Source organism: Lycium ferocissimum, chromosome 10, assembly GCF_029784015.1.
Source record: "Lycium ferocissimum isolate CSIRO_LF1 chromosome 10, AGI_CSIRO_Lferr_CH_V1, whole genome shotgun sequence".
In the NCBI taxonomy this organism is placed as follows: Eukaryota; Viridiplantae; Streptophyta; class Magnoliopsida; order Solanales; family Solanaceae; genus Lycium; species Lycium ferocissimum.
Window position 1 is genome coordinate 22,196,127 of NC_081351.1, and position 70,617 is coordinate 22,266,743.

General features: G+C 34.6%; 5 protein-coding genes, 10 non-coding genes and 2 pseudogenes across 20 annotated transcripts in view; 16 read left to right on the forward strand and 1 right to left on the reverse strand.

The window, feature by feature from the left end:
* Positions 1–14,034: 14,034 nt before the first annotated feature.
* On the forward strand, positions 14,035–20,764 carry LOC132032828 (pentatricopeptide repeat-containing protein At3g49730-like). 4 transcript variants are annotated; one of them, XM_059422583.1, is made up of 8 exons: positions 14,035–14,200; positions 14,321–16,444; positions 16,605–16,682; positions 16,783–17,049; positions 17,163–17,224; positions 19,555–19,673; positions 20,217–20,463; positions 20,547–20,764. In XM_059422583.1, exons 1-2 carry the CDS (start codon positions 14,041–14,043, stop codon positions 16,384–16,386), a joined length of 2,226 nt encoding a protein of 741 aa, XP_059278566.1. In that variant the 5' UTR covers positions 14,035–14,040; the 3' UTR covers positions 16,387–16,444; positions 16,605–16,682; positions 16,783–17,049; positions 17,163–17,224; positions 19,555–19,673; positions 20,217–20,463; positions 20,547–20,764. The 4 variants fall into 4 exon arrangements, with proteins under 4 accessions (XP_059278566.1, XP_059278564.1, XP_059278567.1 ...); XM_059422581.1 differs by lacking the exon at positions 16,605–16,682 and having other exon boundaries at positions 20,240–20,463; XM_059422584.1 differs by lacking the exons at positions 16,605–16,682; positions 19,555–19,673 and having other exon boundaries at positions 17,163–17,216; positions 20,240–20,463.
* Positions 16,909–21,345, forward strand: LOC132032829 (large ribosomal subunit protein eL8y-like; annotated as a pseudogene).
* Positions 21,346–22,204: 859 nt separating this feature from the next.
* On the forward strand, positions 22,205–22,365 carry LOC132035594 (U1 spliceosomal RNA). The gene has a single exon (XR_009409330.1). It is a non-coding gene; the product is annotated as a U1 spliceosomal RNA (small nuclear RNA).
* A 2,831-nt stretch (positions 22,366–25,196) lies between these two features.
* On the forward strand, positions 25,197–25,315 carry LOC132035618 (U5 spliceosomal RNA). Its single transcript, XR_009409348.1, has one exon. It is a non-coding gene; the product is annotated as a U5 spliceosomal RNA (small nuclear RNA).
* A 2,572-nt stretch (positions 25,316–27,887) lies between these two features.
* On the forward strand, positions 27,888–28,048 carry LOC132035592 (U1 spliceosomal RNA). The gene has a single exon (XR_009409328.1). It is a non-coding gene; the product is annotated as a U1 spliceosomal RNA (small nuclear RNA).
* Positions 28,049–28,383: 335 nt separating this feature from the next.
* LOC132034715 (large ribosomal subunit protein eL8z-like) lies at positions 28,384–28,776 on the forward strand. Its single transcript, XM_059425083.1, has one exon. The coding sequence runs from the start codon at positions 28,384–28,386 to the stop codon at positions 28,774–28,776; it is 393 nt and encodes a 130-aa protein (XP_059281066.1).
* A 1,412-nt stretch (positions 28,777–30,188) lies between these two features.
* On the forward strand, positions 30,189–30,349 carry LOC132035597 (U1 spliceosomal RNA). Its single transcript, XR_009409332.1, has one exon. It is a non-coding gene; the product is annotated as a U1 spliceosomal RNA (small nuclear RNA).
* Positions 30,350–31,333: 984 nt separating this feature from the next.
* Positions 31,334–31,450, forward strand: LOC132035614 (U5 spliceosomal RNA). The gene has a single exon (XR_009409344.1). It is a non-coding gene; the product is annotated as a U5 spliceosomal RNA (small nuclear RNA).
* Positions 31,451–32,348: 898 nt separating this feature from the next.
* LOC132035599 (U1 spliceosomal RNA) lies at positions 32,349–32,509 on the forward strand. Its single transcript, XR_009409334.1, has one exon. It is a non-coding gene; the product is annotated as a U1 spliceosomal RNA (small nuclear RNA).
* Positions 32,510–33,555: 1,046 nt separating this feature from the next.
* LOC132035601 (U1 spliceosomal RNA) lies at positions 33,556–33,696 on the forward strand (annotated as a pseudogene).
* An 875-nt stretch (positions 33,697–34,571) lies between these two features.
* Positions 34,572–34,688, forward strand: LOC132035616 (U5 spliceosomal RNA). Its single transcript, XR_009409346.1, has one exon. It is a non-coding gene; the product is annotated as a U5 spliceosomal RNA (small nuclear RNA).
* An 869-nt stretch (positions 34,689–35,557) lies between these two features.
* On the forward strand, positions 35,558–35,717 carry LOC132035591 (U1 spliceosomal RNA). The gene has a single exon (XR_009409327.1). It is a non-coding gene; the product is annotated as a U1 spliceosomal RNA (small nuclear RNA).
* Positions 35,718–38,263: 2,546 nt separating this feature from the next.
* On the forward strand, positions 38,264–38,375 carry LOC132035619 (U5 spliceosomal RNA). Its single transcript, XR_009409349.1, has one exon. It is a non-coding gene; the product is annotated as a U5 spliceosomal RNA (small nuclear RNA).
* A 269-nt stretch (positions 38,376–38,644) lies between these two features.
* LOC132035613 (U5 spliceosomal RNA) lies at positions 38,645–38,761 on the forward strand. Its single transcript, XR_009409343.1, has one exon. It is a non-coding gene; the product is annotated as a U5 spliceosomal RNA (small nuclear RNA).
* Positions 38,762–39,627: 866 nt separating this feature from the next.
* Positions 39,628–46,709, reverse strand: LOC132032830 (2-Cys peroxiredoxin BAS1, chloroplastic). The gene is made up of 7 exons (XM_059422585.1): positions 46,391–46,709; positions 43,047–43,121; positions 42,440–42,521; positions 42,248–42,327; positions 41,138–41,263; positions 40,021–40,134; positions 39,628–39,900 (listed from the first exon to the last, which is right to left on the reverse strand). The coding sequence occupies exons 1-7, from the start codon at positions 46,598–46,600 to the stop codon at positions 39,784–39,786; spliced, it is 804 nt and encodes a 267-aa protein (XP_059278568.1). The 5' UTR covers positions 46,601–46,709; the 3' UTR covers positions 39,628–39,783.
* Positions 46,710–48,540: 1,831 nt separating this feature from the next.
* LOC132032831 (transcription termination factor MTEF1, chloroplastic) lies at positions 48,541–52,561 on the forward strand. 3 transcript variants are annotated; one of them, XM_059422586.1, is made up of 2 exons: positions 48,541–49,672; positions 52,274–52,561. In XM_059422586.1, the coding sequence occupies exons 1-2, from the start codon at positions 48,764–48,766 to the stop codon at positions 52,544–52,546; spliced, it is 1,182 nt and encodes a 393-aa protein (XP_059278569.1). In that variant the 5' UTR covers positions 48,541–48,763; the 3' UTR covers positions 52,547–52,561. The 3 variants fall into 3 exon arrangements, with proteins under 3 accessions (XP_059278569.1, XP_059278570.1, XP_059278571.1); XM_059422587.1 differs by lacking the exon at positions 52,274–52,561 and adding an exon at positions 49,894–50,280 and having other exon boundaries at positions 48,545–49,672; XM_059422588.1 differs by lacking the exon at positions 52,274–52,561 and adding an exon at positions 49,960–50,278 and having other exon boundaries at positions 48,546–49,672.
* Positions 52,562–65,446: 12,885 nt separating this feature from the next.
* Positions 65,447–70,617, forward strand: part of LOC132032832 (transcription factor E2FA) — a 7,181-nt gene continuing 2,010 nt past the window's right edge. Inside the window, exons 1-10 of the mRNA XM_059422589.1 lie at positions 65,447–65,774; positions 68,663–68,852; positions 69,400–69,447; positions 69,530–69,615; positions 69,688–69,776; positions 69,889–69,943; positions 70,134–70,186; positions 70,268–70,318; positions 70,417–70,465; positions 70,567–70,617. The exon at positions 70,567–70,617 is cut by the window's right edge and continues 15 nt beyond it. Coding sequence (XP_059278572.1) covers positions 65,559–65,774; positions 68,663–68,852; positions 69,400–69,447; positions 69,530–69,615; positions 69,688–69,776; positions 69,889–69,943; positions 70,134–70,186; positions 70,268–70,318; positions 70,417–70,465; positions 70,567–70,617 — 888 coding nt within the window. The 5' untranslated portion in view covers positions 65,447–65,558. The remainder of the gene's footprint in view (positions 65,775–68,662; positions 68,853–69,399; positions 69,448–69,529; positions 69,616–69,687; positions 69,777–69,888; positions 69,944–70,133; positions 70,187–70,267; positions 70,319–70,416; positions 70,466–70,566) is intronic.

Sequence of the window (70,617 nt, forward strand, 5' to 3'; positions counted from 1 at the left end):
ATCAACTCATAAACATATAACAAATTAACAATTCATAAACATTTAATAAATTAACAATTCATAAACATTTAACAAATATTGAATTAAACCAAAAAAAAAAAAAAATCGGAACAGTGGCAAAAGCCACTGCCCAGTCCGAAAAAGAACAAAAAAATTTTTTTTTTTTTTTTTTTTTTGAAAACATAGCAAGGATTAAATGTTAAGCATGCTTAGAATATAATGTATATAACAAAATAATAACAAAAGTTCATAGTAAAAAACCTTAATCGAAGATTTTTTGTAGAGTTATTTAATCGAGTTCTACGCCGCTTTTCCCCAAAAATTTGAACTTAATCTTCTTCCTCGACTTGAATATACCGAGAATCTAAACTTTCCGGACGAAATTTAATAGAAAGTGACGTTTTTGGAAGTGGGACCACCTCTTTTTTCTCGTCAATGGCCGTTTCCTCTTTTTTTTTCAACCGACTGGAGGGGACCAGTGGTGGAACCCGATCGGTTTATGTTGAGGACTATAACGCAGTATTTTACTGCGTTATTATATAACGCAGTAAAATACTGCGCTATAGGAAAACAAGGAAAATTCCTTTAGCGCATATTTTTCGCGCTAAATTACTTAACGGTCCAGATTAAGATTAAGTGATTTAGCTTGATAAAATACAATTAAAGGTATATTGGTAACATTTTTTTTTGTTGGGGTATTTTGGTTAAAAAAAAAAAATTTTGCATCATTTTTGTTCCGGACCCCTGTTTATCTTCCCCTATTTTTTTCCGCTTCCGCTCTAAAACTATATTTGCACAAATCACTTTCATAAGCAAAACCTTCACTTTCAACTTTTGGAAAACCTAATTCATCCGAACGAAGACAAACTTTGGACGGTGAGTTGCTTTCTTTAATATTACAATATTACTCCACATAAGTGACTTAAGGCTCTGTATTGTTTATCAACTTTCATTTTTTAAAGGACCAAGTTAAAATATTAAATTAAAATATTGATACTTATAATTATTTAATGAATCGTAGTTTTGGAACAATTGAATTTACACTTTCATTGAGTTTGCATGTGTGTTGAAAATTTGTGTATTCCTATGCTGCTAGATACTGAGAAGCTCAACCCGTTATATGTCCTGCTTCAGAGTACAAATAGAGGTGAATAGAAATGTAGTAATGGATGCTCATATGAGTCGAAGTCGAACATTTCAATTCTTTCAATAATTATTTTTCTTAAAGGGCCACGCTGGTCATAGCCGATTTTATTATAATCTGGTGTGTTTTGGAGTGAATTGTTAAGTGAAATTATCAATGGAATAGGTGAATGAGACAATAATAAGAGTTATATATTTTTGTGTTTGTGTTTAATTCTAAAAAGAAAAAGAAAAAAAAGATTTTTATTTAAAAATAAAAGATTCTCACCGGAAAATATTGGACAGGGGGTTATTGTTCTCATTCAATATATGAGGGGGTACCCTTTCCTAACCCTCTAATATTAGGAGGGTAAAGTGGGATTCACTTTATAAATTATTAGTGCAATCCTATAAATAGAAGAAAATCAAAGGAGAAACAAAGAGAATAAGTGTAAATCTAAAATGCTAAGTGCAAAATAATTTCGGTTTAGTTTAAACATCATGTCTTAGAATGGAAGATATATGTGTATTGGTGCTAAACGTAAAACTTAAAATCTAATTAAACTATTACAAAGATCAAATCAGTTAGTGCACATATTGGGCGAATTTGAAGGAGTTACCATGAATATTATCAAACTAAACAACACTTCTTTCTATATATTAATCTCTTCATCTCACATTTAGAAGCCGTCAGAAAAGTAAGAATTGTTGATGATTTTTCCTTGGGGACTTTAGATTTCTTATTATCAGATTTTATTGCTCTGAATTTCATTTTTGCAAGTCCCCAAAAAATATTAATAGGAATCATTACCACAACTACGACTTATTTTTTTCCAATCTCTTCTTGATTACGTAGTTCCCTTTAGTGACATGAAAGCGACCTTCATTTTTCCGTTCATCATTGTTGTCGCCTTCTTAGAAGTGAAAATGAGAGAAACACTGATGTTAATAGAAATTTAAGACATTGGTACAAATATTTGACTTTAAATCATTGTAATAGTTAGGGACGAGATCAGAGAAAGAAGATCAAGAATAGAAAGGGAAAAAAAAAAACATATTTTCTAGTCATAGAGAGTGCCACGACTTAAAGTGTCAAAAGATATGAAAAGAAGATTAACAATTGTTCAACTCATATGATTGAGAAAAAGGAATTCAAATGAAGCATGCACATATACAACTAAAAAACCAGAAAGAAATGGTTATATGAATTGTATACCTTACGAATGAGAAAAAAGTGGAGGAAAAAATCGTTCAACCAAGGCACAACTGCAAGCAAATAAAATCCTGTACATAAGGCCTGAAACATGAAAAAAAAAAAAAAAAAAAAAAAAAAAAAAAAGGATTATTAAACAAAGAGAACATGAAAAAGAGGCACAAAATGTAAAGCTGCAATTATGAAAAAAAGTGGGAGCAACCTATATTTATATATCATATAGTATTTATGGTGATATGCATTAATTCTCACGTTTAAGTAGTAAGCCAAAACAACTCTTTAGTCCATTCAAACAAAAAATTGTAAAATTAAAAGACTTTCAGGCACAAAATCAAAATTACAGAATTGAGGCATGGCAATAAAAACGACACAAGTATGGACATTAGTATGTATTAATTATTCAATTAAATTGGAGATTAAAGTGGCTGGTGACCCATGAACGGCAAATGAGCAAAAATCAATAAGAAGATGAAAAAGCATAGGTATTAATATGTATTAATTGCTTAGTTTAATTAGAGAATAAAAATGATTATGGTTTTGGAAAGACTTAATTAAGAATTGAAATTAATGAGACTAATTATTCAGGAAAATGTACATTTCCTTTCTTCCGCATTGTTGTCGTAGCCTTACTTCTTTTTTCTAATCTCTATAAGGAAGTCAATTTTCGGCATCCAATAATTAAGAAATATTTTTCAATTAAATTGAGGAAAATAATTTCTCCAATTTATGAACATTTTTTCTTTTTTTGGTAATTAAAATATAGAATTTCATAAATAGTTATAGTTTAGAGCGTAATTATGAAACGTAGCTACAATTTATGTATCTACGGAATGTAACTACAATTGTGCAAACAATAACTGTAGTTTAGAGTTATATCATCACACATACAGTTGTACTGAATTAGCTGAAATCGCAGGTATCAGTGCATACTGTATTAGTGCATATAGTTGCGTTGGATTGGTCAAAATCGCGGTATCGGTACAGTTAATGTCATACATCAGTATCAAATTTAAAATTGCACGAAGGAACTGTATCAGTGTATCCAATTATGCATGTGGATTTTGTATTTGCTACAAAACCTAAAATGTAGCTACTTTTTGTAATTTCTTGGAACTATAGTTACGTTTCTGTAATGCAGTCTAAATCTTTTATATCACTTGATTCAACAATCAGAGAGATGTTAATTTAGGAAATAAAGCATTATCAACCGCTAGATCTGATGATTGGGCCAACTACCGGTTGTTGGGCCAAGTGGGATCCAACGGACAAAAGGTGGGCCAGATCCAGACAAACCACCTTGTGCTAAATGATTAATATTTGGTTTGTGATATGCTTTGTTTGTCTTGTCATTAAAAAAATTAATTAACACGTTACTTTTTGCATTGTATTAATTCTAAAATTATATCTATTGAAAAATCCTTCGGCCTTAACCAGAGGTCTCGGGTTCGAGCCCTGGATATGAAAAAATTCTTGCTAGGGAGCGCTTCCCCCGAGTGGGAGCCTATGCAAAAGGCGAATCAGGATATAGTCGGGCTCTAATGCGAATACACCGGGTGGGAAACCAAAAAAAAAAAAAAAATCCTTCAGCCTATTTTTTGTGTGTGTGTATATTTTTGAAAAAACGATAAATTGGTTTGTTTTGTGTTACGTGATAAAATAAATGTTCTCTTTTGAGAGTCTAAATATATAAACATTCTTCGAAATTTGACTCTATTTTCATTTAAATTAATACTTTATCATAGATTCTGGTCTATTGAACACTTAAAAGTTTTCAAAAGTATTTATTAAAACCTTAGTTATGACATGACAAATAACATGATTTTTCATCCGAAATTAAGCGCTTGTAGGCTATTCTACAACAAATATTTTGAAAGCAAAATTTCCATATTCAAACATCACACAAGATGCACTTGTTGGAAATGATGGTGTGATTCCTCTTCTCCTCTTCTGCAAATTTTGAACCCCTTTATGTGTTTTTTTCTTGCTAACATGTATCCTTTTTATTGGTTTAGTTTGCCTATCAAAAGTGAGTAAAAGGGTGTTTGGATTCACTTATTTTAAGTGCTTATTTGATTTTAAGTTCTTTTCTATTTTTTATGGTGTTTGAGAAAGATAAAAGACGCTTTTAATTAAACACTTTCTTTTAGGCAAATAAAGTACAATAATTGGATATTCTCAACTTAAAGTCAATCCAAACACTCTCTAACATTCCCGAGCTTTGGTACGTTTGTACTATCGTATGTGTTTAAAACGCATATCTAAATACAAGGTAGTTTAGATCAAATTCAAAGCCAAAGTGTCTAAATTAGAGGGTCGTTGATATATTTACCCTAATAAAAAGAAGCTTAGGAGGAATGGGAACAAATGTACAATGGATAGGAGTAGCTTTTGTTGTGGCCGCCCCTAAAATAGTGATTAAACTGCCATCATCCCTTCTTTAAAATAAAAAAAATAATATGATCAATCCTTTTTAAATCTAGACATTATTTGGATTCTTGATTCCATTCTTATCAAAGTTAAATAACCAAAAAAGTAAAAGCAGACCAAAGGACCCTGCATGATATGATATCCTTTGCTGGGATTTAGGAGGCACGATTCAAAACAAATTGAATATTCTCTAATAGCTAATCATTCCATGTTATGTGATATGACTTTTTCTCCTTGTCTTTTTTCTTTTACTTAGAGAAATTTGAAGGAGAAAGTTCTTAAGTTCTTCAAAAATTAATTTTTACTTGTACTAGTCGGCACTTCCTTCCCGAGTTCAAAATTTTCCCTTGAAAAAATTGATTTATTTTAAATTGGCTCTGAAAGTATTCGATTTATCTTATATATAAGACAAATGAAAGACGAACCGAATATTCAAGGACAAAGTCAAACAGTTTTGTTTTACTCTATTAAGAAAGGTCCAATATTTATGCAGTACGCTCAAACTTAAAAGAAGGTTAAATATATTGGAAAAACAATCATATTCCATGTAATATATATTTGATAAGAATGGTGATTAACTATTTATGTAACCACCGAACAGAATTTCCGATCCACACTTCATTTTCAAACATTCTAATTTTATTTTTATTTTTAACAGTTAAAAAAAGAATTCGATGATTAGATACATATAATAAGATTTTTAATTATGCTTTCCTTGCACTTAGGAGTAAATCATGTGACAATTCTATTTAAATATATATAATGTTCACAAGACTAATAAACGTAATGCTGAGACAGATCTCATTTCGATTATATTTATACTTAATTAAGTCATTGCTTGAGAATCATTTAGTAGTTGTTGGTTCCCCTAATTGTTTCCATTTTTTTTTATATTTAAGATTGATCCATAATTAAGTTCGAAATCTTATGGTACATTATATGCATTTTAAGTACAATGTATGTGGCAGCTAACAATTCAGTCTCTTTCTCTTTAAGCAAATCTGCAAACTGATATTTTTATAAATAATAATGAAATCGTTACTGTTCTTGTCATAGTTTAGGTCGTTGATGCTTTATCAACCGTTTCACAATCTATCATATTAATATTACAAATAATTTTTAAGTTATACGCATCAATATATTTTAACTTGTTATTGCAAGTTAGGTTTAGACGTTTAGTTACCGATTAATGTAGATTATATTTACATTTATTTATAGTTACTTATAAGTGATCTAATTATATAAATAATTTTTATTCCATAATTTTTACTATATGATAATTAATTATTTAATTATTTTGATTAAGAGAAAGGGAATTAGACAATTGGTCAACATAATAATGACCACAATGGGCGGGTATACATGTGAGTCGCATCAACTTTTTTTTTGCGCGGATTGCCCTTCATTGGGGGTGGTCTTTAATTTTTGCCTTCAAATTGGTGGTCTTTAAGTTTTACCCCTCGCCTAACGCCCCGAGGTTATGGGTTCGAACCTCAGCTCAGTAAAAAAAAAAAAATCGCAAGGCAGAATTTGGACCGCACGGACAGAATTTCTGCCCATGCAAATTCTGCCTGAAGGACAAAATTTAAAGACCACCATTTTGAGAGGTAAAAATTAAAGACCACCCCAGCGAAGGGTAATCCTGCAAATTGCCCTCGCATCAAAGTATCTCTTGGATCTTTTTGTTATGCAGACTAAGATCTTATTTAGACAACTTTGATCTTATTGGCATGCTAATTGAGGGATTTTAATCATCATCATCATCTTATAAAAAAGATAAATTTTAAACAATTTGATCTTGTTCAGATATACGTCAATGATAAGCAAATGAATAATGTGATGCCACATGATAAGGGCATTGAACATCTTACATGATAAGATACAATAATCTTTTTTTTCTATTTATTTTGTATAACTATAATTCTAATTGTTCCTTCTTAATTATTGTCTATTTCACTACAAATTTGTTATTTTTCTCTTCCGCTTTCTTTAAAGGTTAAATATTAAATAGTTTTGAAACAATAATTAAAACTTAACTAATGGTCCAAAAAATGATTAATTGCCAAATTCTCCCAAAAATACGAGCGAAGTGCACAAATAGCCAATTTCAAGATCCTATTTAAGTCATATATAAATTCATCCTAAATTTTTGCAATAGCTGATTTTAAATTGACTTCAAAATGCACGAATCTAAAGTTCAGACATGCGGGTCTGAAGTTTGGCATGGTAAAAAGCCTAACTTCAGAAAATTTGGGAGCAAGCAATTTCATACATTTTTGCATAAAGTTCATTTCATATATAAAGCCTAACTTCAGAAAATTTGGGAGCAAGCAGCTTCATACATTTTTGCATAATGTTAATTTCATATATAACTGAACTTTGACCTTTTTTGCATGAAGTTCAAGCCATATATAATTTACTTCAGCCATTTTCATAGTTAGTTTTGCCCTCGTACTCTGAATCAAGCCAAACAAATTGAAACAGAGGGAGTACATCTTCTTTCATATTCCTCGCGAGTCTTGGCACAAATGACTAATTTCAAAGATTGTAGTAGAATTTTGAATTCTTGGTTGAGAATTATATTCAAGCCATCCTTTTATACGATGTCAGTACTATCGATTTATGATCTTAGTACAGAAAATGTTTCAATTGAGAATTCTTGGTTTGATCTTTGTTGCCCTTAGGATCTAGCTTCATTGACTTGTTGCTATGCTTCCACCAGGCTGGACATACTTCATCTGAGTTCTCCTGAACATGTTGCAATGCCTGTCGCAAAGAGACCACGATCTAAGCAGCAGATTTGTCTAATGACACTATGATACTGGTGCCCCGATATATTATTTACCTGAAGTGTTCTCAATGTTTCATCAACACTTCGACCAATTCAAAGATTATTAATAGCGGAGTGTTGAATAAATCCTTCCTTGTCAATGATAAAAAGTCCTCTCAATGCAATTCCCTGAAACAACATTAGAATAATCAGGGAGATGATTCCAATTAATGATAAGGCTTTTTTACCTAGCTACACTGAGTCTTTTCCGACAATTCACACCCCCTGAATATATGTGGCCTGCCATCGAACTCAAGTCCACATGCATGGCATGTACGTTTTCGGGCTCGATAATAGTATAGCCAAGGAAGAAATTAGTGAGGCCTATTTATGAATCAAAACAGATAATACGCGTCATAAGTATGAGTCATGACATAAAACTTTGAATTGTGTCTATTAGAACCTTAATTCTGATAAGATGGGTAGTTTGTGTCGTCTCTCACCCTAAAATAGTGATTATAGTATCAATATCTTTTTTGAAAACAAATATTTTGATCAATTCGTTTTAAAAATCTAGGCATTGTTTGGATTCTTGATACCATTCTAATCAAAGGAAAAAAAAAAGACTAAAGGACCCTGCAATATTATACCCTTTGTTGGGACTTAGGAGGCACGATTCAACACAATTAATTGGTTATCTCCAAATTGTCAAAAAAAAAAATTGGCTATCTCCAACAGCCAATGATTCCACGTTATGTGACATTAATCTCTCTTTCTTCTGTTATCTCTCTTTTTTTTCTTTTCTTTTCTTCTTAAACTTTTACTAAGAGAACTTCGAAGGGGAGAGTTCTTAAGTTTTTGAAAAAGTTGTTGATGTTTATATGGATCGACCGTAGAAGAAAATATATTACTATTCATTTCGATTAAGCCTCCTTCCAATTACTTTGGAAGTTTTTATTGTTACGTATATCTCCTTGTTAATCTTTCAGTGGCCACCTCCTTCAGAGGTTATTTTTTGGCACAAAAGTACCCTTATTTTAACTTTTTAACTGTTTCGGGTAAAAAGAAAATTGAAAAAATAAAGAATTCAATGATTAGAGATATATGATGCGCTTTTTTTATGCTCTCCTTACATTTAGGAGTATATCATGTGACAATTCTGTGTAAATATATATAATAGCGCAATGTCGAGACAAATCTTCATTTTCAATATTTTTATACTTAATTTAGTCATTGCTTTAGAATCATTTAGTAGGTGTTGGTTCCCCAAATTATCTCCATTAGTACTATTATATTAATAATTGATCCATAAATAAGTTCAAAATTTTATGGAAACATATATGCATTAATTAATGCATAATTAGTGCATGTAACTAGCGTTGGTTTATTACCGGAAGTCGGGACAGCAAACAATTTTGCCTCTTTTTCTTTGAGCAAATCTTCCAAATAAGATCGCAACAAAAATTATATGTTTGTTTATTAATTTTATAATGAAATCGTTATTGTTCTCGTCATAGTTTAGATCGTTTCATAATTTGGACAAAGAAAACTTCATAATGGATCATTTCAATATTAGAAAAGATTTAAGTTGACAGTGTAAGTTACATAGCGTTTATATATTTGAACAATTGCGGATTATTTATCATTTTTTAATGCTTATAATTGAAATTTACTTATAATTATCTATAAGCAATTTGATTATAGCACCTAAGGATATGGCCTATGATCAGTGAAGTAAATTGAGGACCGTAAGATTTCAGGTTCAAATTTCATGATGGCAAAAACATTCAGGGATCGTGGTTAAGCGCTAAGTTATTCATGTATTAAATCATGCATAAATAATAGTACCATGTTTGGTAGCATTTTTTTTGCTATGTATAAAAATCAATACACCTAGTACGGTGTTAGGTTTGCAATTTAGAAATCCGCATATCTTATGTATAAATTATGAAAGAATTTACTCCCTCCGTTTATTTTTACTTGTCCACTTTTAACTTTGCACGCCCCTTAAGATTTAATAAATGAACTATGTATTTTACTATAATACTCATATTAATTGGTGTGTAATCTGATTCAACTTGGTGAATAATTTGAAAATGAGTAATTAATGTTAAGGGTTTAACAAAAAAAAATTGGTCTTTCCTTGATATGCTAAAGTGGATAAATAAAAATAAGATTTTATTTTTAGTATAGTAGACAAGTAAAAGTGAACAGATAGAGCATATATTATTTTATGCAGAATTGAAGATGAAATAACTAATAATGAATAAATAAAAACCCTATTTAAAATAATACATATAATATTTGCATAACTCTAACCGGCAAACAAACTACCCCAAAATAATTTTTTCTCAACTCAATTTCTTCTCATTTTGGTAGGAGTAAGGAAACTGGACGGTTGGTCAACGTAATAATGACCATGATGCGTGGGTATACATGTGAGTCACTTCAATGTATCTTTTGTAATCCACACTTAAGATACAGCTTGCTAATTGAGGGATCTTATTAATCCTCCTCTTATAAATAAAAGTTAAACAATTTGATATTACTTGGATCACATCAATGACAAGCAGGTGAATCATGTGATGCCATATGTTAACGGCATTAAAAATCTCACATGACAAGATATAAATATATCTTTTTCTATTTAGTTGGTATATCTACAATTCGAATGGTGACTTCTTAATCATGGGTTATTTTATTATTCTTTTGCATTTCTGCAAATGCTAGTTAAATACCTCATTTGTTTGCACTCAATAGAGGTGTTAATTTGAATTTGAAAGGTTTAGACTTTAAGCTACTAAGTGCATTTATTTACATTAAGATTTAAACACTTATTTGGTCTGAATTGATCTTAATCATTAAGATCTTGAACAAAGTCTTAATATCATTAAGAGATATTTTGTATGGATAATTTTTACTACCGGCTATACCCTATCACCCACAAATACGCAGCCAATCCCCCCCCCCCCCGGTCGCACTCACCACTAGCACCACTCCACCCCTCATCCCCACCCCGCAACCCACTCCCCCTACCTCGCTCACCACCACCACCACCCTAACTCGCGCTCCAGCCCAACCCCCTCCCCTCCCCCACCTACCCACCACTATCCACCCCACCCTACCCCTCACCCCATTTACCCGACCCACCTACCTTGCCCCCAACCACCCCCCACTCCTACCCTCAAACCCACCGCACCCCCACCCCCATCCCCAAAAACCTCACCACCACTACTACAAACATCTCCATCATTACTAGTAAACATTAATGTTTCATTTTTTATCAAGTAATATTTTGATTTTATTAAATTTGAATTTATTTTCTAATATTTAGTTACTTTTTATTTAAATTGTATATTTATTATGTTTAGATAAATATATTATGCACATTCAGATGTTGAAAACAAACGGTCTTAATCATTTAGTGTTCATATCTAGATATAACATCTTAATTATTCAGGTGTGCATTCAGATTCAGACTTCTTAATCTTAATGGAAACAAATGAGGCCTTAATAGTTTTGAAACACTAATTAAAAGATACTGAATGGTCCAAAAAATAACTGTTTGCTCCCTAAAATACAGGTGAAGTGCATAGTTAGAAAAATTTCAAGACCCCCATCTAAGTCATAGCAGGTTCCTAATTTTTGCACGTTTTATTCTCTTTTAAATCAACTTCAACGCACAAGTCTGAAGTTCAGATATACAAGCATGAAATTTGATTTGGCACAGACTCACTCAAACAATTTAGAAGCAGGCAACCTCATATATTTTGCATGAAGTTTAGGCCGTATATAGCTTAACTTCAGCAATTTTTGCATGAAGTGCATGCCATATTTGACTAAACTCCGGACATTTTGTATGAAATTCAGGTCATATATAGCTGATTTCACTTAATGTTAGAACTTTAAATGATGTACGATTTTTTCTATCGCCGTGTGATATTTCTTGCGCAAGGGCAACGCTATATCAATAGAATACGCCTTAGTACCCTACGACAAAAAAAATTATAAGCCTGGAAAAAAAATTAACTGACTACAAATGCAAAAATTCTTAACATGTTGCTACTCCTTAAATGGTGTTGTGCAAATAAGCTTAAACCTAGCACCCTGCAGCTCACCTTTCCAGCCCAGCTAGATTGGGCTACTTATGCCCTTCAAAAATTAGTTCTATTCTCTTGGCCCAATCATAATACACCAACCACCGTACATCACCGTCAGCAGCATCAATTGCCACCTACCTCCGCCGTGAACCTCCCCCACCGCCATCCCAACCCCCACGCACCAACTGTTAAATTCTTAGTAGGCGTTTGGCCATGCGATATGAAATCATGATTTCATATTTTAATTTCAAATCAGCATTTGTTTATGCAATTTGTACAAAATTTCAACTTCAACTTGATATCAGGATTTCAAATCCTAAATTCTCCAAAAAGGTGTGGTTTGGGATTCCAAATCATGATTTCAAATTATATTAAATTAAAACTTGACACGTAAGTTTATATTTTATATAAAAAAAAATATCCTTAAGTTAGTAGATATATTTACTAACCATTTATATCAAATATTAAAAGTTATGCAAGTTGGTTGTATATTTATAACAAATTTACTCTTACCAGCTGTATTTATATACAAATCATGTTCAATTTTCTTTTTTATTGAACTAAAATTCGATCAATTAATGTTGTAATATTTTTTTTTAAAAAAAGCCTTCTAGTAGCGTATTAATTTAGCTACGAACTATGATTTGCTTATTTGATAAGATTGTATAAAACTTGAGAAAGTTTTGATGGTTTTCACAACGTGTGGGGTTTTTATGTATATGAGAAAAAATACAACTTAAGAAATCCAAGTTGCATGTTCAAACAAAATTTCAACTTCAAATCATCATGATTTCATATCACGATTTGAAATTGAAATTTTGTTTGGACATGCAATTTGAATTTCTCAACTTGTATTTTTCATAAACATAAAAACACCACAATTTGTGAAAACTACCAAAACTTCTTCAACTTTTATAAATCTTACCAAATGAGAAAATCATAGTTTATAAACAAGGTATCGGAAGATCTTAAGGCGCTACATTAATAAATTACATATCTCCATATTCCTTTTATAAATAAATGATCTCGATTGCATGCTACTACAAATTTTTAAATATACATAATTTTACAAAGATCCACTATAAAAAATCAATAATAGTAGCAACTAACTATTCTTTAATATAATTCTTTCACATTGTATGGATAATCTCTTCACGTAGAGAATGAGTCTTTTTTTTTCACAAAATATAAAATGATAGTTCTTCTTTTATAAAATATAAACTTATAAGTCAAGTTTTACATTTATAAAAAAAAAAAATTAAATTAAAACCATGATTTGAGATATGAGATTTCAAATCCTACTTTTTTGGAGAATTTGGGTTTTGAAATCATGATTTGAAGTTGAAGTTGAAATTTTGTGTAGATTCTATAAATAAACTTTGATTTGAAATCAAAATATGAAATCAGGCTCCCAAATCCTGTGCCCAAATGCCTACTTATGCCCCGTTTGGACATGATATGGACAGTGATTTGAAGTTGAAGTTTTGTTTGGACAGATAATTTGAATTTCTTAAGTTGTATTTTTCTCATAAATTTGAAAACTACGCAAATTATGAAAACTATCAAAACTTCTCAAACTCTTATACCATCTTACCAAATAAGCAAACCATAGTTTATAAAAAAGTTAATACGTTATCAAAAGGTCTTTCTAAAAAGTACAATATCTATTAATTGAACTTTACTTCAATAAAAAGAAAATTAAACATGAGTTGTAGTATAACTACTCCTTAATATAATTCTCCCACATGATACAAGATAATCTCTTCACGTCGAGCATATATTTCCAATCAAATGACCAAAAAGTTGAACCAACATTATTATTTTGAGTCAAGTTTTACGTTTAGAAATTATATCCACCAATTTATGAACTTTTTATAAAATATAAACTTATGGATCAAATTTTACATTTAAAAATCGAAAAAGGGCCAAATATACCACTGTACTATAAGAAAAGTTCCAAACACACCCCGCGTTATACTTTGGGATCAAATATACCCCTGTCATTATACTTTGGGGCCAAATGTATTTCTCATCCATTAAAGTTGTCCAAGATAGACATCCGATCCTACGTGATTGTCACACATTTGACGAGGTGGATGCCACGTGGCATGCCACCTTAACACCTCTAACCCATTTTAGCCTCCCATTTATTTATTCTTCCACCACTAAAATTTTCTTCTATCTCATGAAATACGTGACAGTCACATGGGATTGAATGTTCATCTTGTATAACTTTAATTAATGAATGAGGTATATTTAGATATATTTAATATATTTGACCTCAAAGTATAATGAGCGGTATATTTAGTTTATTAGAATTTAAAATCAAATATAAAATCAGCCTCTCAAATGGTATGCCAAAACGACTACTTATGGCAAAACCCTCAATAATTTCAACCAAAATACAAATGTTGAAAACTATCACTCTTTTGCGTTCTCCAGTGAGCTTCCGTGCAGCTTATTCACTGCATATTCTACCGGAAAATTCCTCAATTTCTTCAAAGGGTAAATCTTTTTTACATTCCCAAACTACCCTTTTAAGTTCTTCATCAAATGATGAATTTTCAGGTGATGTAGAGAAAGTTTATACAATTTCAAGAAAATTTCACTCTAGTTCTTCAAAGGGTATATCTTTTTACCATTCGCAAACTACCCTTTTAATTCCTTCTCAAAATGATGAATTTTCAGCTGATGTAGAAAAAGTTAATAAAATTTCAAGAAAATTTCATTGTAGTGTTCCAAAAACCTTAGTTTCTTCAAAGTTTAAATCTTTTTTGCATTCCCAAACTACCCCTTTAAATTCTACTCAAAATGATGAATTTTCAGCTAAAGTTTATAGAATTTCAAGAAAATTTCACTCTAGTTCTTCAAAGGGTGAATCTTTTTTACATTCCAAAACTACCCTTTTAAATTCTCCTCAAAATGATGAATTTTCTGCTACAGTTTATGGAATTTCAAGAAAATTTCACTCATTTTGTTCAAAGGGTAAATCTTTTTCACATTCCCAAACTACCCTTTTAAGTTCTCCTCAAAATGATGAATTTTCAGGTGATGTAGAGAAAGTTTATAGAATTTTAAGAAAATTTCATTCAAGGGTTCCAAAACTTGAACTAGCTTTGTTAGAATCTGGTGTTGTAGCTCGTTCAGGATTAACCGAACGCGTATTAAATCGTTGTGGTGATGCTGGGAATTTAGGGTTTAGATTCTTTGTATGGGCATCTAAGCAACCTGGTTATAAGCATAGTTATGATGTGTATAAAGCAATGGTGAAAATATTAGGTAAAATGAGACAGTTTGGTACTGTATGGGCACTTGTTGAAGAAATGAGGAAAGAAAATCCTCAGTTTTTAACACCAGAAGTGTTCATTGTTTTAATGAGGAGATTTGCCTCGGCGAGAATGGTGAAAAAAGCGATTGAAGTGTTGGATGAAATGCCTAAATATGGTGTTGAGCCGGATGAGTATGTTTTCGGGTGTTTGTTGGATGCTTTGTGTAAAAATGGTAGTGTAAAAGAGGCGGCTAAGTTGTTCGATGAAATGAGGTTTAGTAGGTTTAGCCCTACGATAAAGCATTTTACGTCGTTGTTGTATGGTTGGTGTAAAGAAGGGAAGCTTATGGAAGCGAAAGTCTTGTTGGTGAAGATGAGGGAGGCGGGTTTTGAGCCTGACATTGTGGTTTATAATAATTTGCTTAATGGTTATGCGGTGGCGAGGAAAATGGCAGATGCGTTTGATCTTTTGTTAGAGATGAGAAGAAAAGGTTGTAACCCGAATGGAACTTCGTATACGATAGTAATTCAGGCTCTTTGTTTGCAGGATAAGATGGAGGAAGCTATGCGGGTATACTTAGATATGGAGAGAAGTGGATGTGAAGTTGATGTTGTAACGTATACTACTTTGATAAGTGGATTTTGTAAGTGGGGAAAGATTGAAAAAGGTTATGAACTTCTCGATACTATGCTGCAGAAAGGGTTTAACCCGAATCAAACTACTTATTTGCCTATAATGTTGGCACATGAGAAGAAGGAAGAGTTGGAAGAGTGTTTGGAACTTGTGAAGGAAATGGAAAAGATTGGTATACCTCCGGACCTTAACATCTATAATATAGTAATTCGTTTAGCTTGTAAATTAGGGGAAATTGATGAAGGTGTTCAAGTATGGAACCAAATAGAAGCAAATGGGATTAGTCCGGGGGTTGACACGTTTATCATTATGATTAATGGTTTTGTTGAGCAAGGGCGTCTCGTAGAAGCTTGTGATCACTTTAAAGAAATGATCGGGAGAGGTCTTTTTTGTGCTCCTCAATATGGTACTCTGAAGGACCTATTGAATACTTTGTTACGAGCGGAAAAACTCGAACTAAGTAAAGATGTGTGGAGTTGCATAACGACCAAAGGATGCGAGCTTAATGTGTCTGCATGGACTATTTGGATTCATGCATTGTTTTCAAACGGACACGTGAAAGAGGCTTGTACGTATTGTTTAGATATGATGGATGCTGGTTTGATGCCTCAGCCAGACACATTTGCCAAGCTTATGAGGGGTCTAAGGAAGCTTTATAATAGACAGATTGCTGCAGAGATTACAGAAAGGGTGCGGAAGATGGCTGAAGAGAGAAATATGACTTTCAAGATGTACAAGAGACGTGGTGAAAGAGACTTGAACGAAAAAGCTAAGGAAAAACTGGATGGGAGAAAGAGGAGAGCTCATCGACGTCGTTGGGGTAGCCATCATAGTCAGGCTAAGACGTTGTGATATGAGATATCAGTGAGGAGGATACTATGATGCAGTTTGACTTCATATTACATGAAGGGTAAAAAACCTTATAACTCACTTAACAAGTAGGATCAACCAATGTTTAGCTTATTTACTTTGCTATGCTTTAGTAGAAAATTGCTCTGATGGTACTTGCTGAGCTTCCTTGACAAAAGTCCCTTTTTTTGAGAAAGTAAAAAGGTCCTCTTTTTGTCTAGAACACGCTTTAAGTTGGAATCTCACTGAGGGGGGAAGAATTCTTGCAAATATCACAAGACTTCATATTGATTTACACTGTAGGTTAAGTTTTGTTCATTTATTTGTATATTTCTTTACAAGCTTTGTAGGCTGCTCTCTTCAAAAGATTTATTGAACTAATTTTGGGTATTTGTGCAGATAGAACTGAAACTTCACTAACTCTGGCTATTCACTCAACTATCAGAACTGTTCTGGTTTGCTCTATCCTTCAGCCAAGGGAGAAGGCTGAAATGTGCACAGACAGCAGCTTCCAGCTAAAATATGCACCAAGGCAACCAAGCTATATTGTTAAATAGCAGAACCAAATGATATATTGTTAATTATTTTCGGCATCATATAAGGAGAATATCAGAGTGCTCGAATTATCAGAAGATTAGTCTTAGCAACATGGGCCTTTCTGGCCAGGTATGGTTAAAATCTTGACTTTTGTGTTATTTGTTCCTGAATACACTTTTAGTCTTATTTCTATTAGCAAATATACACACCACCTTTGATTGTTCAATAACATTTAGTAACAGATCTATTTCGGTGCAGAATTGGGGTACGCGAAGAATGCTTGGTGAAGGGTGTGAGTCGGAAGGTATCTAGTACTCCCTCCGTCTCAAATTATGTCTCTTTTTTGTTTTACACGCTTCTTAAGAAATACTAATTAGTAGGGGTATTTGACTAACTTTACCCTTATTTTTGTCTATTTATAATCTCTCCATTAAATGTTTACTCTTTTATGTGTCATCTCCAATGATGACAAAATTCTACTAAGGGTAAAATAGGAAAAAATAATTCATAGTGCCTTGAACTTCTAAAACAACAAATAATGTGAGACAACTATTTTTAGCAACTACGACAAATAATTTGAGACGGAGGGAGTATCTCTTTTGTGCTTCTTCCACTGTATGCATGTTTTAGCGTGCTAAAAACATAAGTGTAGTTCTTTCTTGATAAGAGTCCACAAAAATCATGCAAGTTTCCCTTTTAACTTGTTCTGTTTGATGTATGAGACCGTGGAAATAGATGTATGTTACCTTGCTTCAGGGGCGAATATATAGCCTATTTTATGGTGCACGTGAAACCATGGTCTAGGTATTTTACGTACATATTTCCTAGAATTGATATGATATTATCTGACACCATGCTCTAAAAAGACTAAATGGTGCACTTGGTTGAATACCAAGTTATCTACTTGGAGGAATAGGGATCAGTTCACACTTAATTCTGCCTTTGCTTTGATTGATAATTATTCTTGCATTTGGATTAATAATCAAAAAGGATTATTGCATTTGGTTATTTTTTTATGAAAAACATTGTGAGTGATCTTCACTATTAAAAAATTTATCTGCTGAAATTAAGACCCAGTTTCTAGTTCCTATTGATAATGGTACCAAAAACTTGTTTGCTTCCAGCACACATGCAAGAGTGCGTGATTGCACAAGTAATATAAGTGAGTAGAGTATCATTCCCACGAGGACATGGATATAATTCATTTAAACACAAGATTGAGCCCTAACTAGTTATCAAACAAAAGTTGAGGTTCAAACGATTGATCTTAAAGACTAGATAAATTGAATAAGAAGCAAGAGTTAAATGTTGAGGGAGGAGGATAATCAAATAGCCTAGAGTTATGGTTTTCCTTGACACTTCTGGTTTTCAGGTAATTGGCAGGGGCGGTGTTATGATTTCTATGTGTATTTGCAGTGTGAAAGCAGATAAAAGATTTTTTTACAGGTACCGGTAAAAAAAATTAGAGCTAAATGCATGTGTTGATGTAAGTATGAACTATAAGGACCTGTTTGGCCACAAAAACTATTCACTTTATTTGAAAATCAGTGTTTGGCCATGGAAATTCCAAATTCAACTTGAAGTTGCGTTTCAAATTTGGAAAACAGCTTATGACCTGTTTTCCAACTCACGTTTCACTTTTGAAGTTGTATTTCGAGTATGTTCGAGCATGAACATTATTCTAAATATTCTTTGCAAGAAGTATAACCAAACACAGCTCCATCATCAACTCCAATTCCATTAATTCCAAATGAAGTGATCTTTTTTTTGGAATCTATGGCCAAACGCCTACTAAGTCTACTTCATAATATATGAATAAGTTATTGTGCACGTGTGTGTGTGTGTGCATGGGAGGATCCACTAAGGCTGGTGAGGATGCCACGCCACCTGCAAGCTTCCGACGAAACCCTATGTATATATAGGTGTATATATATAACACATGCTAAATAATTAAAGTGGCACCCGGATAACAAAAGGTTACCGTAGTGCCACTTGTGAAGGGCGAGTGGGCCAAGCTTCTGTGCTTGGAAGTGTGGGATCGAACCACGGCAACAACACTTTTTAAAAAAAAAAAAAAAAAAAAAAAAAACTTAACTTACAGGCTACAGCATCTGCAAGAGCTTCTAATCTCTTTCTTTTTCTTTTACTTCCAATTGACTTAGTTTAAATGAATGATGGATATTTATGATATTAGTAATCTTATTGGAAGTTTTATGTTTTTTTCATTTCATGATCTCAGTCGATGATATTAGTAATATTATTGGAAGTTTTATGTTTTTTTCACTTCATGATCTCAGCCGAATGTGGGGTGTGATGCTATAAACAAATAATTCATCTGAAAAGATAAAAAACCCGAATCAAAGCCTGAAAAGACGAATAACCCGATACGAAACCGAAATTGATTTAATGACGCATGGCACCCGGAAACTTCAAATCCTAGATCCGCCTCTGTGTGTGTGTATTATATACTCACCACGTTGTGTACGCATTATAGACATAGTGCTGGCTTGAGACCAGTTATAAATTGTTTTGTCATCATGCGTGTTTTAAAGTATGCCGCAGTTTGGCCTTGGATTGTGTTACCGTTCTGTTCACTAAGTTGATAAATTCTCCTCCTATTTTACATTTTTTCAGATTAAGGTGTTGCGATCGCGTCAGGTGCTGGTTACAGCTATTTTGAGTTAGAGATCTCCTGGGAATCACATTGAGTTAGCTGAGATTGTTGTTCGTGTTTTGATGCTTATACTAAAAAGGTCTTTTTGTGTAGTGCAGTTTTTCGTTCTCTATGTATCCGTTGCACTTCTCTTGCATGTTGGGTTGTCCAATCAATTGCTCTTTCGTGTATCTCTACCGTTCGTTTTATGTTCCTTTGAATATACTCTTCTAAACTTATTTTCTCATTATTGTTGAGTCAAATAATTGAAAAGATTAAATGTAATAGGAAAAAAAGCAAATTAAAGTAAGACATGACAAGAAAAGTAACTTTGGTGAACAATTTGTCAATGAATACTCTGAGTGACTAAAATGTTGCACTATAACAGGTTGAAATAGTCCAAGGATTGCTCCTTTATGTTTTTCTTCTTTAGGGTGGAAGGCTAAAAAAAGACAATGGTGGTTCTATTTAAGAAGGAAGGAGATATATCAACTCTCCACAACCTTGCTCGACTCTTAAAAACGTTATATAAAATGCGTTCTTATTTACATCCCTAAACTATGCGAGGGTAATGTAACCCAACCCCCTCCCCCGAACTTAGTTTTTTTCGTATTGTTTACACCCCCGAATTATTTTGGTCCAGTTTTTGGTGGAGTTTTGGTCCAGTACCTGCTGCTGTGGTTCCTCCAGTCGCCATCTCAAGAAAAATGGCTCCAAAGAAGAAACCGGAGGAGGCGAAGAATATGGCCAATCCAGTGTTCGACAAGCGGCCAAAGCAGTTTGGTATCAGTGAGGCTCTTCCACCCAAGAGGGATCTCACAAGGAACGTGTGCATGTCTCGGGGGGTTCAACTCCAAAGGAAGAAAAGGATTCTCAAGCAGCGATTGAAGGTCCCTCCTGCTCTCAACCCGTTCTCCAAAACCCTTGACAAGAACCTCGCTACTAACCTATTCAAGATGCTTCTGAACTACAGGCCTGAGGACACAGCTGCAAAGAAGGAGCGTCTTGTGAATAGGCTCAAGCTGAAGCTGAAGGAAAAACTCCTGAAACAAAAGAAACCCATCATCGTGAAGTATGGGCTTATGCACATAACTTACCTTATTGAGCAGAACAAAGCTCAGTTAGTTGTGATTGCTCATGATGTGGACCCAATAGAGTTCGTTGTCTGGCTTCCTGCACTATGCAGAAAGATGGAAATTCGTTACTGCATTGTCAAGGGGAAAGCACGTCTAGGATCGATAGTGCACAAGAAAACTGCTTCAGCTGTGTTGGACTACAGTGAAGAATGAAGATATGACGGAGTTCAGCAGAATTTTGGAGGCAATTAAGGCTTACTTCAATGACAAGTATGAGGAGAGGAGAAAGAAGTGGGGCGGTGGTGTGTATCATGGGTTCCAAGTCACAGGCCAGGACCAAAGCGAAAGAGAGGGTTCTCGCCAGGTAAGCTGCCCAGAGATTGAACTAAGAGCTTGCTGTGATACGCACTGCAACTGGATTAGAGAGTTGCTCTGCTATTTTTTGTGTTTGGTTCACATGCTTGACAGTTTTAGGGATATTAGTTTGATAAGTTTCTTTATGTTTGCCTTCTTTTACATAGTTTTGCTCTGTCGAAGAGTTGTTTATGTGAAGTTTTTGTGATATTTTGTTGAGTTGGTTATTGCTGGTGTCTTGATGCAGTTTTTGGTGGATTTTTGGTCTAGTTTTGCCTGCTGTTTTGCAAGTTTTATACACGAGATAAATGAAGGAAACTTGTGCAAAATACCAACTTTCAAGTATGACTGCTTCATAAATGAAGGAAACCTGTGCAAAATTTCAAGAATAATTTTATAGATATCAAAACGAGCGATGCAACTTCATAGATACAAAAATCAGTGCAAAGTGCACTTAACTGTGCAATAACATCATCTTAATGGACACAACATATTAAACACAAAAGCCATGCAATCTTGACAATTAAGTTTAGAGGAGTAATAGGATCCTCACATAGTTCACGAGGGTAATATGACCTTCGCATAGTTTAGGGGAGTAAATAATACGGAAAAATTAAGTTCAGGGGTAATAGGACTCTCGCATAGTTTAAGTGTGTAATGAATAGCTTCATATAGTTCGGGGGAGCCTTATTCCCTATTGCATTTGTAGCAGGTTATGTCTTACATGTGAATATTGGTAGTTAGCTCATTGAAGCTTCACGATTCAGTTGCCTGCATAAAGAAATTCTTTTTTGTTTCTTGCAAATATAAAATTTAAAACTAACGTTGTTGCTCAATAATAATTGAGTTAGCATTCAAATATTTCTAGATATTTAATGGACTGCGTTCTCGTGAACCCGCATGTATTACTCTGGATCCGCCCTTGAGAACTATGGCTTTTCAAGTCAAAAAGTAGCTCCCATTTCTCTTCTTTTGTATTGATCCAGCTATAATTAGTATACCCTTGTTGAGCACGTGTGTACAGAGTTTACTTAATATAGCCGTAGCTATGACATTGATGTATAGCTGAAAAGATTTGTTTGTTGTCTATATGGAGTGCTATAAGCAGAAAGTGGATTTAGTAAGATATCCCTCACCGGCTGAGACAAAGGAAACAAAGGTTTGGATGGATATAAAACAATAGCAAGGAGCTCCAAGAAACATACTTACCTGGACGGGGTCAATGGGTGATCAATAAGGCCCATGGCCTAGGTTGGTGACTTCCATTGCACTTTGGAAGGGTGCTCGCCTAAGGTCGGCCCAAGTGGTCGAGCCTACGTCATAATTTGTGGCAGCGGGGGCCTGCGTTCGCGCGGCCCCTACCCAATTTTTAAACCAAATTTTCTAGCTGTTGTTTACTTGTTGAAATCTGGTGTTTTTGTTAAATTTGGAGTTCAATTTAACAGTACGTTGTTTGGATTGAACTTTCATGTTAATTGACCATGAAAACCAGTACTGAATTGAACGAACATTATAATCGACATTAACCATTACATGGACCCAAAAAAAAAAAAAGATCAACTTTCATTAACCATTACATGGACAAAAAAAAAAGATCAACTTTGAGAATCTGACGCCATATTCAAGGTGTCAACGAGGTGCCATGGTGTATGCTTTTCGCGGATGACATAGTCTTGATCGATGAGACTCGTAGCGGTTTTAGTTTTAAACTCCAAACGCCGTCCGGTTTGGAGTGTTTAAAATATATTTTTTTTTGTTTTTTGTATTATATATATATATTATAGTATTTATTTGTATATTGTAGGTATATTTATATATGTTATACAACTTTATAATTAAAGTTTAAATATTTACCGACTAACGAAGCATCTCGAATACGAGAATGGCGTTTTCGTATACATATATATGTATAACTTACATATACTTATATATATGTATAACTTAATATATATAGTATATATACTTATATACTATATATACTTATATATATGTATAACTTAATATATATACTATATATATGTATAACTTAATATATATACTAAATATATGTATACAATATATATTAATATATACATATATACTATATATACTTAATATATATACTAAATATGTGTATAACTTAATATATATACTATATATATGTATATATATGTACTATATACTATATATACTTATATATAGGTATAACTTAATATATATACTATATATACATATATACTATATATACTTAATATATATACTAAATATATGTATAACTTAATATATATACTATATATATATATTAAGTTATACATATATATGTATAACTTACATATACTTATATATATGTATAACTTAATATATATATTAAGTTATACATATATATAGTATATATATTAAGTTATACATATATATAAGTATATGTAAGTTATACATATATATATGTATAACTTAATATATATACTAAATATATGTATAACTTAATATATATACATATATACTATATATACTATATATACTTAATATATATACTAAATATGTGTTTGGACTATATATACTTAATATATATACTAAATATATGTATAACTTAATATATATACTATATATATATTAGGTTATACATATATATGTATAACTTACATATACTTATATATATATATATAACTTAATATATATACTATATATATGTATAACTTAATATATATACTAAATATATGTATAACTTAATATATATACATATATACTATATATACCTTAATATATATACTAAATATGTGTATAACTTAATATATATATGTATATATATATACTATATACTATATATACTTATATATAGTACAATATATATACTATATATACATATATACTATATATACTAAATATATGTATAACTTAATATATATACTATATATACTTACTTATATATATATATACTTATATATAGTATATATACTATATATACTTATATGTTTAAGTATACTATATAACTTAATATACTTATAAGTATATTCTGTATATTTTAGGTATATTCCTAACTTAATAAAAGTCTTGAACACAAGTAAATAGAAGTAAGCTCAATGAGCCATATTTTTATTCTTTTATTCTTGGATAACATTTATTTGCAAGTTGTATTTTTTTAACTTGCAAATAATACATGAGTTGTACAAAAATATTAGAATAATAAAATCACCAATTTTGAACCATTTCGTTAATTTCCCCACATCATATTCGGTCATGGAAATATCTTCAAAGTCTTCCATTTGGTTGTTGTTGTTGTTGTTGTTGTTGTTGTTGTTGTTGTTGTTTACTTGTTGAAATCTGGTGTTTTTGTTAAATTTGGAGTTCAATTTAACAGTACGTTGTTTGGATTGAACTTTCATGTTATTTGACCATGAAAACCAGTACTGAATTGAACGAACATTATAATCGACATTAACCATTACATGGACCAAAAAAAAAAGATCAACTTTGAGAATCTAGCTGTGGCTCCACCACTCTTTCAACATTTTGAGTTGTTCAATGGCAGCCATGTGAAGGCAATGGTCAGTTCCAGGATTTAAAGCTTGTAGTTCTAACAGTAATTTCAAGTTAATATACAACTGTTCACCCTAAAATATTTATAGATATTTAGTAGATTTCGTCTAGAAAAAAGTGAATCATGTGAATTCATAGGTTACACTATAGATCCGCCTCCTATGAAGGGTTGCCTTGATGGCTCTGGCAGCAATTCGATTGTGTTACCAATAATTCTCAATCAAAATTTCTCTCTTAAATGGGGAGTTTAGATAGACTTCTCAAATAAAACTTATTTAATCTGGTTGAAGACTAGTCGGTTATTCTAAAATCCAAACCTTTGTGTACATTTTATCGCATTTTATTTGCTTTCCCGCTCAATCGATAGATACGGCTATCAAAATCTTAGCTCGATGTATATGGCTCCTTACACTCGATGCCATTATAAGGCCAACTTAAAGTAACCATAAAAGATGCAATTTAAATAACAGGAAACTGCTATTTTTTTCTACCTGCATTTGAATTCATCTTATTAAAGATGCTCAGTCCCAAAACATGTTGATTTTCGATTATATATTGAAGGACTGGTGAAGAGAGCAATATTTTGAAGGGGTGAGGTGATTACCACATCGATTAACAACAGTGAATACAAACTTTATCACAATATAAAAAGGAAGCAGACATGAGCTTAAAAACTCATGCAGCCACGCAGTGAGCACAAAGCGAACTATTCTTTCGCCTTTTACTAAAGAATACCGTTTGCGCGTTGCAATTAGGGGCATATGACCAATATTTGGAGGGGTTCTCTTCTTTGAGTACCCCCAACAATTCTAAGTTTCAACATTTATTTCATGTGTCTTATAGAGTCGTAAAATAATGTTCATTTGGATTCTGATATTATAATATATTGATGCATCTTCGTTAGGGCGCAGTAAAATAGTCTGAATATAATGAAATTGACATTTTCATTGTACTCTGAAAGTAAATACATTACAAGATGATATATTATGGAAAAACTATGAGTAACAGCCATCCAAACAAGTTGTCAGAGTTGTTTCCATGATAGTATAGTAATATCAACTACTAACCTATTGTCAAGATTGATCCTTTTTCTTGTGTTAATTATGAATAAGTTGCGTTCAAGTGCGTCGCCTAGTGATTATTGATGTGAGTTGAGAACCAGGAGGTGTCAAGTTTAAATTTCAACAGAGATAAAAAATACTAGGTGATTTCTTTCTATCTGTTCATGACTTGGTAGACAATATTAATTGGTACCTCTGTTGGTGAGAAGTAGCAGGATACCTCGTAGAACTAGTCGATTACACATTTAACTTGTCCGATTTTATTATTTTATTAAAAATGGACCCCACCACGGTTATAAGAAAAAAAAAATGAAAAGGAAAATATCACATTACCCAAAGAGGAGCGCACATCATAAGTACAACAAATTTTGCAGTAATCATACATTTTTGTTAACATCAGGTTCTACACAACACCCTTAATCCCAGTACAACTAGATACATGACTTTTTCACTAAAATTGGATTACATGATTTCCTCGTACTAGAATTCAGAAGGATTTTTTTTTTTTAAATTTTCCCAAGTATGGTAAAGATGGGAAGAAACAATCTGAAAGAGAGAAAATGACCAATTCAAATTTCACCCTAGGTGCTCTAAACTTGGGATCACTACCTAAGTTTTGGATGACCTTATTGTTTGCCAAAAAAGGAAAGATGTTCCCTCTTTTAGCAATCCAAAGATGCTTTCACTCCTTCTCTCAATATATCTTTAGAAGTCTACAAGCAAACTTGGGGAAAAGCTCGGTGTATTTTGGAGGAACTCCCCCAGCTGTTCAAAACAGTATCCTATCTCTTCTTGGTTACTCTTGTGGTGACCTTCCTTTTAAATATCTAGGGGTGCCTTTATCCACCATAATTATAATTGAGAGATGGTCCAATGGCTACCTTTAATTGAGAAAATAAAATGAAAAAATCTCTTCTTGGGTTAAAGTGTTAAAAAAAAAAAATTGTCCTTAACAAAATGTAGGGTACAACTGTACAAGCGGTTATTTTTTTTTTTTTTTTTTTTATCCAAGCTTATTGGGCTCGGTCTATTTATCATTCCAAGCAAGGTTCTTAAAGCTATTGAGTCATATTGTCGAAGTTATGTTTGGTCGGGAACAAACGTCATCACTAAAAAAGCTCTTGTGTCGTGGGAGAGGGTGTTCTAACAGAAATATACAATCGTCACCGTGGCCTCAACTTGATCAATCTCATAGGTTACAACTGTGGAACAAGGGTTGCCTATAGCCAAAACTTGTTGGGACTGGAGCACAAACAAGATAGGCTCTCTCTTAAATGGATCCGATAGATCCATGCTTATTAATCTAAGGGCAACAATTCCATGAGGTTTTATTTGCTTTACACAATCAATAGCCCGGCTATCATGACGAGGAAAGTTTTGGAAGCAAGAACCATAACTGAGCACATCCAACATAGTCCGAATCTTGGTAAGTCACTTATCAAGACCATTTATCTACAATAATTGGGTCTGGTGAAGAGACCTCCATGGAAGAGCTTATGTTCAACAACTCGGTGATACTAAAGCCATATTCACTTGTGGTTGCAACTACAAGATAGACATGCTTACTAACTCACGAGCCACGCAGTAACTATTCTTTCCCTTTTACTAAAGAATACCGTTGGGGTATTGATGTGAATGTGGAGGGGTGTGTTCTTTGCCCCAAATCAAGTCTCAACATGACACAAGAGATCATTTGTTTGATATTATAATATATTGACTAATCCACGCCATATGGAAATAATGAAATTGACTACTATGGTCTCAAAATCAATATCTTGCCGATGATATATTATGGGAGGAGCATGCCAAACAAGTTGTCAGATTGTGCGAGAAGGGAAAGGTAAATAACGGTCAAGATTGCTCCTTTTTCTTGTGTTATTGATCTATCTTCAAGTTCGTGTTATTGGTGTGGCTAGAAAGAAACCAGAGGATCTTTGAACAAAAAAGCAAGAATTGGGAGTCAGTTGCTGCGGAAATTGCCTTTATGTGTAGTGTAAGAGCTAGTCAAAGAACTGCATTTATAATTCAACAATTTTTCTTTACATAGTAGCAGTTACTAATTAGGGTCGGTTGGAGTTGTTAGTATGAGAAAATAGCGAGTGAGTATCAACTTGCTATAGTTTTGTAAATCTTTACTGGTGATTAATACAAAAGTTAGTTACCAAAAAAAAAAAAAGATCTGTTTGTTGTCTATCTGGTTAGCTGTAAATGGAAAAAAAATATCAAGGGCAAACTGTCCCTCATCGGCTGACACAAAGGAAAACAAGGATCTGAATGGATATAAAAGAATGGGAAGGAGCAACAAGAAACATACTTACCTGGACGGGGTCAATGGGTGATCAACAAGACCCATGGCCTAGGTTGGTGACCTCCATTGCACTTTGGAGGGGTGCCCGCCTAAGGTCGGCCCAAGTGGTCGAGCCTACGTCATAATTTGTGGCAGCGGGGGCCTGCGTTCGCGCAGCCCCTACCCATTTCTTAAACAAAGATTTCTTGTCTTTGGTTATTTGTAAGGCTGAATTCTAGATTCGTTGTTAAAGCATGTTTTATTGGTATATGTGGATTGTAGAATGATATATTGTACTCGTATAATAATTAAGATTCTGTTTTTGCCTCACAATTACTCTTCCTTCCAATTTTTATGCTATGTTTTAACTGAAAATTCATTCAAATAAACTGTTTATTTTGACCATGGAAACAAGTACTGAATTGAGCCACAACATAATTGTATCATTCACTATTGACAAAGCAGTTTGGTATCAGTGAGGCTCTTCCACCCAAGAGGGATCTCACAAGGAACGTGTGCATGCCTCGGGGGGTTCAACTCCAAAGGAAGAAGAAGATCCTCAAGCAGCGATTGAAGGTCCCTCCTGCTCTCAACCAGTTCTCCAAAACCCTTGACAAGAACCTCGCTACTAACCTATTCAAGATGCTTCTGAAGTACAGGCCTGAGGACACAGCTGCAAAGGAGCGTCTTGTGAAAGGGGCTCAAGCTGAAGCTGAAGGAAAAACTCCTGAAACACAGAAACCCATCATCGTGAAGTATGGGCTTAAGCATATAGCTTACCTTATTGAGCAGAACAAAGCTCAGTTAGTAGTGATTGCTCATGATGTCGACCCAATAGAGTTGGTCGTCTGGCTTTCTGCACTAGTGCACAAGAAAACTGCTTCAGCTGTGTTTGACTACAGTGAAGAATGAAGATAAGATGGAGTTCAGCAGAATTTTGGAGGCAATTAAGGCTAACTTCAATGACAAGTATGAGTAGAGCAGAAAGAAGTGGGGTGGTGGTATGTATCATGGGTTCCAAGTCACAGGCCAGAACCAAAGCCAAAGAGAGGGTTCTCGCCAAGGAAGCTGCCCAGAGATTGAACTAAGAGCTTGCTGTGATACACGCACGCTGCAATTGGATTAGAGAGTTGCTCTGCTGTGATACACGCACGCTGCAATTGACAGTTTTAGGGATATTAGTTTGATAAGTTTCTTTATGTTTGCCTTCTTTTACAGAGTTTTGCTCTGTGGAAAAGTTGTTTATCTGAAGTTTTTGTTAGATATTTTGTTGAGTTGGTTATTGCTGGTGTCTTGATGCAGTTTTTGGTGGATTTTTGGTCTAGTTTTGCCTGCTGTTTTGCAAGTTTTATACCCCAGACAAATGAAGGAAACTTCTGCAAAATACCAACTTTACAAGTATGACTGCTTCATAAATGAAGGAAACCTGTGCAAAATATCAAGAATAATTTTATAGATATCAAAACGAGTGATGCAACTTCATAGATACAAAAATCAGTGCAAAAGTGCACTTAACTGTGCAATAACATCATCTTAATGGACACAACATATTAAACACAAAAATCAGTGCAATCTTGACAATTAAGTTTAGAGGAGTAAGAGGACCCTCACATAGTTCGGGGGGTGGGGGGTAATAAGACCTTCGCATAGTTTACGGGAGTAAATAATACGGGAAAAATTAAGTTCAAGGGGTAATAGGACCCTCACATAGTTTAAGTGTGTAACTGGCAATTTCGCTCAGTTTTTTTTTTTTTTTTTTTTGGGGGTGGGGGGTGGGGGTGTTTCTTATGCCTTATCCCTTATTGCATTTGTAACAGGTTAGGCCTTACATGTGAATATTGGTAGTTAGCTCATAGCAGCTTCACGATTCAGTTACCTGCAAAAAGAAATCCTTATTTTTACCCTAGCAAAAATAAAATAAAATTAAGGGTGTTACTCAATAATAACTGAGTTAGCATTCAAATATTTTATATATTTAGTGGATTGCGTTCCCGTGAACCCGCACGTAGTACTCTGGACCAGCCCCTGAGAACTATGGCTTTTCGAGTCACAAAGTAGCACCAGTTTCTCTTCTTTTGTATTGCTCCAGGTATAATTAGTTTACCCTTGTGTATATGTGCAGAGTTTACATAACATTGTTGTAGCTATGACATTGATGTATAGCTTAAAAGATTTGTTTGTTGTCTATATGGAGTGCTATAGATGTAGGGAAAAAAGCAAAATCAAGCAGAAATTGGATTTAGTAAATTGTCCCACATCAGTTGACACAATGGAAAATAAGGATTTGGATGGATATTAAAGAACACGGAGGAGCTCCAAGAAACATACTTACCTGGACGGGGTCAATGGGCGATCAATAAGACCTATGGCCTAGGTTGGTGACCTCCATTGCACTTTGGAGGGGTGCCCGCCTAAGGTCGGCCCAAGTGGTCGAGCCTACGTCATAATTTGTGGTAGCGGGGGCCTGCGTTCGCGCGGCCCCTACCCAACTCTTAAACCAAATTTTCTTGTTTTTGGTTATTTTATATACTTGGTGTTGAAGTCTGGATTTGTTGTTAGACTTGGGATTCAATTTAACAGTACCTTGTTTGGATTTAACTTTCATGTTTATTTGACCATGAAAACTAGTACTAAATTGAACGAACATTATAATTATCATTCACCAGGCTTTGGCTCCACCACAGTTTCAACATTTTGTGTTGTTCAATGGCCACTCCATCAAATGGCAGCCATATGAAGGCAATGGCGGTTCCCGGACTTAAAGTTTGTAGTTCTAACAGTAATTTCAAGTTAATATACAATAATAAATATGTTCACAGTAAAAAAAATTATAGATATTTAGTAGATTTTTTAATACATATATGGGAAAAAGCTACTGAATCATGTAGATTTTTTAATACATACATGGTCTGGGAAAAAGCTATTAAATCATGTGAATTCATAGGTTACACTATAGAATGGGGAGGTTAGATAGACTTCACAGGAAAAAGTAAAGCTTATTTAATCCGGTTGAAGACTAGAAGGTTATCCTAAAAACTTAAACTTTGTCGTGCATTTTCTCTCTTTTTTTTTTTTTTTTTTTTTTTTTTTTTTTTGTTTTGCTTTCTACACATAAGGCTCAATCAATAGATATCAAATCTTAGCTCGATGTATAAGGGCTCCTTACACTACTCATTGTTCTCGATGCCATTATAAGGCCAACTTAAAGTAACCATAAAAGATGCACTTTAGATAACAGGGAACTGCTATGTTTTTCTATCTGGATTTGAATTCATCTTATTAAGATGCTCAGTCCCAAAACATGTTGATTTTCGATTATATAGATATTAAAGGACTGGTGAAGAAGCAAAAAAGAAGAAGAGAGCAATATTTTGAAGGGGTGAGGTGAGTACCACATTGATTAACAACAGTAAATACAAACTTTGTCACAATATAAAAAGGAAGCACAGATGAGCTGAAAAATTCACGCAGCCACGCAGTGAGCACAAAGCGAACTATTCTTTCGCCTTTTACTAAAGAATACCGTGTGCGCGTTGCAATTAGTGGCATACGCCAATTTTTGGAGGGGTTCTCGTTTTTGAGTACCCCCAACAATTATAGTTTCAACATTTCTTTCATGTGTCTTATAGAGTTATATAATAATGTTCATTTGGATTCTGATACTATTATATACTGATGCTTCTTCGTTAGGGCAAAGTAAACTTACCCTATTGCGGAATGACGGAGAGGAACAAAATAGGCTGAATATAATGAAAATGACATTTTTCATTGTACTCTGAAAGTAGATACATTACAAGATGATATATTATGGAAAAACTATGAGTAACAGCCATCCAAACAAGTTGTCAAGAGTTGTTTCCATGACAATAATATCAACTACTAACCTATTGTTAAAGATTGATCCTTTTTGTTGTCTTAATTATGAATAAGTTGCATTCAAGTGTGTCGCCTAGTGATTATTGACGTGGTTTGAGAACCATGAGATGTCAAGTTCAAATTTCAACGGAGATAAAAAATACTAAGTGATTTTTTTCTATCTGTCCATGCCTTGGTAGACAATATTAACTGGTACCTCTGTTGGTGAGAAGTAGCAGCATACCCCGTAGAACTAGTCGAAGTGCACACAACTGGTTCGAGCACCGAGGTTATAAGGAAAAAAAAAAATGAAAAGGAAAATATCACATTGCCTAGTAGTAGCGCACATCATAAGCACAACAAATTTTGCAGTAATCATACATTTTTGTTAATCATCAGGTTCTACACAACAGCCTTCCCAGTACAACAAGACACATGACTGTCACTAAAATTGGATTAGATGATTTCCTCCTCCTAGAATTCAGGAGTATGATAAAGATCAGTTTGTTGTCTATCTGGTTAGCTATAAATGGAAAAAATATCAAGGGCAAAATGTCCCTCATCTGCTGACACAAAGGAAAACAAGGATCTGACTGGATATAAAAGAATGGGAAGGAGCAAGAAGAAACATACTTACCTGGATGGGGTCAATGGGTGATCAAGAAGACCCATGGCCTCGGTTGGTGACCTCCATTGCACTTTGGAGGGGTGCCAGCCTAAGGTCTGCCCAAGTGGTTGAGCCTACGTCATAATTTGTGGCAGCGGGGGCCTGTGTTCGCGCAGCCCCTACCCAATTCTAAAACAAAAATTTCTTGTTTTTGGTTACTTGCAAATCTGAATTGTAGATTCGTTGTTAAATTTAAACATGTTTTATTGGTTTATGCGGATTGAAGTGTGATATATTGTACTAGTATAATTATTAAGATTTTGTATTTGTCTCACAATTACTTTTCCTTCCAATTTTTGTGTCATGTTTTAAGTGTAGATTCATTCAAATAAACTGTTTATTTTGACCATGGAAACCAGTACTGAATTGAACCACAACATAATTGTATCATTCACTATTTACATTGACAAAAAGTGACAACTTTCACAAACCTGGCTATGGGTCGTCACGGTTTCAACATTTTTAAGTTGTTCAATGGCCACTCCATTACATGGCAGCAATATGAAGGCTGAGATGGATCTAGAATCTAAAGATTACAGGTTCCAACATATACTACATAACTGAGTTCATAGCAAAATATTTATAGATATTTAGTAGATTTTTTAATACATATACATTGGGATGTACAGAGTTATTAAGTTCACGTGAACCCATAGGTTACATTGTAGACCTGCCTCTGTACGAACAGTGTTACTCAATAATAATTTTTTTTTCTAGCAAAAATAAAATTAAAAACTACAACAGTGTTACTCAATAATAACTGGGTTAGCATTCAAATATTTCTAGATATTTAGTGGATTGCGTTGCTGTGAACCCGCACCTAGTACTCTGAACCCGCACCTAGTACTCTGCATCCGCCGTTGAGAACTATGGCTTTTCAAGTCACAAAGGAGCTCCTGTTTCTCTTCTTTTGTATTGCTCCAGGTATAATTATTTTACCCTTGTTGAGCACGTGTATATGTGCAGAGTTTACATAACATTGTTGTAGCTATGACATTGATGTATAGCTGAAAAGATTTGTTTGTTGCCTATATGGAGTGCTATAAATGAAGGGAAAAAAAGCAAAATCAAACAGAAATTGGATTTAGTAAATTGTGCCACATCAGTTGACACAATGGAAAATAAGGATTTGGATGGATATTAAAGAACACGGAGGAGCTCCAAGAAACATACTTACCTGGACGGGGTCAATGGGCGATCAATAAGACTTGGCCTAGGTTGGTGACCTCCATTGCACTTTGGAGGGGTGCTGCCTAAGGTCGGCCCAAGTGGTCGATCGTCATAATTTGTGGTAGCGGGGGCTACTCTTAAACCAAATTTTCTTGTTTTTGGTTATTTTATATACTTGGTGTTGAAGTGGATTTGTTGTTAGACTTGGGATTCAATTTAACGATACCTTGTTTGGAGAAAACCGGTACTAAATTGAACGAACATTATAATTATCATTCACCAGGCTTTGGCTCCACCACAGTTTCAACATTTTGTGTTGTTCAATGGCCACTCCATCATGGCAGCCATATGAAGGCAATGGCGGTTCCCAGATTTAAAGTTTGTATTCTAACGGTTAATATACAATAATAACTATGTTTAAAAAAAAATTATAGATATTTAGTAGATTTTTTAATACATATATGATACGGGAAAAAATTTCTCATGTGAATTCATAGGTTACACTATAGAATGGGGAGATTAGATAAGACTTCACAAGAAAAAGTAAAGCTTATTTAATCTTGGTTGAAGACTAGAAGGTTATCCTAAAAACTTAACCTTTGTCGTACATTTTATCTCATTTTTTATTTTTTTTTTATTTTTTTTCGCTTTCGACACATAAGGCTCAATCAATAGATATCAAATCTTAGCTCGATGCATAAGGCTCCTCACACAACTCATTGTACTCGATGCCATTATAAGGCCAACTTAAAGTAACCACAAAAAGATGCAATTTAAATGACGGGGAACTGCTATGTTTTTCTATCTGCATTTGAATTCATCTTATTAAGATGCTCAGTCCCAAAACGTGTTGATTTTCGATTATATAGATATTAAAGGACTAGTGAAGAAGCAAAAAAGAAGAAGAGAGCAATACTTTGAAGGGGTGAGGTGAGTACCACATCGATTAACAACAGTAAATACAAACTTTGTCACAATATAAAAAGGAAGCACAGATAAACTGAAATATTAACGCAGCCGCGCAGTGAGCACAGAGCGAACTATTCTTTCGCCTTTTACTAAAGAATACCGTGTGCGCGCTGCAATTAGTGGCATACGCCTATTTTTGGAGGGGTTCTCTTCCTTGAGTACCCCCAACAATTCTAGTTTCAACTTTTTTTTTCATGTGTCTTATTGAGTTAAAAATAATGTTCGTTTAGATTCTGATGTTATAATATATTGATGCATCTTTGTTAGGTCGAAGTAAAATTACCCTATTGCGGAATGAAAATGACATTTTTCATTGTACTCTAAGTAAATACATTACAAGATGACATATTATGGAAAAATTATGAGTAACAGCCATCCAAACAAGTTGTCAAGAGTTGTTTCCATGATGATAATATCAACTACTAACCTATTGTTAAAGATTGATCCTTTTTGCTGTCTTAATTATGAATAAGTTGCATTCAAGTGTGTCGCCCAGTGATAATTGACGTGGTTTGAGAACCATGAGATGTCAAGTTCAAATTTCAACAGGGACAAAAATACTTAAGTGATTTCTTCCTACATCTCCTCCAATTGCAAAATGAATATTAACTGGTATAAAAGAAGTAAGCAGGATACCTCGTAAAACTAATCGAAATGCACAGAAACTGGTCCGAGCACCGCTGTTATAAGAAAAAAAAAATGAAAAGGAAAATATCACATTGCCTAGTAGGAGCGCACATCATAAGCACAACAAGTTTTGCAGTAATCATACATTTTTGCTAACCATCAGGTTCTACACAACAGTCAACACCCTTCCCAGTACAACTAGACACATGACTTTGTCACTAAAATTGGATTACATGATTTCCTTCTACTAAAATTCATCAGGAGTATGGTAAAGATCTGTTTGTTGTCTATTTGGTTAGCTATAACTGGAAAAGATATCAAGGGCAGAATGTCCCTCATCAGCTGACGCAAAGGAAAACAAGGATCTGAATGGATATAAAATAATGGGAAGGAGCAACAAGAAACATACTTACCTGGACGGGGTCAATGGGTGATCAACAAGACCCATGGCCTAGGTTGGTGACCTCCATTGCACTTTGGAGGGGTGCCCGCCTAAGGTCGGCCCAAGTGGTCGAGCCTACGTCATAATTTGTGGCAGAGGGGGCCTGCGTTCGCGCAGCCCCTATCCAATTCTAAAACAAAAATTTCTTGTTTTTGGGTACTTGGAAATCTGAAATCTTGATTCGTCGTTAAACTTAAAACATGTTTTATTGGGTTATGTGGATTGAAGAATGATATATTGTGCTAGTTGTATAATTATTAAGATTTTGTTTTTGCCTCACAATTACTTCTCCTTCCAATTTTTATGTTATAACTGAAAATTCATTCAAATAAACTGTTTATTTTGACCATGGAAACCAGTACTGAATTGAACCAACATAATTATATCATTCACTGTTTACATGGACAGAAAGTGACAACTTTCACAAATCTGTCTATGGCTCATCACTGTTTCAACATTTTAAGTTGTTCAATGGCCACTGCCATTAAATGGCAGCAATATGAAGGCTGAGATGGATCCAGAATCTAACGATTACAGGTTCCAACATATACAATATAAGTGAGTTCGTAGCAAAATATTTATATATATTTAGTAGATTTTTTAATACATATAACATGGTATGTACAGAAGTTATTAGGTTCGCATGAACCCATAGGTTACACTATAGACATGCCTCTATACGAAGGGTTGCCTTGAAAGCTCTGGCAGCACAATACGGTTGTTTTACCAATGTTTCTCAATCAAAATTTCTCTCTTAATGGGGAGGTTAGATAGACTGCACAAGAAAAAGTAAAACTAGAAGGTTATTCCAAGAACCTAACCTTCGTCATACATTTATCTGCTTTCCATGCGAAAATTGGTACACCATGATCTCTGTGTTTGTTTTATTGGATTTTTTTCTTCAGCTACTCTACTAGAATTTCAGCCCTCGCAGCAATTGAAGCAGTTGTCGCTTGAAAGTAAAGGCTTATCTAGCAATATATGCATCAATTGACCAGCTCACTACTGACTTGTACTGTCGTCAAGCCTGTCAAGAGTGTGTTGAAATCAAAGTACTACTCACAAGATTACAACGTATTTCCAACATATCTTAATCTCAGCTTGCCTTTTTCCCATAAGAAAAACATACACAAATGTAATATCACGCACCCTTGTCATAAAACATCTTTGATCCAAGGTAAACATTTCAAATGTAACTTGCCTACTATGTTTGATCTAACCGTTTAAAAATGCCACCGGATACATGTCGGATCCTCTAAAATTACTATATTTTTGGAGGATCCGACACAGGTGGTAGCATTTTTAGAGACTCCGAACAACATAGCTTGCAGAGAAATGCCTTCACATCCTTGCTATGGACCAAAGTAAGTGGCTACATAAAATAGAGCAGGACAAAAACATTCGTTTTCTGAGACTTTCATTACCATTATCAATGCCTGGTCATTGTCTCTTCACCAATTCTCTTTTTCCGTCTCTGTCTCAATGAATGACAATGACCAGGAATTGATAATTGGTAACATAAGTAAATATAAATACTCTACTGTACATCAAGCAAGAAAGTATAGCTCCCTATTTTGATAATAAAGCTCTTCTTTCATTTCCAAAGTTAATTTAGTCTCTTCACTCATGCGGATAATAAGATCGATGAACATTTACACAAAAGGTGAATCCATGCCTTTCACAAGTTTGAGGCACATCCGTGAAGTGGATATAGGAAGTGGCAGCATCTAAAATCTTTTGACAATTAGTAGCTATTTGCTGTGACATGAATTTCTTTACGGGGACACTCACAAGTGAAAAGATCAATCTTGGATGTATTGGTCGATTCAACATCTCCTCGAGTGCCCCTGTCCATATCGGGTACTCTATGACATGTGCACGTTGGAGAGTACAAGCAACATCGATCATAAGGCCAACTTAAAGTAACCATAAAAGATGCAATCTAAAGAACCGGCAACTGTTTCAGAATCAGGTCCTCCATTATAAACCGAACCTGCATTCATCGGAACCTCTCTTCTCCAGAAAATTACGATGCATATATTATGTTAAAATTATATTTTATTTATATATAATAGATGCTGAATCTCTTTGGCTTCTTCGTGTGTTTTTTTTTTTTTTTCTTTCTATTTTGTATTCTATTTGAAAAACTATTTCGATTTTCACTCATATAGATATTATTGGATTGGTGAAGAAGCAGAAAAGAAGAAGAGAGCAATATTTTAAAGGAGTGAAACGAGTACCGTCGATATATACAATATAAAAAGGAAGCGCAGATGAGCTGAAAAATTCACGCAGCCACGCAGTGAGCACAAAGCGAACTATTCTTTCGCCTTTTACTAAAGTGTGTGTGTGTGTGTTTATTTTTGGAGGGGTTCTCTTCCTTTTGAGTACCCCAACAATTCTAGTTTCAACGTTTTATACTTTTATGTATGTCTCTTAGTAGTAATGTTTACGGGAGGTTCAATTACAGAATGTCTACTGCTGGGATGCCAGGCGGAACAAAATGGCAGATAAAGTATTTGCTAAATTAAAGTAGGACGAAAAAGCTGAAGAGAAACAGAGAGCAATATTTTATAGGAGTGAGGTAGGTGAAGTACCACATCGATAAATAATGAGTAAACAAACTTGTCGCAATATAAAAATGAGGCACAAATGAGCTGAGAAACTCACGCAGCGCAGTGAGCACAAAGCGAACTATTCTTTCGCCTTTTACTAAAGAATACCGTGTGCTGCAATTAGTGGCATACGCCTATTTTTGGAGGGTTCTCTTCCTTAGAGTACCCCAACAATTCTAGTTTCAACGTTTTATACTTTTATGTATGTCTCTTAGTAGTAATGTTTACAATTACAGAATGTCTACTGCTGGGATGCCAGGCGGAACAAAATGGCAGATAAAGTATTTGCTAAATTAAAGTAGGACGAAAAAGCTGAAGAGAAACAGAGAGCAATATTTTATAGGAGTGAGGTAGGTGAAGTACCACATCGATAAATAATGAGTAAACAAACTTGTCGCAATATAAAAATGAACAAATGAGCTGAGAAATTCACGCAGCCACGCAGTGAGCACAAAGCGAACTATTCTTTCGCCTTTTACTAAAGAATACCGTGTGTGCGCTGCAATTAGTGGCATACGCCAATTTTTGGAGGGGTTCTCTTCTTTGAGTACCCCCAACAATTCTAGTTTCAACCTTTATATGTTTACGTCTTTATAGTAGTGTTCTTCAGGTTCTGTGTATTATACAGTAAGAAAATTCTTATTTGCGGGGATGTAAAATTGCCGCATGTTTTCTGCAGGGATAAAAGATGGAACAAAATGACATGGGGAAATTGATATGAAGTTAGTTGAGGCTGTTGTTTGTGTTTTGATGCTTATACTCCATTTTCTTACAATAAGATCCGTTTTCCATCGTATATTCAGTTAAGTTGTTCTGAAGTTATAACCTATGTATTTTTAAGTTAATGACTATCTTGCTTTGAGTTAACAATTTTGTTGGAACGTAGATGATGTAATATAGTGTAATTGTGACATCGACCTTTTGAAAATTTGAGCACCGCTGTCGTTTGTACCTTAAAAAAAAAACTAGATAGGGCAATAGTGGTTGTTATCAATCTTCTTTGTACATAGATAGCATATGAAACCAGTTTGTTCTCGCATCTCGACTAATTTATGTTTGTCTTGCCCATAAGAACAAGTTGCTAACATTTTTTTGTCCATCAAGGCTGAAACAAATAGACCACGCCAACTGATGTAGCTGAGATTTAGTATGTCCAAGTTATTTGTTTCATATCTCAACCACTATACCATCTACTTGTAGACATAGTGCTAGTCATCAGTTATACAGAATTGCCTCTTCTTCCTTTCATTTATGGCTAGATTACTCTTAATGATCATTAAGCATTAAACCTTGCTGCACAGTGAAGGATTTCCATACACACTATTACATACACAATCATAAAACGCTGGAGGGGGAACTATCACATGAATTGTTCTCCCTCTAGAATCTTGGCATGAAATGATGTCATTATCGAGTTATATCTAAGTTCAGATAATGTTGAAGCCTCGGGCATATAAAAGGGCATATATTATTCGGAAAAATGCTCAGAACTCAAACCAGCAGGTCAAGTAAAAAAGTGTTACAGAAGCTCTACAACCTCACTTAACAACAAATGAACATAGATATTGCGGCCCTTATATGGATGCAAAGTATTCTTTGCTTCCCTTAGGATCTGGCTTCATTGACTTGTCACCAGGCTTCCACCCAGCTGGGCATACTTCATCTGGGTTCTCCTGGACATATTGCAATGCCTGTCGCAAAAGACCAAAAAAATTATAGTGACAAAGATACAGGACTTGCTTTAATATTACACAATATAAGCAACAGATTGTCTAGTGATGGTATGATGTGGGGCCCAGATATGTTATTACCTGAAGTGTTCTCAATGTTTCATCGACACTCCGACCAATTCCAAGATTATTAATGGTGGAGTGTTGAATAACTCCTTCCTTGTCAATGATAAAAAGTCCTCTCAATGCAATACCCTGAAACAACATCAGAATTAAGGCTTTGCTTTCACGCTCATCACAAGGTGCAACATCAAACATGTTTTTGATATAGAGCAAAACCACAAGTTGTTTTGCACAAAGCTTCTTCAACAAGAGGCAAACTACACAAGTCATGAGAATGTTTACAGAAAGACTCTGCAAAACTCCACAGAAGCAGATTTCCCTTCTTCTTCGAAATAAACAATAAATATGGGCTGACAGCCATGAAATTCAAGGTTATCAGGTTGAACAAAAGACAAGGTGATAGCAAGGAAAAAGAATTAGCTTTGGTTAAGGGAAATGGAGAAAAGTGCACACAAATCCAATCTATAAAGCGCTTATAGCAATAGTCTGTATTCTTGTCCTAAACCCTAACGTTTGCTAGGTGACTTTTAATCAGAAAAACTAACTCTATCTCGTAACTAGTTGTTCGTATGCATAAAGAATCTAAGGTGTTATAGCAGAGACATTCATTAAAGGTTTGTTATTTTTGTTCTTACAGTTAATTAGGTAACGTGTTCGAGATTCATATGTTCAGTGTATGGATAAGTGTGAGACTTAAGTCTCTTAGAGAACCTTAATTCGCCTTAAAAGGCAAATTATTTACCACTATTGGAATAAAATGGGCCGTACAGAGCAGAATGGATATAAAAGATTCATATAGCCAACTTTAACTAATTTGGAATTAAAGCCTAGTTGATATACATCTAGCAAAAAGTTATCAGTTGCAGTTAAGTAAAAAAAAAAAAAAAAATAGTACAATCTGAAATTCTACAATTTGATTTAATAGTTCAAAAACTGCTTCCATGATGGATTGCTTATATCGTAACCACAGCCCCCCATCACTGCATCACTGCATCCAAGGCACTCTCCCCAAACTTAAAATCTTTTACATGTATATCTAGCAGTTCAAAAACCATGACAAAACTATGCAAAACCAATATCAAGGAACAATTCCAAAATATACCCTGTAGGAAACAAAAATAGGCAATAATCATACCTGATCCGGTATCAGGACATTGTAAGATTTTGAAATCGACTTTGTCACATCTGAAATTAATGGATAGTTCAGATCACCGAGTCCACCAGACTTCCTATCAGTTTGGACCCAGGCAAGGTGGGAGAACTACAAGAATACATGAGAATTATAATGTTAGGTAAAAATTATGCTAATGTAACCCGTGACAAAAATCATTACTGGAATATTTGCTATTGACTTGCCTTATACTGAGATGATTTTTCAAGCATACATGATATCTTGATCTACAAGTAAATCCTATTAGTCTTGCTAATTAAACTACTTTATCTATACTTATTCTTCTTGTTTTTTTAACAACCGAGAGGAGCAAGCTCTCGATGGTTCAAATCTCGGTGGATGACGGGTAACACCCCCCCCCCCCCCCCCCAACCCAAAAAAACACACACACACCCTCCTACCCTTCTCCACTTAAATACCAGGCTTTTGTTAGCATCAACATTCGAACTCGTGACTTTCGCCTAATCCACCCCTCTTGCTACAGCAAACCCCAGGGCACCTATAGTTATTCTTCTTCCAGATTGCTTATGTCTTGTCAATGGTGTAGCATATATAGCTATACCAAGATCATAATCACATCTCAAGATCTCTCAATTTTTTTCAACTTCATCTCTTCCACGCATGTATTCACTTTCTTATTTGAGATAATATCCATTTCCAACTAAAAGTTCCTTTGTAATGTGTCCAGTTGACATTTCACTTGTCATCTTCTAGTTCAATATCTAGTATTCACATCTAACTTTATTCAACTGCTTCTCCAACTATTTATGTGTACCTTCGATAATTTCTAAAGCTAGTTCCTATGCCACTTCTTCATCTAAGAGCACATCGCACAAAGTTCAAAACCAGTCCAAAGGGCTTTTTATTAATAAGTGAAAGGGGCTGTAGAAGAGCAACAGCACAATGCAGCAAGGCACAGACCATTTAGGTACGCTTGCCTATCTGAAAGGTATTATGTTGAAAGTGGCACTTACACTACTATATCACATTGGTGTGCAAGCATATCAAATGAACAAAACAACCAAGTACCAACCAACACTTTAGAGGAAAATTTTGAAGGAAAGAAAGACATACCACACTGTCTACGGAGACACCCAATATTTCTGTGTTCACCTTCTGAAATTCTTCATAACGATCACTGAAAGCAGTGATCTCTATAGTAGAAGGGAATAGATTATATCAAAACAATGCATTCAGAAACCACCATAATCAGTTAAACTTTATTACAAGTGAAACTAGCAGCTGAAGGATTTTAGACAAGCTGACCTGTTGGGCAAACAAAAGTGAAGTCGAGTGGGTAGAAAAAGAGAATCACGTACTTCTTCCCAATGTACTCAGAAAGTTTAACCTGCAGAGAAAACACTCTTCAATTATAAATAGCCAAGAAAGCACCCCAAAATAACCGGATGTGAAAGGAATCACTTGCAATTATTAACAGGGGAAGGAAGTAAAAGAGTAGTTCTAGGACAAAATTGTTGAAAAGACTGATGTAACCTAACATGAATGAAGAAAACATTGTATATTGATTCAGCAGCGCTCAGTTCTTTCCATGTCCCAATTTCTTCACTAAGTTTTATTCAAAAAGGTTAGCCTGAGTAACGGCCTTCATGAAGTTATCTTTACTCGTTTGTCAACCAAAAGAATAAGGTACTTTTCAATAACAGAAGATTCTCCTGCAGCAAGCCACTGAAATGGAGCATATTTTTTTTTTTTTTATTTTTTTTTTTTTATGAAAGAAGTGACATATCCTCATAATCAATGAAAAGGAGAAAGCTCTTAGTTTGATAAGCAGAAAAGCGAGACATACACAAACACACAGAGGATCTCAGACGACCAATTAATACTGCCATTTCATTGAACACCAATAACGTACCTTGATGAATTCTTGATCGAAAACAGCCTCAGCCTCAAAATCTGGTGCTTTATTCCCAACTAGTGGTAGTTCACTCTGTCGGGAGAAGTAACAAGAAATAACATTACAGAGATGAAACACTATTCAGAAACAAGGAGAAAACGCCTCTTATATAAAGTAGAGCAAAAGGCAAATTGTTCGGAGAGTAGGAATTCAACAATCTAAAATTGGAAATAGGAGTGTATGTTTATTTCACTTGGTCCTCTGATATAATTTATCTATTTTTTTATTATAAAATAGACACACATGAGGATTTTAAGATCTATCTGGAAACATCAATAATTTATCGGGAAAAAAATATATATAATTTATCGAATTGTGTTGAATCTCAGTTTCTAACATCTTTCATGTAGAAAGATATGACTAGGATTTGTTTTCTTCTACCTTATAATGACTTAACTAATGATAATATGATATAACTCTCAATCCTTTTCAAAAATGGAGTATGCAGCTAGGATGAAACTAATTCACGCCATACATAAAATATGATTCTTCTGTGAGTCTGTGTCATGCTTTTCGAAAACTTAGAAGTCATCTAGATCCTTTTGTAACTGATATCAATAAGCATTTTGTCATGGTACGGGTCTCTTGGACGGCATTGTCCCTGTAATCTGGATCCAAGTCTAGTAAATCTTCAAGTCCCACGAGATCTGACAGTCGACCGTGGTGGTTCGAGACTGATGCAAGTATCTCAGTCTGTCAACTGGCTTTTGCTTAATAGAATTTTTTTAATTACTCCGTCTTATTTGTTCAACTGAACAAAAGATCACAGAAACCATTTTCTCTATTCTCCTTGAACTATGTATCTAATAGACAAGAATATCTTTTGCTCATGCTCATGTTTATTAGCTACAACAGCACTGACATATATAGTAACAAATTTATCCACCTAGAGAACTAAAATGCATAGCTTCTCAGCTAGAGTAATTAACTGAAGGGAAACTTAATAATTCAGATTTTTCAAATATATGATAGTCTCATACAAAGGTTGATTCAATATTTTAAATCGGTGAATCATGAATATTATTGCATCACTAAACGAAACCAGACCGACTTCCAACACTCAATTCCACAATACAGTTAAAGATTAATAAATTTGTTTGGTAACCGAAAAATCTGAAGGCAGTGGCACACAGTTATTAACATGCCCCTCTACCCTTCTCCACTTAAATACAAGCATTTCGTATGTGGCAAGATTAGAACCCGTGACATGCACCTAAACCACACATCACAAGCTGCTCTCTTGCCACTAAACTACAAGCTGCAACTATGCTACAAGTCTTTCCTCTTGCCGTTGGGTGAGGCAGATCCAGAATTTTAGCTTTATGGGTTCAAACAAGTGACAGAGCCACCTTATGCTAAGGGGTATCAATCGCCGGAAGACTTAGTTTTATGTATAAATACTATACTCCCCTTATTTTTTAGGTGTGTCCACATTTTTATATTTTTTTGAGTAAAAGGTAACTTTGTATTCACACAAAAAACTCATCATATCGTGATGAGGTATAATCTTACATCCCTTGGTAGGCTGAAACTACCCTGAAACAGCAAAAAAAAAAAAAAAACTAGAGCTTACAGATGTCCTATTAAATCAACTAAGGATTCTACTTACCCACCATATCCTGTTTACACCAAAAATAAAGTAAACTAAGACACTTCATCTTGATCTTTTGAGTGCTGCTGCCATTATCATGAAAACATCTTGCATTCCTTTCTTTCCATAGTGTCCACCAGATGCATGCTGGTACATTCTCCCACCAGTTCTCCTTAGATCTTCTTTTTCCAATCCCTTTCCAGCTGTTCAAAAGTTCAAAAGTGGTCTTTGGCATGACCCAACTCACTCCAAGTAAACATAAGAACATGCTCCACAGATTTACAGCTGTTTTGCAATGTAGGAACAGTTGATCTCTGTTTCTTGTCTACACATAAAACACCTTGAGCAAATCTGAGTACCTCTTCTCTGTAAATATCCACATTTTTATATTTTGACACCCCTTGGTAGTATTCCTGGTTCCTCCACTGGTTCAAACCTTTAGGGGTCATTTGGTATGATGGATAAGGAAAAATAGTCCTGGGATTAAAATTTAGTACCACCTTATTCCTTGTCAATCCCAGGATAAAACAATGAAAATGACAAAACTAGCCCTCAGGTCCCTCAAACCTTTTTTCTACTAAATAAAGTGGAGGGTACTTTTGTAAACAAACAACTTTTTATTATAAATTATGCAATACAAGTTACTTTTGATACAACAAACCAAATAATCAATATGAAATAATACCAGGATAACTAATCCCAACATAACTAATCCCATCATAACTTGTCTTCAGACCAAATTATCCCACCAACCAAACGAGTCATTTGATTGGTGGGATAAGATGCAAAATTATCTTATCCCGCGTTTGGTTATGAGTATTAAGTAGTCCCGGGGTTATTTTATCCCATCATTTGTACTAAAATAATTAGATTATTATCCCATATAGAAGGTGGGATAAAATAATCCTATAGTATATCCTTGTTTATCCCATCCCGGATACGGAAGGATACCTAAGTATGCATTTAACAGTTTTGGCCCTTTAACTTTGTCAAAAGTTAACAAGTTTAGTGTCTAGCAAAATATTTACCGAACTCTATTTGTTAGATTGATAGAACTATGAAAAATTAGCGAGAATTCACATTTAGAGTACACACTACTAAAAAAGAACTCAGGCAAAACTACAACAACAACAACATACCCAGTATAATCCCACCAAGTGGGGTCTAGGGAAGGTGGAGTGTACGCAGACCTTACCCCTACCTTTTACGATTAAAAGGTAGGGAGGCTGTTTCCGATAGACACCCAGCTCAACGAGAGATAAAAAAGCATCAGTAATAGTACACATTAATAATAAGCAGTAATAGCACAGGATAATAGGACGACGTGGTCAAAAAGAACAAGAAATCCAAAGCAATATAGCAAGGCATGGCAAACTAACTATCAAATACAAGGGCCTACAAGAGTAATACTACGACTACCAGTATGCAAGGATAAGTAAGACAACGCTCAATTACTAACCAACCCTTTACCCTAATTCGTATCCTCCATAATTTCTTTATCTAAGGTCATGTCCTCGGTAAATCGAACCTGCGTCATGTCCTGTCCAATCACCTCCCCCAAATACTTCTACCTCTCCTAAAACCATCCATAGCCAACCTAACTCAGGCAAAACTAATAGAAATTAAAAAAAAAAAAAAAAAACAAACAATTATACAAAAGTCTCAAAACAAAATCATTTTTCTACATAAAAGAGGGGAAAATGTAGCTTACAGAGGCTCGAACGACAAAGGAGCGGGATTTATTGGAGCGAGAAGAAGAAATGGAACGTGTGACACGTGTAACTAAAGGGTTACAGTTACGGAGTCCATTGAAAGATGAACAAGGAAGAATAGTTGACTGAGAAAATGAAGGCAATTTGACTGAAGAAGCACTAGTAGGGTTTGAAGAAAGCAGAGCAGTACAAGTAGCACTGCAAGCCATTGAAAATGGGAAGTATAACTTGTGTTGAGATAAAGTTTGATGGATAAATGGATAGATAGATAGAGATAAATAGAAGTTTGTGGAGAGATGGTTGGTAGAGGATAATAGTTGTAGTAGATTCACTAGACTGAGTTGGTATGGGGTGGGTGGAGTGAAGGGTGTGGGGAAGATTTTGGGCAAAAATATTACTTATTTGTAAATATTCAAAAACATTATGTCCTTGTCCACACGAGCCGCAACTTATTTTTTTTATTATATAGGATCTTTTGATAAACTTCACATTGCAATATTGATAATATCGGTTTTTGGCTAAGGTAACACTTATTATGTTTATTTGTAGAAAAATATTATGTACAAATCACCTAATTTTTATAATTGAGATTTCGTCATTCTCAACCGATCACTAGGTCATACTCTTGAGTCTAAGTATTTCATGCTTGTTTCACATTATGTTGCTAATAGAAATAGCTACGCCAATCTTCCCTGTGTTTTTCTCACTCGATATTTGATACTTATTTTGCGCTCGATTAATTAGAATGTGTGCTAAAATGCTCCCATCAAACATGATTCTAATTTCATTACCCAAATTTGAAATCCGTAATTAAGAATAGAAGGGTATTTACCATAACTTTTAGAGATAATTATGTCTTACATACCTGAAGTTTAGTTATATGAAACTTCAAGACTTTGTCAAGATTACAATAGTTTCACTTTGCCCTCTCTCTCCGTCACAACTTCTGTGGGTACACTTGATTTTTTTCCTATTCGGTAAAAGTTAAACAGAGGTTTGTAAAATTCAACTACGAAAAAAAATGAAGGCAGTAGAAAGGCAAATATCAAATTTTAATTTTTTTTTTTATCGGTTATCCTTTCACTTTGCCCAATGCCTTCTCATTCCCGCACAAAAAATGCCCTTTTTTTGGGGGAAATCTACGTTGTGTGGCTAACTAGTAGTAGTAGGTGATTATATTTAGTAGCTATAGTTTGCATTAATTATTTCCCATAGCTAAAAGTTGTATCTTAATGACACTCATTAGCTATTAAGGTAAAATAATTGAACACACGTGTGTATCCCCAACTAATACATAACTATCTCTTCTTCCTCTCTCTAACATGTGCTCTCTCTCTCTCTCTCCCCTAACGTTTGGTTCTGTCTTCCTCTCCATCTTCTTCGGCGCGAATTGCCCGTCGTCAAATCTAACCCTAAAAAAAAAAAAAAGAAATTTTTCGCGTCAATGGCAGTCGGTTTGCCTTCAAAAATTCTCCCGAGAGTTCTAACGCCATCGTCACACCGACCGAGGTCGATAAGGGCTAGATTACAAAAAATACTCGCCCATGCAAAAAATACATTGTATTGTTGTATACATACGGTGTATTTTGTTTTTTTTCTGTATTTCGAAGGAGATCTTTTTGTATCCCCACTTAGTCAAAAATTTAAATTTATTTCTTGTATAAGGTAGAGTATTATTTCTTGCATCTCAGATCTGAGTGTATTCGTTTTTTTTCTAGTGTAAATTACAATGTTTCTTTATGTATTTTTCGCCAGTATTTTGAAGGAAATTTTTTTGTATACAAATGAATACATTGAATTTTGAATACAACTGAATAATCCTGTATTGTTTTGCAATTATTTTTTTAGCAAAGTTGAATAAAAAAAGTTAAAATGAATACCTCCAATTGAAATCATCAATTGAATACAACGAAATGCCCCCTTCACATGCCTACAAAATGTAATTAGCAAAAGTGTGGATACCTTAAAAAAAAAAAAAAAAAAAAAAAACCAATTTTTTTTTTTTGCTCTTTTTTTTTCCCCCCCAATATTAAGCCCAGCAGATCCAACACAATTGGGCCTATCAAATAAATCCAAGCCCATTGGGTCAAATATACATTATCCGATTGATTTCTTTCTTCTTCCTGAACCCTCTATGGATATTCAAGATAACACAAAAATCAAACAAATTCCACCTCACTCACATCCCCTTATCCCTTTCCCTCTTCCACCACACCACTGATCCAATACAAATTATACAATACAATCAAAACACACAAATAATCCACTTTCAAGAACACCAAACAACTACAACATATCCACTTTCAAGAAACACCAAACAGCAACAACATATCCATTTTTCAAGAAAACATCATGTGAGAAACAAAATCACCATGCAAGAAACACTCCACCTCTCTTCTTCTCCATCATGTCCCCTTCCTAAACCCTCCATTTCAAGAACACCCAAATCCTTCAAACCTCCCACCACCATTTCCTTCCCACCCCACCCCAAACCACCCACCCCCATCACCACCCTCCTCACTACCCCTACCCCACCACCCCCACTTCAAGAAAAGCTCCTTTTTTTAGACTCTCTTGGTATAGACTCATTACATTGCCTTACTTCACATCCACTTATAATATCATCCTCTTTATCTGATCTCAAATCAAGAATTGAATTCCTTCACTCAATCAATCTAAACACCCTTGATGTTAAAAGAGTTGTACACATTTGCCCTGAAGTTTTAACAACTCCACTTTCCACCACAATGTTACCAGCTGTAACTTTTTTGCTCAGGGAAGCAAATGTTACAGGAGATAAACTACCTGGAATACTACGTCGAAAGCCCCGGTTACTTACTAAATGTGTAGAAAAGAATTTAAGACCAACACTTTACTTTTTACAAAGTACTATTGGTATTGAGGATGTTTCAAAATGTGCTAGTTTATTGTCTTGTGATGTGGAGATTAAGTTTATACCACGTTTGGATTACTTTTCAAGAATTGGGTTTTCGTTTAGAGATGCGAAAGTGATGTTTCGGAGGTTTCCTTCGTTGTTTTGTTATAGTGTTAAGGAGAATTTGGAGCCGAAATTCGATTACTTTGTTGTGGAAATGGGAAGGGAGTTGAAGGAATTGATTGACTTTCCGCAGTATTTCTCGTTTAGTTTAGAGAATAGGATAAAGCCGAGGCATAAGACGTGTGTTGAGAAAGGCGTTTGCTTGTCGTTGCCCGTGATGTTGAAGTCCCATGAATCGAGGTTTCGTGATAGGTTGGAGGTGTGTTGTAGCTCTTCTATGCCGGTGAGACAATCTCCCTTTTGGTTTGATCATAATGTAACATAGATTGAACTTAAAGATATTGCCCCATTTTGTTTATAAAAGTATATTGTTGATGATCATTTTATTGGTTACCTATTTCCTTGTGGTATAAATTCTTGTTAATTTGATGTTTCAAAATGTGCAAGTTTATTATCTTGTTCTGTGGAACTTAAGTTTATAACACGTTTGGATTACTTTTCAAGAATTGGGTTTTCGTTTAGAGACTTGAAAGTGATGTTTAGGAGATTCCCATTGTTGTTTTGTTATAGTGTTGAGGAGAATTTGGAGCCGAAATTTGACTACTTTGTTGAGGAAATGGGGAGAGAGTTGAAGGAATTGATTGATTTTCTGCAGTATTTCTCGTTTAGTTTAGAGAATAGGATAAAGCCGAGGCATAAGATGTGTGTTGAGAAAGGTGTTTGCTTGTCGTTGCCCATGATGTTGAAGTCCCATGAATCGAGGTTTCGTGATAGGTTGGAGGTTTGTTGTAGCTCTTCAATGCTGGTGAGACAATCTCCCTTTTGGTTTGATCATAATGTAACATAGATTGAACTTGAAGATATTGCCCCATTTTGTTTTTTTGTTTATACAAATATATTGTTGATGATCATTTTATTGGTTACCTATTTCCTGGTGGTATAGAATCTTGTTAATGTTGTGCTAGTCTAGTTTGTATATGTTTAAGCTTAAGTTGTGTGACGTGGTCAATGAGGATTCATTGCTGATCCTAACTTGCTTGGTATTGATGCATAGTTTTTATTTGCTAGTAGTTTATACATTCAAGTTGCATTAACTATTGTGTTTCGGTAGAATACGTGGTAAGTGTTGATCGATAAGGTCCTACTAGTACTAGGTGTCGAACCCAGGTCGATGGATCCGAAGTAGATTGCTAACCAATAAACCAAGGTAATTGACTATGTGATAAGTAAAGAGACGGAGAATTTTTGTTAGAATATTTTATTTACCAATGAGCAGTTTTTTTTTTTTCCGGATGACAAGGGAACCCGCAGCCGCTACCCTTCGGGTGTGCGTAGGGTAAACCCCGCTCCTGTGCAATAGCCCGCAAACCATATAAAAGAGATAACCCGCTCTAGGCAAGCCCCGTGCGACGAGCTCGACCCAGAAGGTAAATCCCCTGCTGTCATAGGCATACCAATGAGCAGTTAGAAAGCAGAAAACAACAAACTTGGACAAATAGCCCCAATTTTGCACTCACACCATGACAAACTAAGTCCCTACATGAAATTTTAAAAAAAAGTACTACCAAATCAGGGATGCATGTTAAGTTCTTCAGGTCTCCTAGTTAGCCTAGGGAACAAAGATCCTCGAATATGAACATCCTGGATGACTTGCTTGGTAATCCCCTCAGCATTCCTCTCTTTGCCTTAAAACAATCTCAAGTTCCACTCTTGCCATATATAGTTCACACTTCCTGCTAATGTCATTCTGAAAACTTGTGCAGCACTGTTCTTGCCTTTCCTCTGTACCTGAGCCCAAACAACTTCCCCTTGCCAATTCATGCATTGCCTTAATATCCCTTGCGATGATAGCATCTTAGACCATACAGCAGCAGCATAAGAGCATTCAAAAAATAGATCTTCAACCAGCCCCATTGAGCTAGTCTAGCTTTAGTAAGAAACCTCCTAGTCAAAGCCAAATACAGAACAAATTTCCACTTTGGAGCTCTATTGTTAGACCTTACCAGCCTCCTCCAATCCACCTTAGGTAACTCACCCCTCATCTTCTGGTATACAACCTTGATTGAATATGATTCCATGTTTAGCACGTCTTTCTCTTGAAAACCAGCTTCTAAAAAAATACTTCTGTGCCTTCAATATCCCTTGAACTATCCATGATGCTTGTTTAGGCTGAGCACCCCATTCATTACAGTGTTTCCCATAATAAGTATGAAACCTGCCCGCACATTTTATCCTTTTTCTTGCATGAGTTCCAAGGGAGCTTACATATGGCAGCCTTTTCCCAAGTATAGATATCTAATATTCAAACCCCCAAGCAACATAGTTTATCCCAGGCAATCAGAGTTTTCCTGGAGACTTCAGCACTTCCAGTCCATAAGAATCTCTTGGAGACAGACTCTATAACTTGAATGATCTTCTTAGGTAATGTAAATATCTGTGACCAAAGATTTGAACAGCAAACAACGCATTCTTAATGAGCTGACTGCTGAGTCCTGCCTACGTATGATAAAAACTCAATAGTCCAGCTTTTTATCCTTCCCAATAATTTATGAATAAGTGGTTTGCATTGTACAATAGATATCCTTTTGTTAGAGTAAATTTGTTTGGTAAAAGATGTTTATTAAGAAAAAGCCAGTTTTCTTGATTTTTCTACAGCCGTATGGCTGATGGTGTTCCAGTTTGATTAAATTTGCTTTTTGTTGTGTTTCGCTTTGCTAATATGCAGTAGCATGTTTATTGCACTATATGTTTGTTGCTGCTGCCTACGTCTCAAATGCTATGCCAATAAGGATGTTAAGACGCAATAACAACACCCCCCCCCCCCCCCCAAAACACAAAAAAACAAACAAAAACCCACAACCACAATTTGCCCTCTTTTTACTAGGATGAAGTGGATTTCATGCCTGGTTCTACATTGGGACTTCTAAGCAGTTTGAAAAGTGTGGGAAAAAGAAATAGTGATGAAGATTGGTGGCAGGTCATCCCTGCTTGTATATGGTGGGTAGTCTGGATAGAAAGGAATTCAAGACATTTTGAGGATACTAGCAGTTCCATTCAGAAAATCAGGATGGATTGTCTTAGTTTGTGCTTTTTTTGGTGTAAGCAGAATTTGTGGGGGGATATAGGAGAATTGGTAGATTTAATAGGCAGTGTATAAGTATTAGCTTTTGAATAGGGGCACTGACTTTTTGCTGTAATTATGATTCTGTAAAGTTCTTAACATAACTTTTTTAGGTGTTAAGTTATGGTTAATACAAGGGAAAAGGGCCAGATTTACCCCGTACTTTGGGGAAAGGTTCATATTTACCCCTAGCAACTTTAAGTTACTACCCATACCCCCCCACCGTTAAGTATAGTATACTCCCTTGCCCCTACCCCTAACGGCTCCCCAACGGTGGCTTGCCACGTCATTTAATGAAGCCACCTGGGCAGCCAGTCAGCAGCATGCCACATGGATACTGCCCGCCCCACACTAAATCACAGCCCTAAATATACCAAATACACTACACGATCAGATGCACTTCTTCTCCATTCACCACTGCCCCATTGTTGGCTTCTCCCACCAAAAAACCACTTGCTTTAATTTTCCCAAACCCTTCACGTTCCTGTCTTACTTGGTTCATAAATGTCTGACGGGAGTTGTTCATCTCACATAAAAGGCAACATAAAATGTCATTGTAGCATTATTACTTTGATGAATGGATTAGTTATAGATTAGAGGTAGTCAACAATTTGAATGGTAGTTGGGAGTGATTAGTTGGTAATTGAATGGTGGTCAACACCTTGAATGGATTTTGGGAGTGACTAGTTAGGGGTCACTAAATGCATAAGACATTATAAATAGGCAGACTCATTCTATTTGTTTCACTCATAACTCATATAGGCATATTCATTCTACCTCTTTCACCCACACTCATATAGTCATATTCATTCTAGGCAACCTTCATTCTATCTCTAATATGAGCCTTCTGTCTAATATGCTCGCATACTTTGAGAAAAAGTTGAAGAGATCATATGTTGAAAATGATGATTTCGTAAGTCTTAATTTCATCATCTAATTTATCTTTTATTTTCAATTGTTTTTTAAGTTTTAGTAATAACATGTATTTTTGCAGATCCTTCCTAGTTTCATCTTGGAATTTCTTCCAAACTCTGACAAAGAAGCTGTTGTTCTTTATGACCATCATGCGTACTATATGAAATACAAAATTGGTGCATATACGCGCCTTTGTTAAGGCTGGAAATACTTTATCGATGCTAACGGATTGAGGAAAGGAAATGTGTTGTGTTTTAAGGTCCGTGAAGTTGAGAACCGCATAGTCTTCTTTGTTAATATAAAGCCGGAGATCATAGTGATAGATTAGGTCTCCGTGTTTTCTTTTTAAGTAATTTATGTATGATATTTCTTTCCGAATGTATGATCTAAGTAGAAATTTATTTCCGAATGTATGATCTAAGTAGAAATTTATTTCCAAATTTCGTTACTTTCCGAATTTTGATACATACCAAACTAAACCAAACAATAAGGGTTCTAAAAAACAAACTAAAAAATTCACTTCATTGACTACAACTAACCCCGGAAGGAAATTCTACAAATGTCCGAGGCCTAAGGTTGGTTTTTAGAACCCTTAATGTTTGGTTTAGTTTGGTATGTATCAAAATTCGGAAAGTAAAGAAATTTGGAAATAAATTTCTACTTAGATCATACATTCGAAAAGGAATTTCATACATAAATTACTTAAAAAGAAAACACGAAGACCTAATCTATCACTATGATCTCCGGTTTTATATTAACAAAAGGAAGACTATGCGGTTCTCAACTTCACGGACCTTAAAACACAAGACGTTTCCTTTTCTCAATCTGTTAGCATCGATAAAGTGTTTCCAGCCTTGACAGAGGCACGTGTATGCACCAATATTGTTTTTCATTTAGTACGCATGATGGTCATAAAGAACAACAGCTTCTTTGTCAGAGTTTGGAAGAAATTCCAACATGTTACTAGGAAGTATCAGATGATGAAATTAACACTTACGAAATCATCATTTTCAACATATGATCTCATCAACTTTTTCTCAAAGTATGCGAGCATATTAGATGGAAGGCTCATGTTAGAGATAGAATGCTGCCTAGAATGAGTGTGAGTGAAAGATGTAGAATGAATATGAGTTGTGAGTGAAAGAGATAGAATGAATCTGCCTATTTATAATGTCTTATGCATTTAATGTCCCTTAACTAGTCACTCCCAAAATCCATTCGAAGTGTTTCCCAACTACCATTCAAATTGTTGACCACCTCTAATCTATAACTAATCCATTCAAAGTAATAATGACCTTTTATGTGAGATGAACAGTTCCCGTCAGACATTTATGAACCAATTAAGAGAGGAACGTGAAGGGTTTGGCAAAATTAGAGCTGGTGGTTTTTTGGTGGGAGAAGCCAACAATGGGGTAGTGGTGAATGGAGAAGAAGTGCATCTGATCGTGTAGTGTATTTGGTATATTTAGGGCTGTGATTTAGTGTGGGGCGCGCAGTGTTCATGTGGCGTGCTGACTGGCTGTCCAGGTGGCTTCATTAAATGACGTGGCAAGCCACCGTTAGGGGTAGGGGCAAGGGAGTATACTATACTAACGGCGGGGGTACGGGTAGTAACTTAAAGTTGCTAGGGGTACATATGAACCTTTCCCCAAAGTATAGGGGTAAATTTGGCCCTTTTCCCTTAATACAAATGGTTACCTTTGACTCAAAAAAATGATGAAGTGGATGTCTTTTTTACTTTTCCATATATTTCAAGGGAGCAGCCATTTGCAGCATTTCTCTGATTACCTTTTACTATTTGGAATTGCATTGATATTGGTCATTGGAGGAAAAAAGGTTCCTCTATGCTTGGCCTTCTACATCTGTGAGAAGCACATTCGGTTAGCAAGTATACGAATATCTTTAATCTGCAGCATTATAAGGTTATGTTTAATTGCAAACAAGTTGATATATCTTATTGGATGTTTAGTGACCCGTAATTGATCTGATCTGTTTTTCTATCATTGCCCACCTTCTCGACCGAATAATATTGTGTTGTAAGTATTAGTGTACACTTCGTTCAAGAATGGTCTTAGGGAACTTGAACTTGCTGGGAGTAGGATTTGGAAGAAGAACCAGTCATCAATACTGAGGATTAGGACGTAATCACTCAGCTAAAAAATCAAGTAAATATTTGTAGTGCCTAGAAAATTGTTGCATGGATTGCTTATTATACCATCCTTGTTGGATATAGTCAGTGTAAGTTAATGATATAATCATACAATTTAGAGATTATTAGTACCTGATGTTTAGTGTGCTTTTTGACATATGCTATATTTGGCTTAGGAACAATGTTTGTTAAGACTAGTCTTATGATATTCATAATGTGACTAATTATGGTTTTGATTAAAGCTTTTCTCAGTGTTAGTCATTATAATTCCCTCCGGTTTCTCTTTAGCAATAACGTTATAGTCTTTGATTGACGAGTACTTGGAAGGTTCCAAAGTACGTGGAGAATATAATGGACATTTCTGTTTTAACTAAAGCAAATATGCCAAAAGGGGACTTGTTGAGTAGTTTTGGTTTTAGAGGACAATAAACTTATTCATGGTTGTAATCTAAAAGCGTGTAGAGGCAAATATGAATTGTTTAGTGCATTTCCTGACTTATTAGTTATATGTGAAATTTCAACTTGATTGTGTGCTCTACGTTGCTCAGACTCTTTAAAATGGTGAGGGGGCATGTCAGATCCTCGAAAAGTAGTGCATTTTTTGAGGATCCGACACGGTTGCGGTAACATTTTTGGCGAGTTGTAGCAACACACATTCTGCATAACTTGATTTTGCATCATACTCTCTTGCAATGTGGTCCTTCCCCACACCCTGCGTGAACGTGGGACGTGAACGTGGGATGCTTTGTGGACTGAGTTGCTCGTTTTCTACCTTGATTGGATCCAAATAAAATATAACAGGTTGTAGTGATCCACTTTTTGGGTAATCTTTTCAGCATCTCACAGGTAGAAAAGATAGCTATAGCTTCACTTGTAAGATACTGTCTATGTTGTAATTTCTGATTGTGTATATTCTCTGGCTGTGTTGCTTGAACTCTTCATAAAATATCGTTGGGTGTGTGTCGGATCATCCAAAAGCTATATTTTTCGAAGACTCGACACAAGTGCGGTATCATTTGGAGGGTTTGAGCAACATAGCTTTCTGGCCCTTGACAATTGCGAGGCTTGTTTATGAATAATTCATCTTCCAAACGGCTATGTATATTTGTTGCCCAAATCCCATACAGGTTTTGAAAAAAGATCAAAAGGAGAATAAACAAATTATCAAGGGATAAAGTTGCTAGCATCCCATAGTTGTTGAAGTCAAACACTCATAATGATACTGATAAACAACTCTACTTGTTTGGATGAAATTACATAAATCGCACTCTGAATGTATCTTTGACAACACGAAAAAAATCAGTGTTCAACTCTTTGACACCATGAAAAAATCATAAGTAGATATCGATCACGCTAAATAAATCTTATTATCTTTCTATCGTCTAAAGCTAATGATATTTTCAAATTTTTGATTTTTGATTTATCGTTGAAATCTTAAGCTTAATTAAACACGCGGAGTATATATAATGCTTCAATTTATATCTTATATGGGTCATTTGTGAAGCGTTTTTCGAAATCATTGCAAGGTTATTAGGTTATGAAGTCATTTTCGAAGAGTTCATAAAAATCATTACAAGATTATTAGGTTATGTATTACTCAATAATATTTTGGAACTTTTTGTTTTCATGTCCGTAAGGGCAAGCTAAAGAGACTTTTAATTAAGTTAGCGTCTCATGTGTTCATGATCAGAGGCGAATCTAGGATTTCTGAAGCATGGGTTGACCACCTAAAAAAAAAAAAAAAATGTATTAAGCGGGAATTGATCCTTAGTCCCTTAGGGAAATAACTTAATTTTTAACCAAGTGCATCATTTAGTCTTTTGTAGTATGTGTTCCAGTAGGTATTATTATACTAATTTTAAAAAATATATACATAAAATATCTAGTTTTACGGTTAGATCATGTGTTCACGTGCTTCAAAAATAGGGCCTAAAATCGCCCATGTTATGATTGTGCAATGGTTGGACTAATTGGTTGACACTAAACCAAGATATGATTCAGAAAGCTGCAAAATGAAAAAAAAAATCAAGAATTAAATTATAACTATTGAATAAGGCTGAATTATTTGTTTTTAGTTGAGTAATTTATGTGCACTATAGTTAACTTATTGTAAAAGACTCAAGTCATTAGCATTTTATATTTATTAATTTTTAAATACACAAGTTTTATATATTTTGATGTCCAGAAAACAAACTTTTAATTATTTAATAATTAGTTCTTAATATTTTTTATATTTAAATTTAGACGTTTTAATCTTAAAATAAATATAAATGGTGTTTGGACCTAAATTTTTGTTCTTGAAGAACCAAAATGTATTAACCGATATTCTTGAAGAAACTCGGGATAATAGTCAAAATACCCCCCAACGTTTGACCAAAATCCCAACTACACACCTAACCTTTGCGGGGGTCCTATTACCCCCCTGAACAAATTTTTTCAAAGATCAAAATGACCCTTTTACCGATGTGCTCCCGACAACTCCCAATTCGTTACATGTGCGCTTGTATACACGCGCCCGGCCCACGTGCCACGTCATCATCGTCTTCATTAGAGTTGGAAAAAAAATCACACCAAATCAACTCAAAAAAAAAAATCTCTCAATTTTCCATACTCTATTTTTAGTAAGGATCCAAAAACCCATAACCAATTCTCCTTCATCTTCATCAACATTATCATCATCATCATCATCATCTTCATTAGAAGTTGAAAAAAAAAATCACACCAACTTCCTCAAATCTAATCCAAACAAATCCAAATATGAAAGGAAGCTTCCTAACACCTAATAGAACAAAGTTCATCCATTAATTTGATCAAACAATGAAGAATTTAAATAAACCCATTTGGTGTTCTTCATAGCTTTCTCCAAATTCCTAGCAATGGAGTTTAATTTTCTCCCAATATCAACTCAAAGAATTAGTGCTTAAACAACTCCAACCAAGCAACAAGTAGCAACTCCAAACAAGCAACTTCCAATCGATTTTCTTTAACAACATTAGATTTTTCAACTTTTTTTTTTTTTTCCGCATTTTTCCTTTTTTTTTCTTCGATTTTTCGTTTTTTTTCCTTCGCATTTTCGTTTATGGTGGAAAGTTGTTCTTTAACAAGTTGTTAATCATATGTGGATTTTCTTCGCCGTATTTTTGTTTATAATGGATATTATTTTGACAAAAAAATGGAGATGGATACCAAAACATCCAAATCTTCACTTGGCAACTTACACTTCAAACTCATAGACGATCTTTAATTTCCCTATGCAATCGTGTTAAACCACAGGATTATTGTGGTACTGTTCTGGTGGTGGTATGAAAGGAAAATGGGTTTTGTGTTTAGGGCTTGTTTGGCTGTGATTGAGAAAAAAATGAGAAGTTGGGCTAAAAAATGAGAAGTTGGGTGTAAAAATGGAGGAATTTAAATATATCTATGTGGCATCATATGTGACGAAATTTAGTTGGAGTCCAAAACACGTCGATGCGTATTTTGAAGGCCATCACGCGCCACCGGGCGGTGTATTCACGTTCTCTCGCCACATCAGCAAAAAAGGGGCATTTTAATACTGAAAAAATTTGTCCAGGGGGTAATAGGACCAACAAAAAGGTTAGGTGTGTAGTTGGCATTTTGGTCAAACATTGGGGGATATTTTGACTATTATCCCAAGAAACTCAAACAAAACATGCACTTCATTTATATTGTTTCTTGTAGGGATTATGGTTTATGAGGCTGGAATATGTTTAGTATTTTAAAAACCACCTACTAGTTGATACTTGAGGGATTTAGAGCCCGTTTGGATTGGCTTATAAGTTGATCAAATTAGCTTATAAGCATTTTTTAACTTATTTGAGTGTTTGATAAAAATAGAAAACAGATTAAATTAAGTTAAGAAGTGCTTAAAATAAGCCAAAATAAGAAGTTGCTCAAGCCAAATTTATTTTTTTGTGGCATAAAAGCCATTTTGAACAACTTTACCCTTTTATCCTTTATATTTTCTGTTAATTTCAATACTACCTTTACTTTTAAAAACCCTTTAAGCACTTTTATCCAAACACGTAACTACTTATTTATAAAATAATTTTCAGCATTTAAAAGTACTTAAAAGCCACTTTTTTTCAAATAATCGAAACGGGCTCTTAAACTAAAGATATCTTATCTTCATCTTGGTCATTAAGTCAAAGTTTCTCCAAAAAATTCAATTCTTGTGCACCAAATTCAATTCTTGTGCACCCTATAGATTGTTTACTCTATCATCGTTGACTCTTTACTCGATTAGTGTTCCAATAAATTCAAGATTTAAAATTAATCGATTGAGTGTGATTTTATAAAAGGTGTATACATTTTTTTGAAAAAAATTACGTAGACATAATTCGAGTAAAAAATAATGAATTCATAATCGGTCCGCCTCCAATTACCATGAATATTAAGTTCCTTACTAGTCTTGTTTGGAAGGATATCTTGTGATTAGGTTGAGTGTAATTAACACAGTTTCGTATGATTTGTTTGCCAAGTAATTATTTGGTTATGGAATTAGCTGTAATTGAGGGAGAGTAATTAATACTATTCAATCTCAAAAAGGAATGTGAGAATTGTTGGTGGAGTATTTACATAATGCAATTACCATTTGCCAGTTTTTTTTTTTTTTAAGCAATGAGGTTAAAACTGCCCTTCATGCTACGAAATGGAAACAACTTCACCTTCCATTAAAATTTGGTCCCAAAATCTATTCTTACTATTACCAAAATGGCTCAAAATTACCTTTTTGAATTAACAGACCTCATTTCCTATATTTTTCATTTTTATAGCAGTTTTTGCTCAAATTATATACTATGTAATTGGGTGAAAATGATTTTCACCCCCCCAATTTTGTTTTAAAAATCAAACTCCCCCTTCAATTATGAACAATAGACATTCTCCCCCTTTTATCCTATGCAATGTCTGTTTTACTCTTGACATTTTCAATCCTCCATCTATTAACCTTTTTATATATAATTTTTTTAACCTAGGTATTTGTAGATTTTTATTTAAATTCATATTATAATAAACCTTTTATGAATTTATCACAAAATCTAATGTTACTTTTTATGATTGATATTTTAATATACACACACATACACGCATATTACGTGTTATTTTTACATATATTACTATTATATATAAGGGAGAACAAAAGGACTTTTGTAGTCGTCACAAAACTTTCCCAAAAAATATTAAACTTTTCAATTAATTACTTTTAGGTCCTAATCTTATTTTTTTAAGTCAAATTTATTTTTTGTTCTTATGGTCTACTTTTTAAAAGTTGTCGAACATTCTGCCTTATTTACCTGTTTTCTATCAGGTATCCGATACCCATTGGAGCTCGCCTAATCCAGATTCGTGTAGCATAGGGCCCAATCGGGGGAGCGCTCCCTACCAAGAATTTTTTCATACCCAGGCTCGACCCCGAAACCCCTGGTTAAGAGAGGAACAACCCCATCCGCTGCACTTTATTTTTCCTGTTGCTTTCTTCTATTGATCTTATGTATTAACCTAAAAAATAGTCATTTCTTCGCTAGATATTCTTGCTTCTTGTTGCCTTTGTTTTCTTCATTTTCATTTGTTGCTTATTATAGATATGTAAGCATGTCTTTTACTTAATATTTATACTTTAATGAGCTCATAAGTGTTTACCAAGATTAGTACAAAAATGATTTTCAGATAGTTTTAAAAATTATTAAATGATGCCATATAATGTTAAAATAAAGACAATATTATCGCTTAAGATCGGGTTATCTTTAAAATCTCTTGTTTGGTTAACTAAAATTAATCTTTTAAACACAAAATGAGTTTGAAATAGGGGCGTAATTAGAGTGTCGGCCCGATTTGATCGGATTCGGTAGCACTTTGGTCCAAATTCTGTATTTGTCTTAAAAGTTCATTAAATATGTACAAATTATTAATTTAGAACTAAATAACTTAAAAAATTAGGATTCGAAACTCATATATTTCAAATTATGGCTCCGCATTAATTTGAAGTAAATAATTGCATCAAAATGAAAGTTAAGATATTAAAAGAGTTAAATGAAAGTTTTGCTTTTTATATATTGAAAATATACTTATTTGAAGTTTAATTATTACCAACATAAATTATATTTCCTTAATTAAAATATTGCTTTTTATATCTGAAGTTGGGCCCGGGCTTAGCACGGGCCTGGTGAAACTAGTATATGTATATTTAAGTTTCACTACTCTCTTATTCTCTATTGTCACTAGATAAACGATTTTTTATGGAATATACCTCTAATTTTATTAATTATTTTGTATAACCTGCATTGAAAGATATTTATAAAGTTATTATTACCTGTTATTTTTACTTGGATAAATAGATATTAGACTTTTGATTATTATCAATAAAAAGAAAAAAAAATTCTTCTCATTTATTTCATTATAGAATGGCATTAAGTTATATACTCAACTATTATTTCTCTTTTTTTTTCCGTCTCCAAAATAATATTTATTTTTTTATAGAAAATTATTTACATAGATTAAAGAGATTTAAAAAATCATGATGTTAAAGAAGTAAAAGTAAGAAAGACAAGTTGGTAATATAAGGGTAAAATAGAAATTTAAAAAAGTCAATTAGGATAAAAGTGGGAGAATGACTATTGTTCAAAGTTAAGTAGGGAGTTTGATTTTTAATTCAAAGTTGGGGGTGAAAACGATTTTCACCCCTATGTGATTAAACCAAAATTTTACAAAATTATCCTTGCACCATGCGTATGATTTAATTTTGCATCTACTCTATCATCACCATCCACCTCTCCACTGCTTTGCCACCTGCTTTGAAAATTGAGAAAGATGTACTTTAAGATTTCCACGTATGTAATAAATGTTAAAGTTTCTTAACATCGAAAAAGGAAATTTCTATGCAATTTCATGATGCAACAAACTTTAAGTTCATCAAATATATCATTTGGACACGTATCCTTCTTTTCGTCACATAGTAAAATGTACAATCATCCGTCAACACAATCAAGCGGACGTGATTATTGGCAAGAACTTATTGAATTCATCATTTAGGCTCATAATAAATTAAAAATTGCTCCTGCTATTCAGCCGAGAGCCTTATATTTGCCAAATCATGCATTAGATATTTATTGTGGTTTTGCAGGAAAGATGCATTTTAGCTTCTATTTTTCCAAAAATGAAAACACTACTCCCTCCCTTCATTTTAATTGTTCACATTACTAAAAATATCTTTTTCAAAAAATTTATCCATTTACAAAATCAAGATACAATCAATTACTCCCTCCGTTCACTTTTACCTGTCCACTATTTCATAAATAGATTTTCACTTTTACTTGTCCACTTTCACATCTCAAGAGAAAAATAATTTATTTTTCCTGTTTTGCACTTACCATTAATTACTCATTCCAAATTATTTTTCAAATTCAATGCACTTATACATCAATTAATATGGTTATCATGGTAAAATATGCACTTCTTCTATTATTTGTTAAGAAGTGCGTAAAATTCATGGTGGACAAGTAAAAGTGAACGAAGGGAGTACAATTTTTCTATTTTGTCCTTAACATTAATTTCTTTTTAAAGTAATTAATATTGATTAGAGTGTACTTAATTGGAGAAAGATAAGGGTAATATAGTAAAAATATACTTTTATTTATAATTTCTTAAGATGCATGTAAAGGGAAAAGTTGACAAGTAATATGAGACAAAGGGAAATGTAGTAACAACACATTTTATTTATAATTTCTTAAGATGCATGTAAAGGGAAAAGTGGACAAGTAATATGAGACGGAGGGAGTAATAAACTGATCGAAAACTTACGAAATGTACCCTTCAACCATTTAGTTTAGAGAAAAGATATCATTTAACCCTTGAACTTGGCACGAAAACTCCGCCAGCAACTAAACTTAACTCGTATTTATTTACCCCCTTAACAACTTTCATCCCAATTATTTACCACCCTAAGAAAATAATACCACTCTCACAATAGAGTGCATTTACACTCGCGCCATCATTGCCACATCGTTGCCACGTCGTTGCCATGTCGAAATGACTAACCCTTCATTTTTTGTTTTTCTTTTTATTATTTTTTTCTCTTTCTTTCTTCTTTCCTCCTTCTCTTTTCTTCTTTCTCTCCTCAACACCACCCCCCCCCCCCCCCCCCGCCCCGCCGCCACCGCCGCCCGCCGCGCCGCAACGTCGCCGCACCGCCGCCGTCGCTAAGCAAAATAATCAATAATAAAAAATTACCAACGCTTCATTTTTATTTTTCTCTTCCTTCTTCTTTTCTCCTCATCCTACCATAAACACCCATGTGCGAACAACACCCACCATCACCCCACCAAATTTCATCCCATTTCTTTTCAAATTCGTCCAAATTGATTATTTTGGTTGTTATTGTTGGCTATTATTATTATTATTACCATTTTTTGGTTTCTTGATTTTGATTTTTGTTTTCCATTTCTTCCATAATCATTATTCCATAACCACCACCATCTTCTCACACAACCCCCACCCCGTGATACCCCCCCCCCACAACCCCTTCCCCACCATTTCGTCTTCACAACCCCACCTCACTCCACACGCCCCCGCCCCCACCACCAATTCCTCTTTCTCTCTATATTCTCATCATTCTTTTTCTTACCATTTTTTGATTTTTGTTTTCTTTCAAAAATAAAATTATGAAATAATGATTATGGATGATTTTGAGAAGGAACGGGATGAAATTCTCATGGGTGGCGGTGGCGGTGAGTGTGGGAAAGATGTGGGTATAAAGATGGGTGGTTATGGTAGGATAGTACGGAGAAAGAAGAAGAAAAAAATAAAAAATGAAGGAGTGAAGAGAAGATAGTGGTGGGGCGGGGTTGTGGGGTGAAGAGGGGGGCGGGGGGGCGGGGTGGTGTGGGTGGAGAGAAAAAAAATAATTAATTATTTTTTAATTATATATTATTTTTATTTTATTTTTAATTATATAATAATATATATCTATATATATCAATGGCCCACCTATTCACTCTCTTAATTTTTTTTTTTTACTTTTTTTTTTTTGCCACGTCGGCTCTCGGTGGTAAATAAATACAAGTTAAGTTTAGTTGCTAAACTGAGTTTTCGTGCCAAGTTCAAGAGTTAAATGATGTCTTTTCTCTTTAGTTTATCAGACATGACCAAGTATCTAAGTTGCGCGGACTCTTCACTTTCGATGTCACACCCGTATCAGATTCTCCAAAAATATATTACTTTGGATAATTCGACACACACCCATTGACATTTTTGAAAAGTCCGAGCAAACATAGCTAAGTATACACTACCAATACACTTCGATTGTATATATTGTGTATACGTATGTATAGTGTGTACTATATATATATATATATATATATATATATATATATATATATGATATAGTTTATACACTGTGTATATATTTCGTAAACTAGACTTAGGACCCGTTTGCCCATAAGAATTATTCACTTTTTTCTGATTTTTTTTCCACGTTTTTCAAAAATTAATGTTTGGCCAACAACCAAAATCTTGTATTTTACTTTTTTCACAACCAAAACCTTGTTAAAAAAGTACATTTTAACAACAAAATATCATTTGCAAAAACTATGGCGAAACACAACTCCAACTCCAAAATTCCAAAAAAAATGAAAAAGTTTTTGATTTTTATGGCCAAATGCCTACTTAATTTTCCCCTAAAAACTTTATGAATACAAGGGCCAAATTGCAAATAATAAGTATCCCAAGGGGCCAAAATGAACTTAAAAAAGAAACATTTGCATGTCAATGTTCCCTCCACATCTATCCAAAACCAAAATTCCCTCCCTTCCCTCCCTTGACAACAAAACCCTTTCCCCCATTTCCACCACCCACCCACCCAACCTACCCCCACCCCCACCCCCACACCAAAACCAACCATACCCCACAAAATTTCAGCTCAAAGGGTATCCAAATCATATCTCAGATTCCAAAATTACTACAAAATCAAGAATGACAAATTCTAGTGGTGCTCCGGCGACTGGTGGTGCCACGGCGGCGCCACCGTCAAACGGCGGCGTTGAGATCTCTCAGCCGATTAAAAGATACTTACCATTTGCTTCTATGAGACCCCCCTTTGTTAGTTCTGAAGATTATCATAGATTTAGTACACATGGTGTTGTTGATTCAAGAATTGGACAGCCTGAAGCTATTGTTGTTAAGTCTCCTGTGAGTTTCTTGGATTCTTGTTTGAGCTAAAATTGTTGTCTTCAAAGAAAGATATCTTGTGGGGTTTGATAAAATGTAGCTAAAATGGCATAATTTTGAGTTCAATTGTTGTATTCAATTGTTGCTGTTTTGTGGTTACTAGCATTATTGTTAATCTGCATTAGTTGTATTTCATTGTGTGAATAACTTTGAGCTAATAGTGTTGTTATTGGGGATTGTTGTTGGATTCTATTAGCGGGTTTTGCCTTTTGAATTGGAAACTTAAGATTATAGGTGGGATTAAGTAGTAGAGACTTGAATTGGATGTTCTGAAGAAAGATATCTTATGGGGTTTGATAAAATGTAGCTAAAAAGGCGTAATTTCATCTCAAAGGGTGTCCATATCATATCTTAGATACCAAAATTACTACAAAATCAAGAATGACAATTAAAAGATACTTACCATTTGCTTCTATGAGATCGCCGTTTGTTAGTTCTGAAGATTATCATAGATTTAGTACACCTGGTTTTGTTGATTCAAGAATTGGACAGCCTGAAGCTATTGTTGTTAAGTCTCCCGTGAGTTTGTTGGATTTTTGTTTGAGCTAAAATTGTCGTTTGTACAATATTTTTGCTGTTTGGTTATGGAATTAGATACAATTATTGCTGTTTTGTGCATTTTGTTGCTAGCATTTTTCGTTAATCTGCATTATTTGTATTTGATTATGTGAACTGCTTTGAGAATATTTTTTTTTTGTAGTTAAAATATTGTTTGGAACCTGATATTTGGTTGGGTTAAGTTAACAAATTTGCTGAGGTCATTTGTCTCTTGTTAGCTGAAAATTTTTGGACACTGCTGGTGGGAGTTCGTTGGATTTTTCTTTGAGCTAAGATTGTTATTTGCAAAATGTGTGGAATGTCTTTTTTTTTTTTGTTTTTTGGGGATTTTTATTGGATTCTATTAGTGGGTTTTGCCTTTTGAAATGGAGATTTAAGATAAAGGTTGGAACTTGGACTAAATAATAGGGACTTGAATTAGATGTTCCGAAGAAAGATGTCTTATGGGTTCGATAAAATAGCTAAAAAGGCGTAATTGTGAGTTCAATTATTGTATTGAATTGATCCGAGGGTCTATCGGAAACAACCTCTCTACCCTGCAAAGGATAGGGGTAAAGTCTGCGACTCTGCGTACATCGTACCATCCCCAGACCCCATTTGTGGGATTACATTGGGTATGTTGTTGTTGCTGCTGCTGTTTTGTGCATTTTGTGGTTACTAGTATTCTTGTTAATCTTCATTATTTGTATTTCATTGTGTGAATGACTTTGAGGCTAATTTTTGTAGTTGAAATATTATTTGGGACCTGGTATTGGGTTGGTTAAGTTAACTAATTTTGCTTGGGTAACCATGCTATAAGCTATGGTTACTAGTATTCTTGTTGTATTGGTTTGGTTAAAATCTGCATTATTTGTATTTCATTATGTGAATCAACTTTGAGGCTAATTTTATGGTTGAAATGTTGTTTGGAACCTGGTATTGCATTGTTTAAGTTAACGAATTTTCTTTAGTAACCATGGTATAAGCTATGGTTACTAGTATGTTGATTAACGGATTTGCTTGAGTTGAATTGTTGTATACGGATTTGCTTGAGTTGAATTGTTGTATTCAATTGTTGCTGTTTTGTGCAGCATTTTGTGGTTACTGGCATTCTTGTTAATCTGCATTATTTGTATTTCATTGTGTGAATAACTTTGGGGCTAATTTTCGTGGTTGAGATTTTGTTGGAACCTGGTATGCTTTGGTTAAGTTAACGAATTTGCTTGAATAACCATGGTACATGCTATAGCAATTAAGCTGCATTTGATTCTTCATTTTTGATTTCCCCAGAGGTCATTTGCCTCTTGTTCTCTGAAAACTTTAGGACACTGCTGGCTAAGTTTGGTAAAAAGGAGTAAATGAGTCAAGTGAGTTGATTGTGACTTCTACTATTCTGCCATTCATATATGCACACGTGACAACCAATTTGGTCCGTACTTCCATAACCATTTCATTCTAAGTGCTTTACTATGAATTTCCAGATTCTTGATCCCCAAACCTCCATATTTCTTCCCTGCCAACAGAGCTTTCCGCTTTATGAGATGGTATCCTTTCCTTTCTTTGTTCCCTTGCCACAGAAAGGTCCTCCTAATTTTATCCATCCTTTTGATAATCTCTGTTGGAACAGGAAACAGAGACATCATGTATGTTGGCATAGCATCAAGAACAGAGTCAATGAGTGTCAATCTGCCACCCAAATATATATATGTTTAATCCAAGACTAATAATAATAAGCATGAATAACAATAATATGGACTTAGAAATAGTAAAAACATTACGATAAAGTGAAATATCAATTATCTAGTGTCACCTTTTCAAGAGAGGCTCATTGGCAAGGAAAAGTACATCTTAGACCCTTAATGATGACGCTGAAGCGCACATAAAGCGAGGCGAAGCGCTCAACATTTTCTGAGCCTCCCTTCAGGGCTTAAGCGCGCTTTAAGCACGCCTTTGACAACACTGCTTTTGTCATTCATTTCTTGAATCCTATTGATAACTAGAGAATATTGAGTGGGAGGATTTGCATTTTGGTTTCTTCTCAGAATTAACTCCTTTGTTTAAGTAGCAATTGGGCTCTTTGTTGTGTTCTCTAATTAGTTAACACTCTTATGTGGCCAAGTCAAGATTTTTTTAATTGGGTTTGAGTAGTAACCCTAAACCAGACCTTAGACAAACAGATTATTCTGGATACTCAAATTTATTCCAGGGAAAATTCAGAGTGTTCTCATAATCGTTCATCTGTTTGCTACTTATTACTTTTGTTGATCACTTATGTAACTTAAATCTACTTTGAACACTTAATGCCCCTGTAGGCACTAAAGCGGAAGACTGGCTATATCAAAGAAGTTGAGTCCAGTAACTGGACTGCTAATTCCGGGTACGGTGATGTGGCCAATAGTCCACTTGGAACGCCTGTGTCCGGTAAAGGAGTAAGAGCACATGGACGGTCAAGAGCCACAAAAAGTAATAAAGCTGGACCTCAAACTCCTATCTCTAATGCTGGTGAGTCTTGGTGTCTAAATTTTTTCTGTCTTGGTTGTAACTGGATAAATGTTTCGTTTGAGCCGAGGATCTATCAGAAACAACCTCTCTACCCCACAAAGGTAGAGGTAAGGTCTGCGAACATCCTACCCTCCCCAGACCCCACTTGTGGGATTACACTGGGTTGTTGTTGTTGTTGGTTGTAACTGGACAAATCTTAGCACAAGTAAATGTTCAAATTTTATTTCCCTCTGAACTATCTAAAGGTTTTACTCCCTCCATCCCAACTTAAATGATGCTATTTCCTTTTCAGTCAGTCCCAAAAAGAATGACACCTTTCTATATTTAGTGACAATTTAACTTTGAACTTCCTGGTTTACCCTTACTGAAATGATTTATAGCTACACAAATATATATGACCTGCTTTAGAGTTTAGACCACAAGTTTCAAAAGTCTTTCTGTAATTCTTAAACTCCGTGCCCCGTCAAACACCTTTACATAAATTGGCACGGAGGGAGTATATGTTGTTAATATTTTCTTAACCAACTTCTGGATTGCAAATTTTCAGGTTCTCCTTCTCTTACACCTGCAAGCTGCCGCTACGATAGTTCATTGGGTATTCCACGATTTTTTCCCCATGGATTGGTTTGTTGTAAAAGTTTAAAAAACCGAAGATTGAACCACTGTCTTCTGTTCAGGTCTTTTAACGAAGAAATTTATCAACTTGATCAAGCATGCTGAAGATGGTATGCTTGATCTTAACCAAGCTGCAGACACTTTGGAGGTGATATATCATTTAGCTAGAAGTGTTCTTAATGCATTGTAAAAATCTGATTGTAATTTCCTGATCATACAGGTGCAGAAAAGAAGGATCTATGATATAACAAATGTGCTTGAAGGAATTGGTCTTATCGAAAAGAAGCTCAAGAACAGAATACAATGGAAGTAAGCTTACCTTTGCGTGGATATAAACACATATATTATACTTAGACACTGCTTGCAATGATCTGTAATTAAGCATCTGAAGCTATACTAATGTGCAATAATCGCTCCGTAGGGGTGTTGATGCTTCTAGACCTGGAGAAGTGGATGACGATGCCACTATTTTAAAGGTATTTGGATATGCTTCCTTAACTAGTATTTGATGCTAAGATTGTGGCTTCATCTATGTTATGATAGATATCCACTGTTAAACCAGTTTTCAGCACTTAAATAGAGCTCTAGTTGTACGGGAACCGCACTCTGAAGTAATGTATTATCCAAAAATGGAACTTTCTAGTAAGTAGGTTGCAATTTCTGCAGGCCGAAATTGACAGCCTTTTAATGGAGGAGCGAAGACTGGATGAGCGGGTTAGGTATGCGGTTTGTCAGATAAGTCAGTAGTTCATGCTTCTTCCTTCAACTATGTCACTGTGCTGATGTTTAGATTATTGCAGAGAAATGCAAGAAAATTTAAGGGATATGAGTGAAGACGAGAGCAACCAAAGGTAACTTCTTGTACCTGTCCTCACTACATAGTTATAGCTTATAACCTATGATTGATAATTTGCTCTTTGCTGACGACAATTTCAACTCTGTGAATTAGGTGGCTTTTTGTAACTGAAGACGATATAAAGAGCCTACCTTGCTTTCAGGTCCATTTTGCCATTTACGTGTTTTCTTTTATAACCACTTCATCATTGTCGCAAAATGATTGTATTTATATGAATAAGTTTATGCTCTTTAATCCTGGCAGAATGAGACCCTAATAGCAGTTAAAGCTCCTCATGGCACCACCCTGGAAGTC

Bases quoted from the DNA above. Each gene is read 5' to 3' on its own strand.
- LOC132034715 (XM_059425083.1), top strand. From the start codon at position 28,384: ATGCCTCGGGGGGTTCAACTCCAAAGGAAGAAGAAGATCCTCAAGCAG.
- LOC132032830 (XM_059422585.1), bottom strand. From the start codon at position 46,600: ATGGCTTGCAGTGCTACTTGTACTGCTCTGCTTTCTTCAAACCCTACT. The intron at 43,122-46,390 runs GTAAGCTACATT...TTCTCCCGACAG, and splicing joins CCTTTGTCGTTCGAGCCTCT to AGTGAACTACCACTAGTTGG. The intron at 39,901-40,020 runs GTAATAACATAT...CTTTTGCGACAG, and splicing joins AAACATTGAGAACACTTCAG to GCATTGCAATATGTCCAGGA.
- LOC132032828 (XM_059422583.1), top strand. From the start codon at position 14,041: ATGTTGAAAACTATCACTCTTTTGCGTTCTCCAGTGAGCTTCCGTGCA. The intron at 14,201-14,320 runs GTGATGTAGAGA...ATGAATTTTCAG, and splicing joins ATCAAATGATGAATTTTCAG to CTGATGTAGAAAAAGTTAAT.
- LOC132032831 (XM_059422586.1), top strand. From the start codon at position 48,764: ATGCAAGAAACACTCCACCTCTCTTCTTCTCCATCATGTCCCCTTCCT. The intron at 49,673-52,273 runs GTGAGACAATCT...TCTTTTTACTAG, and splicing joins GTTGTAGCTCTTCTATGCCG to GATGAAGTGGATTTCATGCC.